At 38.4% G+C, this 72,089-nt stretch overlaps 1 protein-coding gene across 6 annotated transcripts; it reads right to left on the bottom strand.

Annotated features, from left to right (window-relative positions):
- Nucleotides 1-14,853: 14,853 nt before the first annotated feature.
- Nucleotides 14,854-55,076, bottom strand: LOC113075704 (NACHT, LRR and PYD domains-containing protein 3-like). Of its 6 annotated transcripts, XM_026248390.1 has the most exons (16): nucleotides 54,957-55,076; nucleotides 54,872-54,890; nucleotides 54,335-54,420; nucleotides 53,894-54,010; nucleotides 53,325-53,441; nucleotides 52,748-52,864; nucleotides 52,077-52,187; nucleotides 51,807-51,866; nucleotides 49,932-51,725; nucleotides 49,602-49,775; nucleotides 32,727-32,900; nucleotides 31,557-31,730; nucleotides 25,360-25,533; nucleotides 18,986-19,159; nucleotides 15,663-15,836; nucleotides 14,854-15,147 (listed from the first exon to the last, which is right to left on the bottom strand). In XM_026248390.1, exons 3-16 carry the CDS (start codon nucleotides 54,382-54,384, stop codon nucleotides 15,144-15,146), a joined length of 3,414 nt encoding a protein of 1,137 aa, XP_026104175.1. In that variant the 5' UTR covers nucleotides 54,385-54,420; nucleotides 54,872-54,890; nucleotides 54,957-55,076; the 3' UTR covers nucleotides 14,854-15,143. The 6 variants fall into 6 exon arrangements, with proteins under 6 accessions (XP_026104175.1, XP_026104176.1, XP_026104177.1 ...); XM_026248391.1 differs by having other exon boundaries at nucleotides 14,854-15,836; nucleotides 54,335-54,406; nucleotides 54,957-55,069; XM_026248392.1 differs by lacking the exon at nucleotides 49,602-49,775 and having other exon boundaries at nucleotides 14,854-15,836.
- Nucleotides 55,077-72,089: the final 17,013 nt, after the last annotated feature.

Raw genomic sequence — 72,089 nt, 5'->3', positions numbered from 1 at the left:
TTAATCAGAAATTCATTAGAGTAAATTCACCTTTGGTACTTGGACACTTAATAACAAAATATCAATATCCAGGGCACCAAGACACTGTCTTTTAACAATAAACACATTCTAATGTCTTTAAACTCATTAGATTAGGTCTACCAGGTGCATAAAGAGTTTATTAGGCTACTTGGATGATATATAAATCACAGGTTTAAGGCATCAAGTCCTTAAGTAGGGAAGTATGTAGGCATTATGGAAGGCCAGAACACACAAGCAACCATTAAATAACCAACAAACCTGCAAGCTAGTTTGAATTTTAAGACAAAACCTTGTCATTTAGCCAACATGAAGTTTTTTCTTTCAAAAATGTCAGTCTAGTTTAGATTTTATTTTCCATGATCGGGATAATTTTATATATTTTGTCGAATGTCAAATATATAAATGATAAAAGTGAAGGGCTCTCTGAGAATCCATGTCACAAATATTCAGGACATGATGCAAATAAAAATATGTGAAGCATTGTAGAAAATAATATTGTAACAATATTGTAATGCAACAACAGTAAAAATTTTTGTGAATTGGGCTACCAGCTACACTGCTTGTGCTGTTTGTTTCTGACTCAAAAAGAAGCCGTTCGTAAAAGTAATGAAGTTGACTACACAGAACAAACAGTTGTTTTCTTGACATTTATCACAATACATATTTTTTATGTCAACACATTAAAGCACAGCTGCTAAAATTCGGTACAAAAAAATAATATTTCCATTTATATTTTATCCTGGGATAGATCTGGGGTGGCACATAGGGTGGCATTGTTAATTATAGAGCGGCAGTTGCCACCCCGTGCCACCAAAGTAGATCTGCCCCTGAGGGTTGTCAAGTGCACCTTTTTTATTTCTTTGATGGATTTTGGCTACTTTTAAACTGTTACCATTTTCCCCATTTGAAATGTTCCATAAATTACATTTACTTGTAATGCTGCGATTGCAGCACGTTTTTTAAACTAATGCATTTCAATTGGATGCATCTTTCGTGCAATAGCACGATTATTTCTGGTTATTATTATTATTTATTTTTTTACAGGACAACAGAAGAAACTCACTGGAACTTTAAAAAAAATAAATAATAACTTCATGTTGTCATGATCCTGTCATGATCTTGTTTCTTTCTCTGTCTCCCTCTGCTGGTAACTCTCCTCCTTTTTTCCCTCACTCTCTGTTTCTTTATTACAGCTGTCTCCACTTCCCATTAGGATAATTTCCCTCCATCTGTTTCTCATCCTGACTCATTATCATGGCTACTTCTACCCTTTCTTTTTCCTGTCACTTTGTCAGATTGTTGTCACCTATGAGAATCGGTCATTGGCGTCTGCACGTTAGTTTAGTCCTGTCCTGTCCTGTCCTGTCCTGTCCTGTCCTGTCCTCTGTGAGCACCGACCGTCGGCTCCTACTTGAGTCCCGAAAAGCCTCCACCTCACCAGTCTGCTGGTCACCCCTGCCACAGAGGTCGTCTAAGTTTATTTGTACTACCCAGTGTACGGGCCTTCTTCTGTTTATCTATTTCTCCTACGCCTTTGTTGGAATACCTGTGGCAGACTCTGTTTCATTAAAGGACAATTGTCGTTGCACTTGCATTTGAGTCCTCTCTCTCTTTCCATTACCATCACACATGTAACAAAACTGAGCAACATACTGTATTGCTGGTGACAAAAACACAGATTAAAACTTTTTTTTTTTTTTGCTGTAAAATGCGCAATGGTTCTTTTTCTTTACTTTTTTCTTTATTTTTATTATTTTTATTGAATTTTTAAAATTACAGAATACAATATCAATTCCTTGACACTTTTACACATTTTCAAATTTAGTAACAATATAGTTTAAATAAAAAGACCCCCCTCCGCCCGCCCCCCCCCACCCCCCCCCCCCCAAAAAAAAAAACTTAAAATAAAGGGCATCAAAAACGTATGTTAATTTCATTTAGCAGAGATAGGCCTACAGATCTTTAATAAAAAAAAAAAAAAAAAAAAAAAAAAAAAAAACTTTTTAAGTTATTATTAAAGTTATTGTAAAGGCTGCTTAAAAATGCGATAGTCTAATGAATGAATACAATGATAACATCTAAATAAATGTACAAAAATAAACAGCAAAGCAACCCATCTTCAAAATAATAACCGGAAAATACAGAAATAATAATACATAATTAATATACAGCGCCGCCACTCCCACCACGCACTGTGCGTCAACCAATTCTCACTCCCAAGGCATCAAAAACTGAAGCATGGTCCCTAATACCTATAAAGACGCGCTAGGACCTACAGTCAGAACACCGGCCCGCGGCATAGGCGGTATAGGCAAATGCTAAGGGCGCCACTCATCCATAGGGCCGCCAGAATGAGTGAACGAGTGAATTTTTTTTTTTTTTTTTACATATATATATATTTTTTTATAATAGGCAATTATTTAAAAAACATTCATTCGAAATACTACAAAAAAAAAAAAAAAAAAAAAAGTCCGGCTCTTCAATCTTCCCCCGCCCATCGAGTGCTTGAAGTGCGTCAGAAACAGAGCGCGCGCACGATCAGTTGTTGGTAATTTGTTGTGTAGCGTGCCCGACGCCGCATCCTATGTAGACAGCACTGCTTTTGTTAACACACAGCTCGTAGAAACGGGCCTGGCAGCTCGCGCCAGTTCTAGACACGGTGAAAGTTTCCTGATTGTGACGGAAGGCCGAATTTACATGGCACATTATAAATGAGCATAGTCTGCGATAGATACAGTGCCAAAAAGAAGAGAAGAGGATAAAGACAGAGGTAAAGAGATGTAGTGAAAGAACAATTTATTGCATAGGAGTAAGATACTATAATTTCATGGCAGTTATTTTTACCTTAAACTTATTGTTAGCAGTTGTTCTGAGTCCCCAGACAGTGATTTTGTACAATCATGTCATATTTAAGACGCATTTTTTATTAATGTTTTACTCTACAGTTGTGCAGTTTTGGGGGGATACAGTACAGGCCAAAAGTTTGGAAACATTACTATTTTTAATGTTTTTGAAAGAAGTTTCTTCTGCTCATCAAGCCTGCATTTATTTGATCAAAAATACAGAAAAAAAATGTAATATTGTGATATATTATTACAATTTAAAATAATTTGTTTTCAATTTATTATACTTTAAATTATCATTTATTTCTGTAATGCAAAGCTGAATTTTCAGCATCATTACTCCATTCTTCAGTGTCACATGTGACATCCAGTCTATCACATGATCCTTTAGAAATAATTCTAATATGATGATTTATTATGAGTGTTGGAAACAGTTCTGCTGTAATGTGTGTGTGTGTGTGTGTGTGTATATGCTAAATCATGAACACAATGAACGGGTGAAATGGGCTGTGATGCATGGGGCACCAGGTAAAATCTTGCTTAGGGCAGCAAATTGGTCAGGGCCGGCCCTGCCTACAGTGCTTTCAGTGGAAAGCATTTGGTGTCTATGAAATCAGGTTCAAGAAGTCTCATTCAGCACACATCGCGATACTTGCTATCAGTTTACAAGTGCAACAGGTTCGGTGAGTAGTCGTAAATACGCTCTTTTAATGCCTGTTAAAAAATGTATTCTGTCTTCTTTATTAATCAGATTAGCTCCATATGTTTAATGGCTGTATTATATCGGTCAACCGCGGCTGTCTTTGAGTTTCATTGTGTTTATATAAATGAACACAGCTGCTAATTAGTGTGATTAAACTCTATCTGTCACGTGACGTGCCATAGACCTTCAATCCGTTTTATATTAATTTCAGGATCAATGAATTAAGTTGTATTTGTAATAAAATCATGGTAACCACGACAATAAGAATAGTAACAAATGAAATTTGAAGTTAAAACACAGTAAATGGGACATTTACCATGTTTTTACCACAGTAACTGTAGTTTTACTATGGTATAGTAATAGCACAATAATCACTAAAATAACTATAGTTGTACCACTGTAATGGAAGTGTTTTAATGTGCTTTTATATGACAGATATCACAGTAAACACATTTATTGTACCATGCTTGTAATACCTTTTTAATGTAAATCCAAAACTTGTAAAAAAAAAAAAAGTTCTTGCAGTTCATTCATATAAGTTCATATCTTAGTTTATATCTTAAATGTTTTGCTCACAGATCACTATTAACATTCTGCATATAATTCTATTTTATTTTCTCTCCCCTTTTATTTATTTTTAGCTGTAAAGACGTAAAGGAAGCAGTCACCCCAGTGGTGTTTCTGGAGAGGTATTCCTTCAGAAATGGAGAAGACAGAAAGCTGTGGAGGCAGACATTTGCAGCAGTAAGTCTGTGATAGTTTTACCCTTTTATCAAACATTCCTGCTGTTATCATTTGAACAGAGTTTGAAGTCTTGGAGTCTTCACTGATGAGCTGATGAGTTGAATCAGGTGTGTTTGATCAGCGAGACATCTCAAATGTGCAGTGTTGGGGTTCTCCAGGACCAGGATTGGGAACTACTGCCTTATGGGACACATTTAAGTGTTTACAGAGATTTTTACAGCGATACAAACAATTTGTTTACAGATATTTTTTTATTTTTTTCAACTTTCCATTTTAAAATAAACTTCTAAATGTGTTTTCAATAGTCCCTATTAAAGATGAGGACCCACTTTATATTAAGTGGCCTTAACTATTATGTACTTATAATAATTTAGTACAATGTACTTATTGTGTACATACATGTTTTTACATTGTACATATTTGAAAAAAAAACTACATGTAATTACATCTGTATTTAATTTCTGTAATTACATTTATAATTACACTGTTGACCCATACTTTACACCTTAATCCACCCTTAAACTTACCCATACCTCCAACCATCTCCCTTACCTTACCCCATCCCACCTGAATAGCAGCAAAAGTCTTTTACAAAACAATATGAACACAATAAGTACATTGTACTTATTTTTTTTTACGTAAGTACATAGTAGTTAAGGCCAACTAATATAAAGTGGGACCAAAGATGACCATTAAATTTGTGGTGCTTCTAATTAAGTGATAAAAAGCAGTTGCAAATTATGTACAAAATAAATATACTTTTTCTGTATCTAATTATTCAATATCTAATTATTATTATCATTAATATTTCACATACATTGGAAAGGTTTGCGTGACCTCTTGTGAGATCTTGGCAAAAAGTCTCACGATTAATTCTAAAACATGATGCATGATGGGATACACTAAGCGTTGTATAGCGCTCCGGAGCAGTATCGGAGAGGTTTAGTGTGTGTTAAGGATGCTGCGCTTTGGCATTATTAAGACTTGTACACACACTGTCACGTGCACAGTATCTGGACAGGGTCACAGTCTTTAAAATGATCCCTAAATACAGTCGCACATCAAAGTCTTAATAATTCAGTAATTCAATTTAACATTTGTATAATATTGTACAAGCCCCAGGACAATCTCATCTGACACTATCACAATATTGGTAAATCAGTTGCCCCACACAGTCAGAAAGTTTATATTGTCTATTGGATTGGATATTTCATTGTATTCGCTGTAATTTTTATTTTTATTTTTAAATTTTTCTTTCTTCATTATCTTGACTGTTAAAAGCTCTTCTAGGGACAGGTGTTGCAAATTAGCCATGACTATAAACACTGTGATACATGCATCAGATTGTTCTTTATGTAATAATCTATGTTTAATTTTGTATCTGTCCCTATTCAAATAAACAACAAATAAATAAATAAATAAATATTGGCTTCTTATTTAATTACTTCAAGTAAGCCCCATCAGTTCATGTTCCATATATCAAATTTTTGTACATTTTATTATTAGTGGTTCCCAATCCTGGTCCGGGAGAACCCAACACTGCACATTTGAGATGTCTCCCTGATCAAACACACCTGATTCAACTCATGAGCAAATCAGTGAAGACTCCAAGACCTCAAAAGTGTGTTTTCCAGATAAGAGAGACACCAAAACCGTGCAGTGCTGGGGTTCTCCAGGACCAGCATTGGGAAACACAGTCATCAGGTCATGAAAAGTTCGACACACACTTGTGGTCCTCATGCTCACTCGAACACTTGGGCTAAATACAGGAAATATGTCAAATAAATAATCAAGTGGGCTATTGCAAAGATGGCAAGTGTGGGAATTTGGACAGTGCAACAGTTTAAGAAACCACAAATGCTGTACAAATTATAACAGGAGGAATGTTTGATAAAAGGGTAAAACTATCACAGACTTACTGCTGCAAATGTCTGCCTCCACAGCTTTCTGTCTTCTCCATTTCTGAAGGAATACCTCTCCAGAAACACCATTGGGCTGACTGCCTTTACGTCTTTACAGCTAAAAATAAAAATAATAAAAAGGGGGAGAGAAAATAAAATTGAATTACATACAGAATGTTAATAATGATCTGTGAGCAAAATATTTAAGATATAAGCTGATGTGAATGAACTGCAAGATGGAAAAAATAAATGTATTTATTTTATTATTATTATTGTTATTTTTTAATTTTTTGGATTTACATTAAAAGGTATTTAAAGCACGGTACAGTACATATGATTACTGTGATATCTGTCATATAAAAGCACATAAAAACAACTAACATTACTGTGATACAAACATAGTTAGTTTGGTGATTATTGTACCATTAATGTACCATAGTAAAACTACAGTTACTGTGTTTTAACTTCAAATTTCATTTGTTACTATTGTAAGCATTGTGATTACCATGATTTTACTACAAATACAACTTACATCTTTGAACATGAAATTAATATAAAAAGGATCAAAGGTCTATGGCACGTCACGTGACAGATAGAGTTTAATCACACTAATTAGCAGCTGTGTTCATTTATTTAAAGCAATGAAACTCAAAGACAGCCGCGGATGACCGATATAATACAGCCATTAAACATATGGAGCTAATCTGATTAATAAAGAAGACAGAATACATTTTATAAAAGGCATTAAAAGAGCGTATTTACGACTACTCACCCAAACTGTGGAACTGATAGCAAGTAGCACGATGTGTGCTGAATGAGACTTCTTGAACGTGATTTCATAGAGATAAACATCTCATGCCCTCACGTCCAAATATTGACGGCAAAAGTTTCCCACTGAAAGCAATGAAGGTCGTAGTACATTGGTATTGCGACGCCAAGAGGCACATTTGACGTCTTCATATGACGCTAGAGGCGATTGACCATGGTTCAGATTTTGACGCCTTCGGAATGAGAATGGGTTGGGTTGCTCAACCGGTGATCAGTGAAATCTGACTCCTGCAGCACGTGATGGATGCAGGGTTGCCAAGTGCACCTTTTATCTTTCTTTGATGGATTTTGGCTACTTTTAAACTGTTACCATGGGTTGATGTCCCCGTTTGAAATGTTCCATAAATTACATTTAACTGAAATGCTTGTATTGAAACATTTTGCATTCTGGGATAAAACTGTGCTAGATGTTAAGTTTTGTGAAGGATGGCCGCTGATATTAAACTTTTTATCAAGAGGTAAAAAGAGTCAAGAGTCAAGAGGTTGACTGTGTAGTGTGTTGCTGGTTGTTAATAAACGTATTGTTCATCTGCAGAAATTGCTTATTTATGGTCATTTTACATGGTGTCAAAAGTGACTGAAAATGGTGAAGTTTAATCCACCATCAAGTTTTTCTTTCAATAAGCCGACGGAATGGATTGATTGGAGACAAAGATTTCAGCGCTTCCGAACGGCTACAAAGTTAGACAAAGAGGACGGAGAAGTGCAAGTGAGTTGTCTCATTTACGCCATGGGGAGTGAAGCAGAGAACATTTATAAATCATTCGTGTTCACGGAAGAATGACAGAGAAATGACTTTGCAAACGTCCTGGGAAAGTTTAACGAGTATTTTTTCACAAGGAGAAACGTCATTCATGAACGTGAATGCTTTCACCAGCGCATGCAACAACCCTGGCGAAAGAGCAGAAGCGTTCATCAGAGCGCTGTATGAGCTGTCTGAGCACTGTGAGGTCGGCGCCATGAGAGACGAAACAATTTTCGACCGCATCGTGGTCGGTTGGATAAAGATCTCTCTCGGAGGCTGCAATTGATTACTGATCTCAGACTAGCACAAACAATACAGACTGTTCATCAATCGGAGGACGTGGCCACACAAGTCAGCATGCAAGGTGAAACGGTGAGCATGGTCAGAGCAGTTGTCAGCACAAGTAAACAACCTGTGAGGGAACAGTGCAAACCTAAAGACAAAATCCGAGGTGACATTTATGGAAAATGTGGACAGTGTGGGAATGCAGTACATGCAGGATATGAGCGCTGCCCTGTAAAGAAAGGTACAGTAGGTGGCCAGCCTTTCTGGGGCTTACCGCCACGCGTACCGCCGCGACTGTGCCGCGGTGGTAACTGTAATTCAGTCACGTGTTAAAATCATTCGCGAAACTACCGCCAGGTGGCGCAAAGGGACGGATTGCGAAATGAATGCAATTGTAAAATTAGATAAAAGAAGGAAGTAAAACAACAATAACATTATGATATAACATTGTAACATTTAAAAAAAAAACTGTTTTTTTTTTTTTACAATTTGTTAATTATTTAAATGTAGGATAGTCTTAGACTACAGTCTACTAAACAAAAATTAAAAGAAGACCTTAACGCAAAGGATCATATGCATGCTATTTTTATTAAACAGTAAATAAATATAAGGCCTATATATATATATATATATATATATATATATATATATATATATATATATATATATATATATAGGCCTTATATTATATATATATATATATATATATATATATATATAGGCCTTATATTATATATATATATATATATATATATATATATATATATATATATATATATATATATTATATTATATATATATAAGCTAAATGTTTTAATTTAATTTTCATTTCGATTCATTCTTGGTTTAAAAAAAATCTTCATGTTCCATATGCAGAGCGAAATGGGAACGGTCCAGCATTTAGCAATAATTAGTATTAACTCTGTTATTATTCTTGATTTTTCAAACTACCAGCATTTTTGAATTATGCCTTATGTGTGACCAAAAATTAAGTATTATTTGTTTCAGCTGATCGTGCTGGTGCCTCGCGCACATAATGGAAACAGAAGTCGTTCACCAGACATTCGGCGTGAGCACTCTGACATATTGTTAATTATGATTTTTTTTTCATCAATACTGAAACGCACACAGCCTATTTACCTCATGAATAATAGCCTAGTTAAGCTTCAAATGGGCAACATCACAAATATGGAAACGTTTGATTTCTCCCGATTGAGCCTATAGCCTATTTTTTTCCTCTCACAAACTCTGATTAATTTTTTAGCGTGTTTAAAAAAAAAAAAAAAAAAAAAAACATGCAGCAAACGAAAATAGGTGATTGATCCGTTAAAATGAAACCTATACACGACGATATTTTTTTCCTCTGACAAACGTAATTTATTTTTTAGCGTGTTTAAAAAATAAAAACTAAAGAAAACATTCAGCAAGTGAAAATAGGCGATTAATCCATTAAAATGTGTTATTCTTGGTTAACAGTACTAATTATAATTATTTTACTTCAGAACAGAGCCTGGGACTAATCTAGGTTATCCATGTTTTTTTTTTTTTTTTCTTTTATTGCATCTGAAAATGACTTTGTTCATTACATTCACTTCACGCGATCTGGCGCAGATCAGCCTGCCGCAAAGCTCAGCTGTGGACGATTTAAAAATGTTTGTAAACATTTGTAAATATAAAGCAGTGGTTCTCAACCCGCGGCCCGTCACGAATTCTAATGCGCTCTGCACAACATGCTGAAAAAAAAAAAAACCTTTATCAGTTTGTAAAATCTTATTGTTTACATCAATTAAAAAAAATATGCTACTAATGAAATATAAGCTATATCCTAATGTTTTTAAGTGATTTTTTTCTCCTTCATATATTATTTTTTAGACATGGCATAAGCATTTAACGAACACATACAAGCGCGCACTTTGGCAGAATTCAATTCAAATAGTCATCAACAGCCATTAGGTAAATTGCCTGTAAGGTAAAATTGCGCATCAGAATGGACAAATTAGTTTTTTAAGGGAGAAAAAAAAGAAATTCAAAAAATGCCAGCGAATCAACGTACAAACTGTCAATAGTTGCAGTATCAGTATTGAAGGAGAAGTGCTGTTTTTTTTTTTTTTTTTTTGCCCTGCAAATCACTTGAAGAAGTTCAGATAAATGGAAACACCATACACTATGTAAAAATCCTTAATTGAAGAAATGTGGCAAAATATCTCAAGAGAGAACCTCATTTTATTAAATTCAATAGTGCTTTCCTTATTTGGGTCAAAATAGGCTACATTTGTGAACGCACATTTTCTGAAATGTTGCGCGTCAGGTCATGCAAGCCTGCATCTTAAACCCTCTGTCAAACTTTCTATGTCCGCGAGTCCGCTATGGACCGCTAGGTAGGCGTGATGTAAAAATCGTCATTGGAGAGTGTGTGCAGAGGCTCTAGCAGACGACCGCGCGGACAGGTGCGCGTGGTCAGTAGGCTTCAAAAGCAAAATTGCACATGTGCAGCCAGGCAGAGTGAAGAAGCTCATTGCTACTCGAACCTGTGCAATCCGTCAATAAAAGAATATAAAGACAGTCAGTTATGCAATAATTCTGGGCAATTGCAGAGCTGGCCATCAGCCTGCGCATTCAGAAGTAGGCCTATAAATTGAAGAAGTCTGCGTCCGTGCTGGCCGTGTACGCGTCCGAATTGCTCATGCGGAAAGTATAACAGGCGTTACAATCGCAACTTCTTTGTGTTACTCCTTTCAAGCTGAATCTCACAAAATTGGTCAGCTCCCGACAGCATCAGGTGTTTTATTTATGGGGAGTAGAATTTTTTATTTCAATGAATGTAATAGATTATATATCATAATAGTTAGGCTATAATATTAAAATTCAGGTTGGTTTGTATTACTGATGTAATATGTAAATTATATGCGTAGACTTGCGCTTAGACCATAGTGCGGCCCGCTGGAAAAAAAGGTTGAGAACCACTGATATAAAGGTTGCTGTCCCATTTTATACAGGAATTGTTCATTTTAAAAAATCGAATTATATTGTTAGTTCTAATTATATTGTTAACACAAGTTCATTTAGAACTTTTTTTACTTATAAACTCCTTGAGAATTTAAAGTTAGTTTAATAGTATTTAAATTCAAGTAAAAAAAAAAGGTTTTAATTGCTTAAATTATTTTTATTAATTAATAATATGTTATCATGTTTATTCTTGTAAAAATATATATGTGCTTATTCTTTAGGAAAACAAGGGAAAAAATAAGGGACAATCCGAATATTTGTTTTGCTTTACCTGTTTATGTAAGCTACAATTATTCAAATAATAATAATAATAATACAATAATGTCATTAAAAAATACCATTGGCCTGAGTAATTTTGACCATTATAGAATTGTGACTTTAAAGATTAGTAATTTAGGTGGTAAAAATACTGTGAAATTAATAATGGCATAGATTTTAGAGCATAACAACTGAAGGTTTATGAAACATTAGCCAATAAAGCATTTTTTTAAACAACGGAACTTAAAGTTTTGAACTAAAATATTATTTCAACCATACAGCATGTGAATAAATAAAATGCATAATTTTCATAACATTTCATTATTCATAAAATGCATAACGTTTCTGGTGTTTGGATATGTACTTCAATATAATGAGCTCCAAGTTTAAGAATAGTCCTAGACTTCTTTCTCTCTTTAACAGCATTAGCTCAATGATATACGTCTTCCTTCCGTTAGACTTTTCCTGCCTTGCTAAATGTTGGGCTCATGATCAATAAGTTTGCCTCAATCTGATTCAGTAAAGTCAAACCGCAGACAGTGAAGCCTCGGAGACCCGCGCGCTGAGGCGGGAACAGAGGACTACGCATGGTCTTAAAGCCTCCCGCAAACATCCACGATCACAAATAACAATAATTTTCGTAAAATAATGATTAATTATTAATTGATGATTTGTTATTATCATTATGGTCTTGTGAAAATAATAATATGGGCTGCGAGAAAATTATGAAGTGTAGTGCAGGCATGTTTCAGCCCAGTAACACACCGTTCCTCAGAGCCAAAACACAGACCGAATTCTGTTCAGCTGGAGGGGGTTGGGTTTTGGATAGTTATTCATGGCTTGTGGGGTCGATAGGTGTGAATTGCTCTTTCATATGGACAAGTGTCTTATGAGGCTTTCACTTGCTGAACCGGTTTATATAGGACTGTTGTTTTGGTTATATTCACAATGCTGGCTCTCTCCGACGAAAGAAATGCAACATTCACACATTACACTATTCCTTTTCGTTTAAAAACATTTCAAGCTTTCTGTAGATATATTTTTAATGTAGCCTACCTATGTGAGACACCACGATATTATGTTAATTAAAAAATTATACATTCATTATCATGAAAAATTAAAGTGATGAGACGGCGCCTCCCTGTCATTAATGCACATTAATAATTTTTGCACAAACACTTGAATATGAGCTTCTTATCACGAGTAAAATTCATGCCAACAGCCAACATATTTAGCTTGATCAGAAGGTTGACTGCAAGAGTCAAGCGGGATGTTAAGAGTTTGTCTGTTTCTTTTACTGATTATTTTCGGGTTAAAGCATGATTTAAACAGATTCACTCTCAATCACTTTCGCAATAATGCGTTCAAACAAATGTAATCTTACAGTGCTACATTATCAGCATGCTATCTGATTTTGAAATCTTGAAGAAGTTAATCGATCTGTTTAGATAAAATAACTGACAAAGATTTTATTTTCATCACAAACAAAATTTTCACAGCAGAAAGCAGCAATTAAAGATGTAGCTAATGTTTACAATGTTATTAGTTTGGCATGTGATATAGGGAAAAAGTTTACACATAGCTTAAGCCACTTTGAAACTCTTCTGTTATTTTTTTAAATTATTCTTATTATTTTATATGCTTTGTTATGAACATAACATTTCAAACATACTGAAATACTTTATACACTGGGTGAAGGCGGAGCGTGTTTCTGGTTTCAGTTCGTGCGGAGGGGAAGTCGTTGCTTCTCACAGACTCTGCTGCGAGTGAGAGAGATGTTTCAGCTGACAAAACGAACATCCGCCAAAAATCAACCTACAGCAATGCTCATTTATTGACTCGCCAGGCTTTACTTTTGTAGGTCGCATGGCAGCAAATAATTTGATAATATGACCATGCAGTCAATACAGATATTTAATAAAAACGTTAAAACAAGCAGGGCTGTAAAAAAAAAAAAAACAATAAAAAATGCATGCCAGGTCTACACTGGTCTGGAGTGGAACGATAGAAACAAAATACAACAGAACACAGTGATGGATACACTGGACACGATCCCCATCAGTGAACTGATGCTCGTTCTGTTTATGATGAACTGTTCTGACACTGCGTTCAGATGATTTGACACTATAGTGTGATGTCATCAAGTTCAGACACACTTTTCGCTGTGGGACACAGATGACAACTCTGGCGTCTGGTGTAGACACAGACAGTGACTGCTCTATTTACAAATAAATTCTATTAAAAAAAAGAAAAAAAAGAAAAAATTCTAAACCAGCGACATAACGAGATGGAAATATAAACTAGAAAAAATATTAACAGGTCCTCCATCCATGACACTGACTCACTGCTGAGCTGCCAGTTTTAATCTGAACAGCTCTTAAACTGAGTGGATGGTTAAATGCATGATGGGCTAGTATTAAATTAATCATCTTGTTGCAGTTAGAAATTTGACTGCTAAATGAATGATAAAGATCTATATTAAAACTTGTTTTGTAAAATTTCTTCGTCATTTGAATATTGATTTAAAAATCGGTTTAAATCATAAATCATTTTTTTTTTTCTTTTTTTTTTCTGGGATTTTTTTTAGACCATATGATATTACCCTACTTTAAAAGCAAGTAAAGAATGTTCCCTTTAAAATTGTACAAAAAAAACTGTACAAAATAATTTAATTTTTTTACATCGAGTTAAAATCTGAACAGAAAATACACAGTCACAAAAAACTGGCAATATTATTATGTAAAATGTGCCACCAGTACAAAAGTCACTTTAGAGGAAAAACAAATGTTTTCCTGATCTGATTTCTAATCATGAGGGACCCACTTTATATTAAGTGGCCTTAACTACTATGTACTTACATTTTAATTAATAATTTAGTACAATGTACTTATTGTGTTCATACATGTTTTTACATTGTACTTATATTTAAAAAACTACATGTAATTACATCTGTATTTAATTTCTGTAATTACATTTATAATTAAACTGTTGACCCATACTTTACACCTTAACCCACCCCTAAACTTACCCATACCTCCAACCATCTCCCTAACCGTACCCCATCCCACCTCAGTAGCAGCAAAAGTGTTTTACAATACAATATGAACACAACAAGTACAAGACCACCTAATATAAAGTGGGACCCATTACTGCATTATCCACTTTACAACAACTAAAACAAACTATTTGCATTATTAGTCAGATTTATCAACTATCCTTGTGACGGATGATTTTTAAAGCTTTATTTAACCAATCAGATTCAGATTCTGCCTCCAAACCATAATTTTGTTCTCGTTCTTTTTCTGTTTTATTTATGACAATTAAAGTTATTATGAATAGTTACCATCTTTCCATTAAAACTGACATTCTTTCAAAATATTTATTTGCATAATTCCTGATATTAAAACATTGACTATACAGTGTGTGCATAATTATTAGGCACGTTGATATTCTGATTATATTTTTTTATAATCATATATATTTTTTATAATTATATATTTTACCAATTCCAAACCACACCAATCTTAATAGCTACTATTCACTTTGTATTTAATCATTTATAATGATATATAATTGTCCATGAAGGCTGGAAGTGAACTCTTTATATTCAGTTGTGCAGAATTGTTAGGCAGGTTTTCTTTTACTGATAAAATGAGCCAAAAAAGTGATTTCACTTTTTAAAAAAATGATTAAATCCCCATGAGAAATATAAAAAACTAATGCAATACAGAAATTGCAAAGTTAAGGCATGACCATTGGACAATGAGATGCACGCTGGGTCAGAAAAAACAGGTGGAGTAGAAGACACGTTAACTGCAAAAGAATTAAGAATAAATGTGAAGAGTTAGATGTAAAACAATCAGGAAACATTTAGTCTCCAGCACCAGCGTTTTCCAGAACTGCAGCCTTCGAGTCTCCAGAATCACAAGCTGTCAGGTTCTCTGAGACTTTTGCTTGGGTCAAAAATCCTAAAATATGACCCTCAGTTAATAAGAATCACATGCTGAAGTGTTGTGAAATACATGAAGACTATGTTTTATAGGTTTTATGGACAGATAAGTTGAGAGTGACTCTTGAAGGACCAGCATCACATCCTTTTATACCACTGTTTGAAGAATTGATCTTCCAGAATCTGCAGTAAGTTTTAGGAGCTCATATTTAGTCAATCTCTTATCCTGAAAGGTCTTGAAGAATTAACTTCCAATTCAGTTTAATATCCTAAATGTACAATTGCAGGGTGCTTTTAAGTGAATGAATACATAAATTAATTTGTACTGTACTAAACATGAAATAAATAACATTTTTTTCTAACATTTTTAATCACTCACACAAGCATCTTCAGATTATAATGTGGATCATCCTTCAGATCAGAGAGCAGCTTCACTCCTGACACTCCTAGTTTATTCCCAAACAGATTCAGATATCTCAGGTGTGAGGGGTTTGATCTCAGAGCTGAAGCCAAAGCAGCACAACCTTCATCTGTGACTCCACAATCACTCAACCTGTAGAGAACAATGACACTCTTCAGTCTCTCAGTTCAGGATCTACAGATCAGATCAGCAGAAACTTCACAATCAGAAAGAAACCACAACATGATTTACAGATCCAGTCTCAGGATCAGACCCACTTCTGATTGACAGAGTTCATTTTAATACAATAAAAAAGTATGTTTGTTTTTTCTTTACACGAAAACCCTAAAATATTCAACACATCTTTATGATGTGAAAAACACACTGAAACAAGGAAACATATTTCCTACAGCTGAGTGTGAGACTATCATTTCTGCTCATTGTTTAAGTATAAGGCCACAGACGGGCAAATCACTTTTATTGTGAATATTAATGAGCATTCTCCTGTCTTCATATGATGTTTGAAAAAAAAAAAGAATTCAAATGTATTTTTATGTAAATTTCATAATGAGAAAAAAAATATTAAGGGTGTAACTATTAAAGGTTCAAATTCACAATTTTGAAATTACAATGTGACTCTCTCATAATACTCAGTTCCAATATTTCAGATGTTGACCAATACCATATTTGAACATTAAAAAGTATTAAGTATATTTAAATCATTATAATTAAGCTAATAATAATAAATTCATACTTTAAAGCAGTATGTAGCCTTCAAATATTTTTCACTTTAGTAACGTTGTTTTAAAAAGATCAAATGAAACCTCATATAGAACAAATGATAAGTCTATTAATCACATTTACACTACAAGATCTATTGACATCAGATTGTACTATCATTATTATTATTATTATTATTATTATTATTTGGATTATTATTATTATTATTTGTCCCATCCATTGCTGTGGTTATCACTTTGGCAATCATCACAATTTCTGATTAAGATTTAAAATGTAAATATGATAAAGGGTAAGACTTTATAACATTCAGTTGTAAGTCATTTATAAGTGATTAATGATGAAGTAATAATTTTCAAAACTTTCATAAGCAATTAATAAGTGATGTGCTAACAATTTGTGTATGTTTTGTTAATTCATTTAAAAGTGATTAGATAATATAAAAAATATTTACAAAACATGTCTATAGGTTCATGAATTATTTATATGTGATATGTTAATATTGTATATGTATATTGTATATTGTATAAGTTTTGCTCAGATCAGCAGCAACTTCACAATCAAAAAGTCACCACAACATGATTTACAGATCCATTCTGAAGCCTTGGTAACTTTATATTAAAGGGGTGGTTGACTATTTTTTCTTGGCTTGATTGTATTTATGGGGTGCAGTCTAACATGTGTTAATGCTTCATAAAAATAAAAAAACAAACAAAAAACAATTTCACACCAAGCCAGTTTTCAGATGTATAAACCAATTCTAGAATGATTTACGGTTCTTTGAAGACTGACAGTTAACATCAGCACTGAAGGACTGTGCTAGAATCCCACAATCCTACCTTAAACCCTTAAACAGGGTTTCCACAGGTGTTTAAAAAGTCTCAAATTGTACAAGAAAGTCTTAACTGTGATTTCAAGAGGTTTTACATTTGGGGATGTAAAGACTAGAGTCTGGAGCTGCGCTGCTTTTTGTTCTGCTGTTAGCGGGGATATAGTTATAGTTCTGCCAAAAGAGTCACCTGCTGACAGAGAATGAATGTGCATCTTCAATAAAACTGTTGTTTTGTTTAGATTTCAGACAAATCCTAAAATCGCCCCATGTTTTTACCCTGCAAACACACAGAGCTTTAAATGTGAACTGGTGGATCGATAAGAAGAGAATGCATTTAAACATTAAACACTATAGGGATGTGAAATATGTATTGTTTGTGATAATATCGTAATTGTTTTTACGATGTTTGATATGATATTGATTACATCACGAAATGAACAAAACACACCTACAGAGTGCACGCATACATTAGGTGATAAAGTCTATAGGTTATACTAGTGCGCGTGCACATTTAGACTGCGTTCACTGCCTGAATCAGTCTATTTAAATACATTTAGAATTATCACATAATCCAAGACATGGGGCAGAAAATGTGTATATAATATAATTTTATTTAATTAATATCACACAAAAAGTGAAGTACACAAAAAGTTATACAACAGTTCAATAAAAAAAGAAGTCAGTATTAAGAGACTTACGGTTTAGACACCATATTTTCTCTTTTTGCTCTATTTCTCCAACAAAAATCATTTCAAACACAGCCACAGCTCTGTTTTGTGTCTCTGAGTAACAGGACAGTGTTTCGTTCCTGAATGAATGAATCATTTAAATGATTCGGTTCAGTTGTAATGACTCCTTTAACAGTGACTTGCTGCCACCTGCTGGCAGTTTTAATTTCACATTTAAGATACTTTTTCTTTTTTTAAATAATTTCAAACATCAGTTTTCAGTGTTTTATGTTTAATATATCAAAGCACTATTTACGCATTTGTAACAGCAGGTTGAAGTGTTCCATGTCCCTCAGAGCTGTTTTAAACAGTATGTAAACATCTAAATGACACTTCAGATGCAGCTGAAGATTTAAGATCAATTTAGTTGATACTGATTTCAGTTGTTTGCTTACAGCCCAAATGAATGAATTTGACTCAAAAAATGGTACATACTTTTAGAAAAAATGTCTTAAAGGTAAAAATACACATAAACCTTGTTGGAAATGATTAATTAATTTCACTGCTATGAACTGACCACACAGAATATGAAGAATATATATAAAAAAATGCAGGAGTCAGCTGTCCTCGACAGTTTCTAAGAAGTGAGCACAATAACACACTCATCGAAATATTGTCTAATTATCTATACCAATAAAATCCCAGAAATTGTATGAGATATTTTCTGTTAATATCGCACACTTCTAATTTATGTTAACTGATATAATAATTTATTGATAATAATTCTTAAATGAATATTATAATTGATACTTTTGAATCATCCATTTCCTTTAAAGTGGTGTAAAGGCCAAAATGTAAAGTTTATCATTTTATAAATCGTTTTGTGACACCTTGTATCTAAATTGTAAATTATGCTTTTTATTGTAATTTTACAGTTTAATATGGTAATATAGACATTGCTCTACCCAGCTCATATGGTATTCATTTTATTTTTGCAGGTCTTAAAAAAGGTCTTAAAAAGTCTTACATGTTAGCTTAAAAATCCTGCATTTATATAATCTTACCAGAGTTTCTCCAGTTTGCAGTGAGGATTCTTCAGTCCATCAGAGAGCAGCTTCACTCCTGAGTCTCCTAGTTTATTTCCAGACAGATTCAGTTCTCTCAGGTGTGAGGGGTTTGATCTCAGAGCTGAAGCCATAGAAGCACAACCTTCATCTGTGACTCCACAATAACTAAACCTGTGGAGAACAATGACACTCTTCAGTCTCTCAGTTCAGAATCTACAGCTCAGATCAACAGCAACTTCACAATCAGAAAGAAACCACAACATGATTAACAGTTCCAGTCTAAAGCCTTGGCAACTTTAACCTTATTCGGACGGGACTAATTTTACAGGGGGTCGAGAAATCTATGTTACACAGATGTACTTGGTGATTTTAATCCCGTCCGTATCTGCAACGTCTGTATTTTTCTCACACAACCTCTGTTTTAATTTCAGAGCAAATTACCTACTGTTTTTCAGCAAACTCAGTGATCCTCTGAGAAAACTAATCCTGTCTGAATGCGAATGTCTGTGATTGCCGGCGATATTTTATTTCACAACGCATTTCCTCGTGTGTTTTGGCCAACGTGTATTACCGTAGATGCCCTTAATATACAATTGATATTTGCTTACCGGCAAATAAATAATAATAAAAAATTATAAAAATTATAAAACCAAGAGCAAGTTCCCGTAAACTGTTAATACTGGCTATTGTAATATCAGCATCAGGTGTGATTACTCACATTAATTTATGCACTCAGTTACATAATGTTTTAATTACACATGTTCCTTTATGAAAATTAAACATGGGTTTAGCCTACTACTTCAAAAAAGGAACCACACATTAACATATAGGTATAGGTTTTGCTATACTTGTCAGGATCCTGCCCTGACAGTCCTGTCCATGTAGTCGCTGTTCCATGTTTCTTTGTTTGTTTTGTCTCTAAGCACATGGTTCTGTCTTTGTTTGTGTCTGCCACGTGCTCCTCTTGTCCCACCTCCTTGTTACCCCTGGTCACGCCCCCTTGTTTAGCCCTTGTCTGCTTGATTGTTTTCACCTGATCCTCATGTGTACTGTTCTATATATCGGGTTCTCTTTCCTTGTGTCTCTGCTGGTTAGTTTTTGGTGTTTACCTGTTTCTTGGGCCAGAATTTATCCTTTTGATCTTGCTCAAGTTGTTTTTGATCTCTTGTCTAGTCAATCAATATCCTTGGTTCCTTTTTGGCTTTTAGCTCTATCTAGTTCTTGTTTTTTTTATTGTGCATATCCTAATCTAGTTTTTGTTTTTATCTTTTGATTTAGGATTTCATTTACTCAGTTTGAGAGTGCAGTTCCTTTTTGGATCTTGGCTTTTTGTTTTTAAACTCGATTTATTTCTTTGGATAGTTTTGTTTATTTTGCCTTTTGTTCACTCTTTGTTTTCAATTTTCTGTGTCATTTTGAGTCTAGTCTTGTTTTTGTGTATTGTCCCGTCTTGCCCCCATTCAGATTTCCTGGCCACTGAACCCCACTGCCTGGAAGCAGCTCACCTCTCTGACGTGTCAAGTCTCTGGTCTTGTGAGTCTCTACCTGGCAACTAGACTGGTGACATTTGAGTTTAACTTGAAGCTACGGGTTTCCTGTGTCTACCTGGCCCTTCCTCTGGAGCTGCCTACTCTGTGCTTGGGCCCGTGGTCATCTTGGACTGTCTCAGTGGTCATCCCTCCTGCCTGTGTTGTCTGCCCTGCCCATCTGTTTGAACTGTTTCACTGCAAATTCCCCCAGCTGTTCCAGTCTATGTTTTGTTAATAAAATACCCTTGTCTGCTCATTCTGCATTTGGGTCCCTTTTCTTGCAGATCCCTGACAATACTAGCCATTTAGCATTTGTTGTGTAATAATACTAATGGCAATCATTCTGAATGAATGCAATGTGTAGCGAGGAGTCAGAGGCATTCGGATCCAGGTGCAGAATTTTATTAAGAGAATGGTCATACAGGCAGAAATCAGGAACGGCGTCAGGTATGTTAGGGATATCCAGAATCATTAAGGGTAACAAGCAGAGATCAGGACAGGCAGCAGAGAATCAGAGTCGGATTAAACAATCCAAGATATACACGGGATGAACAAACAATAGGAAAATTGCAAGGTGAATGTGATGCAGTGACTCATGGGGAATTTAGTTTCTAGTGTCCAAGTGATGATATGGAGTGGTCCTGAGTGGAGTGCCCTCTACTGAAGTTCAAAAATATAGTTTGAGTGTGGTGCAACAGTATGAGAGGTGCTAGTGTCCACGTGATGATTTGGTGACATCTGGTGGTTGATGGGTAGAATGGTCCTGAGTGGAGTGCCCTCTACTAAAGTTCATGGGCACTCCAGCTAATGATCGTGACACAACGCACACATACAGAGTGCTTGATCTCTGTGATGCCCAGATGCACAACAGACCCTCCCACCTCTGTAATAAACACAGAGATGTAGTCCTGTCCGAATTGGTATATGAAAATCGCAGACGTCAGGAAGAATCAAAACTCAAACATAGTTTATAAAACTAGTCCCATCCAAATAGGGCTTTTCATGCATTTTTTATGTTAAAGACAAAAAAATAAATAAACAACAAACTATAGAAGTATAATATATAGTACAGTTTATCATTTTACTGGGAAAACAACATATGCACAAGAAGAATTGTATCTTTGTAAATCATAATAAGTGAGTATAAACCAGGATTTAGGTGAAATATGATAATCTCAGTTATTGTTAGGCAGATGCACTCAATTGTGATTGTGTCTTAGATGCAATCATCTGAAATTGTGCTCCTGTTTACACTTCATATTTAAATGCATTCAAACTTTATTATGTTGAGCCAAAACACACACAGACTATGAATGATATCTCATCAATTCACTTTCTTCCCTGCTCACTCGTAAGTAGACTAATTAAGTAGACTTAAGTAAATTTTTCTAGTATCTGTACTTTACTGGAGTAGTTTTATTTTGAGTAAATTTTACTTTTACTTCACTACATTCCAAAGCATAAGATCATACTTTTAACTTCGGGGTACATATTGTTACTCCCTATAATATATCACGTGCTCCGACACCCAGAAGCGGTGTCTGATTCATCATGAACGAACTGAATCTTTTCAAAATAAACTTTTAAATCTGATCGTAAATCGCACCAAATGATTTGTTTAAGAATTAGAATTATGCAATTGCAGATGTTCTGGAGTCGACCACTCACTGATTCAAATGAACCGTTTAGTGCGAGTCTCCAGAAGTAAGAACCGGGAGATCTTGTGAGTGTGCGTGTGTCTGATGTTGCTAAAAGTAAGTTATTAATGTCGAAATTTAGGATTATTATTGTAACTGAAAATCATATTTAGGTCAAAATTGTCAGTTATTGGGGAACTAAATCCGCTGAAAAGAGTGATCTATTTAAGCCAACTGAAATGCTTGAGTGCAGACAATGCAGACACATCAATCAGCGTCTCTGTGTTTTAAGTAAAAAAATAATAATAAAAAAACATTAAACTAACACAGATTAAATCAAATAACTCATGCATGTTCAAATTCCCCACTGCCATAATAGTAACAGTTTTATTAAAATGCTACCATGTCCTATGTGACGTCTGTTTTTATATTGTTTATCAACAGTAATGTTATATTGTTTGGATTAACTAGACGTGTAGACAGACATGAATGTTTATTCATAACCGTACTGAAAATAAGTAAATATTGTTACCTGATGCTAACTGTCTAGCTAACTAGCTTGCTGGTGCTAACTTGAGGTAATTTTTATAAATAATGTCCAAATATTTTTATTCAACCACCTATATATGTATAGATTACATCTGGGGAGAAAAGAAAGGATGTGTTCAGAACATGGTAACTACAGTAATTATCAAAGTGGGAAGAGATGCACCTCATTTGGCCAGGGGTGTTTTTACACCACAGACAAGGTTTGAGAAGGAAAAAATCATAATGAAAATATAATTATATTTTACTTAAAATGTTCTTCCTAACTTCAGGCCTTATTATTGTGCCATATATAACTGTGATATTCTGTAAAACAACAAACTTTAAAATACTTTTCTCTTACTGGTGAAAATCAGATGGTCAACTCTGCTTTCTTTCAGGTACATCACAGCGTAAGCTTCACAGTGAACATTACTCTCGTCAATGTAGTCGATATCAACAAAAAAAATATATCTTGACTCCATATAGTGGTTATTTTGGAAAAAATCCCAGGTATTTTGAGGAGTAGGATTATTAAAAAAATATGTGCTAATATAAAATTAAATTAAGTAGCCTATATAAAATTGCAAACATCTTTCAGTACTTTTTTACTTAAGTACATAAAAAATTTAGTACTTTTGTACTTTCACTTGAGTAAAATTGAAAAAGGAGTACTTTTACTTTTACTGGAGTAATATTTTACTATACGTATCTGTACTTTTACTCAAGTACTTGATTTGTGTACTTTGTCCACCACTGTTAGTAATACTTTCTCCTGCACAGCACTGTTGTGACTTGCTGACTGTATCTGCATTTATAGTCTTACTATTGTACTATTCTCTGAAAGGATATTTAGTAGTAGTTTGGTGAATCATAGTCAAAATTAAATTATGAACTTTCTATTGAGGATATTTAATTAAGTGAGAATGTTTCATTAATGTTTAATTAAAAGAGGACTCAGTTACAACTCAAGACAAGGACTACAGTAAGAAGTATGCAGCTCTTATTACCCCTAAAAATTTCAAAATTAGTCTTTATTTACATGTAATAAATTTATTTACATTATTTACATTTTATTTTCCTGTTCACCCAACAAACAATGGAGAATGAACATTCAATAATATTTCATCAATATCTTAACAAAATTTTAAAGATTACATCCTTAAGTAACATAATTGTTGTATATTAAATACAAAAATATAATATTATATAAAATATTATATAAAATAAAATTATATAAAGCACTATATTACACCACACAACTATACATTTGAACCTGGTGAAATATAAATGACAGAGGGTACGGAACTATATTAATTTATTTAATTTATTTTTAAATTCATCCAACCAGATCATAGAATGGGAATCAAAGCCTTGACATCCGTGTATCCGGGATAAGTCAGTAAATTTTAGTAAAATCAAAGGCTTTTCTTATCCTGTGTGAATGCACCACACCAAATTCAGATGTGGGGGGTAATTTCAGAATCACTTAATGTCCCCGGATAATACTATTCCTGTGTAAATAGGGCTAGAGACCACAGGAAACAGATGATTCTTCTGCAAAATCTGACTTTGCTGCAGCCTGGAATTGAACTACTGGTTTCTTCTGGTCAGAGGAGAACTGGCCCCCCAACTGAGCCTGGTTTCTCCCAAGGTTTTTTTCTCCATTCTGTCACTGATGAAGTTTCGGTTCCTTGCCGCTGTTGCCTCTGGCTTGCTTAGTTGGGGTCACTTCATCTACAGTGATATCGTTGACTTGATTGCAAATAAATGCACAGACACCATTTAACTGAACAGAGATGACATCACTGAATTCAATGATGAACTGCCTTTAACTATCATTTTGCATTATTGACACACTGTTTTCCTAATGAATGTTGTTCAGTTGCTTTGGCGCAATGTATTTTGTTTAAAGTGCTATATATATATATATATATAAAGGTGACTTGATTTGACTGTAAACTTCGGAAATAGTGAAGTGTAGTGAATGTTCATGAATCCATATTGCCTTCAATATTCTTAAATAGAGGTTATTTCCACATCTTTGCAGTTAATGTTTCCTTTAAGTTGCACTGTTCACTCAAATTATAAAAAATGTGATGTACACAAGAAAAGTTGTCTAGCAATGTCAGTATGCACTTCTGCTGGCACCAAGACAATTTACAGATGTATAAAGCATGTTTTAGAAGGAATTAAGATTCTGCTACAATCTCGTGTGCTACAATCCTACCTTAAATTAACCAATACATTATTTTGCCAACAAAACTTTGGTCAGATGTATTTATTTAATGTAATGGAGAAGTCTACTACACTGACAGTTACTCAATGACTGCTCAGACAAACACAGCACAATCTCTCAGTTCAGACCTGCTTCTACATGTGTTTTGAGGGGTTTGTTTCAATATCAGAGAAAATGCTAGAACTGTTTAATTATTTTGTAAATACCCCAAATCATCAACACACATCCGAATGATATAAAGCAGCTGTTTTTAGATCATCCACTCAACCAAGTATTTTAAAATTGTGTCAAAAACTTTGGAAACAATTAATGAAGATTAAAACAGCATCATTACCAATGAACTGACAGGAAACTTCATGACACAGTTTTGGTTTTCATTTTGTTCAGAATCAACAAAGGAGCAAAATTTAGGAGGATGCTGACAGATTTATATATTCTTACCTCAGTTTCTCCAGTTTACAGCGAGGATCCTTCAGTCCATCAGAGAGCAGCTTCACTCCTGATGCTCCTAGTTTATTTCCAGACAGATCCAGTTCACTCAGATGTGAGGGGTTTGATCTCAGAGCTGAAGCCAGAGCAGCACAATCTTCATCTGTCACTCCACAATCACTCAACCTGTAGAGAACAATGACACTCTTCAGTCTCTCAGTTCAGGATCTACAGCTCAGACCAACAGCAACTTCACAATCAGAAAGAAACCACAACATGATTAACAGTTCCAGTCTGAAGCCAACTTTATATTAAAGGGGTGGTTGACTGTTTTTTTCCAGGCTTGATTGTGTTTATGGGGTGCAGTCTAACATGTGTTAATGCTTCATTTAAAAATAAAACCTTATTTTTCACACCAAGCCAATTTACAAATGTATAAACCAATTCTAGAATGATTTAAGGTTCTTTGAAGACTGACAGTTAACATCAGCACTGAAGAACTGTGCTAGAATCCTACAATCCTACCTTAAACCCTTAAACAGGGTTTCCACAGGTGTTTAAAAAGTCTCAAATTGTACAAGAAAGTCTTAACTGTGATTTCAATAGGTTTTACATTTGGGGATGTAAAGACTAGAATTGCGATATGCTGAACGTGATGATTGAACTTTAAAAGGCTATGATTTCACGAGCACTGCACGTTCAGAGTCTGGAGCTGCGCTGCTTTTTGTTCTGCTGTTAGCGGGGATATAGTTATAGTTCTGCCAAAAGAGTCACCTGCTGACAGAGAATGAATGTGCATCTTCAATAAAACTGTTGTTTTGTTTAGATTTCAGACAAATGCTAAAATCGCCCCATGTTTTTACCCTGCAAACACACAGAGCTTTAAATGTGAACTGGTGGATCGATAAGAAGACAATGCATTTAAACATCTAAACAGTATAGGGGTGTGAAATATGTGTGATTTGTGATAATATCGTAATTGTTTTAACAATGTGCAATTTGATATTGATTATATCACGAAAAGCGAACAAAACACACCTACAGAGTACACGCATACATTAGGTGATGAAGTCTATAGGTTATACTAGTGCGCATGTGCATTTAGACTGCGTTCACTGCCTGAATCAGTCTATTTAAATACATTTAGAATTATCACATAATCCAAGATATGGGGCAGAAAATGTATATATAATATAATTTTATTTAGTTAATATCACACAAAGAGTGAAGTATTTTTTATTTTCTGTCAGCATGATTACAAATGTGACAGATTTTATACAACAGTTCAATAAAAAAAAGTTAATATTAAGAGACTTATGTTTTAGACACCATATTTTCTCCAACAAAAATCATTTAAAACACAGCCACAGCGCTGTTTTGTGTCTCTGAGTAACAGGACAGTGTTTCGTTCCTGAATGAATCAATCATTTAAATGATTCGGTTCAGTTGTAATGACTCCTTTAACAGTGACTTGCTGCCACCTGCTGGCAGTTTTAATTTCACATTTAAAGGGGGGGGGGGGGGGGTGAAATGCTCATTTTCACTCAATATCCTGTTAATCTTGAGTACCTATAGAGTAGTACAGCATCCTTCATAACTCCAAAAAGTCTTTATTTTTATTATATTTATAAGAGAAAGATAGTCTGTACCGATTTTTCCCGGAAAAACACGAGCGCCTAGAGGCATGACGTGTGGGCGGAGCTAAAGAATCACGAGCGTCAGTAGGCTTTTGCGTTGAGAGCGTTTGGAAGCTGTGACACAGATCCAGAGGCTGAAATTTAACAAGAGCAGCATCAGCAAAGGTGTCTCTATGTGGTATGTACTGAAACTGTGTATATTTCCTTAGCGGTTTTAGAAAATGACTAAGTTCCACTTTATGTCGTCTTTTTTTTTTTTTTTTTTTAAGCTGTACATGTGGAAAGTACAGTTTGATGACAACATCGCATGTTGTTTACTTGCTTATGCGCCGATAGCTAAGTTAACAACACAGAGATATTTGAAGCAGTTTTACTCACCGCATGCAGTTTCAACACACGATCGTGACCCTTTTTTGTTGGGACTGCATTATCCTTAAGAAATAAACGATGTGCAATCCGAAATGCAGGGAACAAACAAAAGCACTTGCACAACTCCGTTGATGCTCTGTAAAAATAAACTCCATCCACTGGTCCCTTAATGCTGTTTCTCTTTTGGTAATCTGTGCAGGGTTGTCTTGCCCTGGCAACCAAAAACACACTTCTTTTGTGACTTTTCGCGACGCTCTCCCTCTGATAAGGCTGTGTTCAGTCTCTCAGTGCTCTGCTACACGGGAGCGCGCGCTCTTCCAGCAGAAGTGCCTTAGGACCCATATAAGGAAATTCCGCTCCATCTAACGTCACACAGAGCCATACTCGAAAAAAAATTTTCGAAACTTGTGACAAACCGGAAGGAGTATTTTGGGAACAAAAATACTCCTTCAAACGTACAACTTAATTTTTGAAACTTTGTCCATGTTTAGCATGGGAATCCAACTCTTTAACAGTGTAAAAAACTCAGTATGCATGAAATAGCATTTCACCCCCCCTCCCTTTAAGATACTTTTTCTTTTTTTAAATAATTTCAAACATCAGTTTTCAGTGTTTTATGTTTAATATATCAAAGCACTATTTACGCATTTGTAACAGCAGGTTGAAGTGTTCCATGTCCCTCAGAGCTGTTTTAAACAGTATGTAAACATCTAAATGACACGTCAGATGCAGCTGAAGATTTAAGATCAATTTAGTTGATACTGATTTCATTTGCTTGCTAACAGCCCAAACGAAAGAATTTGATTTAAAAAATGGTATATACTTTTAGAAAAAATGTTTTAAAGGTAAAAATGCCCATAAACTGTCACGGTTTACGCTGCCGGAAGGAACACGGAGCCGAGGATAGATGAAATAAGGCTTTTAATATATACCATTCATGGAGCACAGCGATAGACACACGTAAGTGAGTGAGTTAGTCACAAGTGAGGAGACCCGACAAAACAGAACTGAAAGGTAAAGGCTTATGTACAGAGGATAATGGGGAAACACAGGTGGATGGAATAACTAAATTAACAGGGACATGGAACACACGAGGAAGATAATAGACACACCTGGGAACTAATCAAACTAAACACCGAAGACACAAACTGGGTCACGGGCAAAAACACACTAAATGAGTCCAGGTGTGACAGTACTCCCCCCTCCCGGCAGGTGCGTCCTCGCACCGTAGAAACAACCGAGGGAGGCATGGGTGGGAACTTGGGAGGAGGTTCCGGTGGAGGATGGACTCCCAGGAGGGGGCCAGCAGACAGGGACCACGGAGGAAGGAGCCAGGGAGGAGACAGGAGCAGGAGGAGCCAGATGGTCCACCAGAGACCAGCCAGGACGGAGATCCAAGGTGGAGTCGTCGGCGGGAGGAGCCATGGTGAAGGAGGGGTCGACGACACCAGGGGGCCGACAGGCGGAGACTGCACCGGTGGGTGAGGAGCCCAAGATGGAGCAGCACAGCCGCAGAGCCAGGGGGACGTCGAGGTTCCGGAGGGCCTAGGTGGAGCAGAAGGCTCAGGCGACCAAGGCGGAGGCGGGGTCCTGGCAGACCGCTGTGGAGCCGGAGCGACCGAGGATGGAGGTGGAACCGGAGGGAAGGAGGAGCCTGACAGAGCCGGAGGGATGGAAAGACGAGGTGGAACCGGAGGAGTGGAGTCCCGAGGCGGCGGATGGTCGACGACTGACCAAGGTGGAGCCAGAGGGACGAGGGAGCCCGGTGGAGCAGGTGGGATGACAGGCCACGGTGGAGACGAGGGAGCTAAGAGCCAAGGCGGAGCCGCTGGGTTGAAGGACCGAGGAGGAGTCCAGGGCTCGGAGGCTGGAGGCGGAGACAGGGCCTTAACGCGCCAAGGCGGAGCTGGAGACTGGCAGTCCAGCAGCAAACCATCGCCCCCCAATGGCGCGGACTGAGGGTGAGCTGCGGGACTGACTGGCACCAGCAGGGATGACGAGGAACTGGCTGGTCTAGGAGGAGGAGAGAGGAGAAGGATGGGAGGAAGGACAGGAGGATCAGGGCTGGACGGAACCAGCGGAAGTGGAGCAGAGGGACCAGCAGGTTTGGGAGGAGGTGGGAGAGGGAGGCTGGGAGGGAATACAGGAGACACAGAAGATTTAGGGCTGGGTGGAACCAGCGGAGACAAAGATGATTCAGGGCTGGGCGGAACCAGCGGTGAAACAGAAAAATCATGGCTGGGCGGAACCAGCGGAGACACAGAAGATTCATGGCTGGGCGGAACCAGCGGAGACACAGAAGATTCAGAGCTGGGCGGAACCAGCGGAGACACAGAAGATTCAGAGCTGGGCGGAACCAGCGGCGACACAGAAGATTCAGAGCTGGGTGGAACCAGCGGGGAAACAGGAAAATTAGGGATTACCTCCATAGACCAGTCCATCAGATCCAGAACTTGCTCCATATGACTTTCAGATACTGTATACGGCTCACCCTCAGTCGCAGGAGTGTGGGCAGGGCTTTCCTCCACGCCCTCGATCTCCACGAGGACTCCCACGATGCACGGTGTTGCCGGCTCACACACCTGGTCAGTCGCGCTCTCGAGATCCTGTTCCCTGTCAGTGGATGGCTCGGGCTCTGCGGCTGCGGTGGGCTCTGGCTCCGTGCGGCGTGATGGTGGCTGGCTGGTCTCTGGGTCGGGAGTGGGGCTGGCGAGGTCCTCTATGGGGCAGATGGTGAAAGATGAGCCATTTCTCGCCAGAGTCCACTCCACGAATGCGGCGAAATCCCCCCGAGGACCATCTTCGGACGGCAACGCTCTGCACTTGGAGTTCAGGCTGGTGTTGTAGAAGGCGCAGAGCGCGTCGTCCGGGTAGCTGGTGGCATTAGCTAACAGAAGAAACTGTCTGGTATGGTCCTTGAGAGAACGTCCTTCCTGCTCCAGCATGAGGAGAAGGAATTCGGGGCTATAGAGGGGATCCATCGACATTACAAAAAGAAAAGACTGTGAAAAAACAAAAACAAAACGGATGGAAAAACATGCAGTTTTATACTTTCTTTTTTTTTTTTTTTTTGGTCGGGTCTTCTGTCACGGTTTACGCTGCCGGAAGGAACACGGAGCCGAGGATAGATGAAATAATGCTTTTAATATATACCATTCATGGAGCACAGCGATAGACACACGTAAGTGAGTGAGTTCGTCACAAGTGAGGAGACCCGACAAAACAGAACTGAAAGGTAAAGGCTTATGTACAGAGGATAATGGGGAAACACAGGTGGATGGAATAACTAAATTAACAGGGACATGGAACACATGAGGAAGATAATAGACACACCTGGGAACTAATCAAACTAAACACCGAAGACACAAACTGGGTCACGGGCAAAAACACACTAAATGAGTCAGGTGTGACATAAACCTTGTTGGAAATAATTAATTAATATCACTGCTATGAACTGACCACACAGAATATGAAGAATATTAAAGAAATCCAGGAGTCAGCTGTCCACGACAGTCCCTAAGAAGTCAGCACAATAACACACTCATCAAAATATCGTCTAATTATCGATACCGATAAAATCCGAGAAAATTTACGAGATATTTTCTGTTAATATCGCACACTTCTAATTTATGTTAACTGATATAATAATTTATTGATAATAATTCTTAAATAAATATAATAATTAATACTTTTGACTCATCCATTTCCGTAAAAGTGGTTTAAATGGCCAAAATGTAAAGTTTATCATTTTATAAATCGTTTTGTGACACCTTGTATCTAAATTGTAAATTATGCTTTTTATTGTAATTTTACAGTTTAATATGGTAATATAGACATTGCTCTACCCAGCTCATATGGTATTCATTTTATTTGTGCAGGTCTTAAAAAAGGTCTTAAAAATTCTTACATGTGAGCTTAAAAATCCTGCAGAAACCCTTTTAAATTAACTAATAAATTTGATTGCCAAAAAAACTTGTCAAACGTATTTATTTAATGTAATGGAGAAATCTACTACACTGACAGCTACTCAATGACGGCTCAGACAAACACAGCACAATCTCTCAATTCAGACCTGCTTCTACAAGGGTTTTGAGGGGTGTGTTTCAAAACTTTCTTTATGACACAAGTTTTGGTTTTCATTTTGTTCATAATCAACAAAGGAGCAAAAATTAGGAAGATGCTGACAGATTTATATCATTTTACCAGAGTGTCTCCAGTTTACAGTAAGGATCCTTCAGTAGATCAGAGAGTAGATTCACTCCTGAGCCTCCTAGTTTATTTCCAGACAGATCCAGTTCACTCAGGTGTGAGGGGTTTGATCTCAGAGCTGAAGCCAGAGCAGCACAACCTTCATCTGTGACTCCACAATCACTCAACCTGTAGAGAACAATGACACTCTTCAGTCTCTCAGTTCAGGATCTACAGCTCAGATCAGCAGCAGCTTTTTGTTTCCTGTGTGACTTTTTATCAATCTTTGTGAAGAATGGAGCTGTGCTGGAGTGTTTTGACAGTATTTTCGATGCTGTCATATCACTATTCTACACCACACAACTATACATTTTACAGAAAGCTAAAAAGTTTTCAAGGTTAATGTCTTACAAATAAATTAAGTAAAGCTTGAGATATTATTTTAACCTGGTGAAATATAAATGACAGAGGGCATGAAACTATATTATTTTATTTATTTTTTAATCCATCTAACCGGACCTTGGGAAGTCGTGGCCTAATGGTTAGAGAAACGGACTCCCAATCGAAAGGTTGTGAGTTTGAGTCCTGGGCCGGCAGGAATTGTGGGTGGGGGGAGTGCATGTACAGCTCTCTCTCCACCTTCAATACCACGACTTAGGTGCCCTTGAGCAAGGAATCGAACCCCCAACTGCTCCCCGGGCGCCGCAGCATAAATGGCTGCCCACTGCTCCAGGTGTGTGTTCACTACTCTGAGTGTGTGCACTTCGGATGGGTTAAATGCAGAGCACAAATTCTGAGTATGGGTCACCATACTTGGCTGAATGTCATGTCACATCACATCATCGTCACATCATAGAACTGCTTCTACATGTGTTTTGAGGGGTTTGTTTCATTATCAGAGAAAAATGTCGTAACTGTTTAATTCTTTTGTAAATACCCCAAATCATCAACACACATCCGAATGGTATAAAGCAGCTGTTTTTAGATCATCCACTCAAACTATAATATCATAAGTATTTTAAAATTGTGTCAAAAACTTCAGAAATAATTAATGAATATTAAAACAGCATCATTATCAATTAACTACATGACACTTTCTTTACTACACATATTGGTTTTCATTTTGTTCATAATCAACAATGAAGCAACATTTAGGAGGATGCTGACAGATTTATATCATCTTACCAGAGTTTCTCCAGTTTACACCGAGGATCCTTCAGTAGATCAGAGAGCAGATTCACTCCTGACTCTTCTAGTTTATTTCCAGACAGATTCAGATTTCTCAGGTGTGAGGGGTTTGATCTCAGAGCTGAAGCCAGAGCAGCACAACCTTCATCTGTGACTCCACAATCCATCAACCTGTAGAGAACAGAATGTAATCTCTATGTGAGTACCACAAAGTGAACAACACATCTGTAAAATATATTTAAAAAATATTTATATGTTTATTACTATTTATTAGTGTTGTCCCTGGCTACAGATTTATTATGCAGCTGTGATAATTTTATTTCATATACTTTATGAGCTTAATTTAGATAATTACCATATAAATCAATGTTTCATGTACTTTTTTTATTTATTTAGCAGTCAGACTCATTTTTCATCAGTGTTTTGATCTGTTTCAAGGGATAATTCACCCAAAAATTACAATTCTGTCAGCAATTACTCTCCCTCAGGTTGTTCCAAATCAGGTTTCTCTCTTGGTAACCAAACAATTTCTGGTAGTCATTGACATGTATAGTATTTTTGTCCATACTATTGAAATCAGTGTCTACCAGCAAATGTTTTGTTACCAAGATTATTTAAAATATCTTATTTTGTGTTCAACAGAAAAATAAACTCATAAAAGTTTGATAAAACACACAGTGACTAAATGTTGACAGAATTGTATTTTGTGTGTGTGTGTGTGTGTGTGTGTAAACTATCCCTTTAAGTGTCAAATGCTTTGAAATCATCCTCTTTTGTTCACCCAAACTCAGAATAAGTCATGACATGGCTGATTTTGTCAAACCCGTCATGTTAAACATATCAAACCTTAATACTCTTTTCAGGTGTGTTTGAGGCATGCTTACAATTTTATGAGTCTCTAGTTTTCAGCTTTTAAACATTTAAAAAACCTAAAATATTGCTGTTGAGCAAGGGCTCTTTATCACCCTCTGATCAGGGTGGAAATCAGATTTTGTTTTGAATTTGATTTTGTTTTTTGTTTTTTATCATAGGCGCTTATTTTTAAATACTCCTTTGTGATTCATGTGATTCACACACTGAGGATGTAAAACTACAATTGGATTTCGTACTTGAACGATGTGGCCATGGTGAGGGATTGCCATCCAGCTGACACTTTTAATCAATAAATGCAGGCTTGGTGAGCAGAAGAGAATTCTTTAAAAGACAAAAAATCTTACTGTTCAAAAACTTTTGCCTGGCAGTATTTACTGTATATATATATATATATATACACACATATATATATATATATATATATATATATATATATATATATATTAGTGGTGGGCATAGATTAATTTTTTTAATCTAGATTAATCTCACTGTGATCTTGAAATTAATCTAGATTAATCTAGATTAATCTAGATTAAAATGGCTCATTCGAATTCTGCAGAAGACATTCAGAATATGTGTGTTCCCAAATAAAATTGACAAACAGTAAGTCTTTGAGAAGGGGTTTATCAGGATAGGTGGTGCATTAGAAAAGGGGCTCATCTCCTGTTCACAAAGTGCTTGGAAAAGCTGTAAACTAATTCCACATTGCACAAGGTGCAAACAACCTTAAGCTTGTTTAACACCAATCTTTAAGTTTTTTTCAAGTTTGTAGGTGTCAAGGTACAGAAACCAAATAATTAAATGTAAAATAGCACTGGATAGTCTTCAATGTAAAAATGAAATATACAATCAAACCTACATTTATTCAGACACCTTCAACATTTCTCACATTATTACAGTTTTGCTATATATATCAAAAATTATATCTGGTGTCTGAATAATTTTTGGTTTGACTGTTAAAACTACAAAGTAATTCAGTCAAGAGCAGTGAGTGATTTTCTTTCATTTTCTTGGATTAACATTATAGCAGCCAGTAGCTAAATTAGGCGCGGTCACTTTAAGAGATGATGAACACACCCAATATAATACGCATCCCATTTTCCCCTCCAACTGTTTACTTTCACTTAAGAAATAACTGACAGTTTTTTCGAGCACAATTTCCAAGGTGGATATTTTGACATATTTTGTATGTATTTAATAATAATAATACATTTTATTTATAATGCGCTTTTCTAGAACCCAAAGCGCTACAAACAAATACAATTCAAAAACTACAATAAATGGAATACAAAGTAAAAAGTATAAATCATAAAATATTCAATACAGTACAACATAGTAGAATATTACTGACAGTCCATAAAAGCAATTTTAAAAAGATGAGTTTTCAACAGCTGTGCCAATGAGTAGAACTGTTTTAGAAGAATTCAGTTTTAAAAAATTATGGTGCAGCCATGTTTTTTATTTCCAGCACACACTCTGAAAGAACTGTTGAGGTGAGAGTAGGATCAGACTTGGAGCTGATGTAAATTTGCGTATCATCTGCATAAAAGTGATACCCCAAACCATATTTCCTAATAATTTGTCCCAAAGGAAGCATATACACACTAAACAATTTAGGACCCATTACAGATCCCTGAGGAACACAATGACAGACCTGTCCAAGTTCAGATTTGTTGTTTTCCAAAACAACAATCTGGGTACAATCAGTGAGGTAAGATTTAAACCAGTTTAGTCTTTTAATCTCAAGCCATCTCTCCAGCCTGTTTATCAGGATAGAATGGCACACTGTATCAAATGCAGCACTAAGATCCAACAGGACCAGGTTGGTGGAGGCTCCAGAGTCAGCTGAGATAAGCAGATCATTCATAACTCGAACCAGGGCTGTTTCTGTACTATGTCCCTTTCTAAACCCAGACTGAAAAGGTTCAAAAAGCTTGTTGGAAGACAAGTGTGGGTGGAGCTGTGCCACAACAACACGTTCTAAAACTTGAGCAAGAAAGGGTAAGTTTGAGATAGGTCTGTAATTAGATAGATCTGACTTATCACATCCAGGCTTTTTAAGGACTGGTGTAATAGCTGCAACGTTAAGGGCTTTTGGAACTGAACCAGTAGTGAGGGAGGTGTTCACAATGTTCAAGATGAGGGGGCAAATTGACGAGAAACATCCCTTTAGAACGGATGTTGGGATTGGGTCAAGAGTACATGTAGTTGTATTCATTGCCATCACTAATTTCAGAATACAATCATTAGTGACTTTGCTAAAACTAGAAAATGCACTTTCGGGAAAGCTAGGTGGAAAGATCACAGGAACTGTAGAGCAGGGTACCAAACTGATAGACTTATAGATATTTTCAATTTTTTCCATGAAGAAACTGAGAAACTTGTTACACTCCTGTACAGAGGAACAAATTGGTGACTTGATTGGTGCAAGAAGGCTGTTGATTGTCTTAAAAAAACTTTTGCAGCACCATCACTGATAATAAATGAGTAGTACTTTGTTCTTGCTTCTTTGATTGCTTCAGCGTATTGACTCAAATGACCGTCATACATAAGTTTATGAACTGTCAAACCCGATTTCTTATATTGACGTTCAAGCTGCCTGCTTTTCATCTTCATAGCCCTTAACTCAGTGGTGTACCAAGGAGAAGATTTACTAAAGGAAACAACACGTTCTCTCCTAGGGGCTAATTCATCCAAAGCAGATGACAAAATAGAATTATAGTGATCAACAGTTTCTACAGCTGAGTGCTCTGAGATCAGGCAGGAGAGATTGTCATAGTTAAGATTCTTGACATTTCTAAAACTAATGACCCTCGTTTGAGTACTACTTAAAAGTGGAACATTTAAATTAAAAGTGAGAAGCTTAGGATCACTGATACACAAGTAACTTCTATCTAGGTTATCAATGTCCACTCCAACAGAACATACCAGATCTAGTGTGTGACCTTTATTATGAGTGGGGAATTTCACGTGCTGAATCATGTTAAAACAGTCTAATGCATCCATGAAATCAACTGTTAAATTACTATTTGAGTTGTCCACATGAATATTAATGTCTCCAGTCACAATCATTGCTGGACAAACAGCACTAAGAGATGTAAGTAGCTCTGTGAGTTCAGTAAAAAACATAGGATTTGGTTTTGGAGGTCGATATATGAGTACAATAAGGACAGGTGAGACTCCGTTCACTTTAAAAGCAATGCACTCAAATGATGATACACAGGGAATGGTAATTTCCGTGACAGATATATCAGCTCTGTAAATAACAGCGAGACCGCCACCTTTACCACTTTGACGTGGTCTCTCAATATATGTATATCCCGGTGGAGCACTCATATTTAAGTTTATGAAATCGTTTGACTGGTGCCAAGTCTCACAGATACAAAAAAAGTCCAAAGCATTGTCCGATATGATATCATGAAGTACAGCAGTCTTATTATTCATTGAACGAACATTTAGATGTGCAAATCGACCAGTTTCAATTCTCACTTTCTGATGAGTCAGTTGCGGGTAACGTAACGTAGAGAACGCTTGTGTGTTTCAGAGGCCTTGGATAGAGACCATAAAACTTTAATGCCAATTTGTTGGCACAAGAGCAAAAATAAGCAAATTCAATGTTCAAGTGTTTTGAGACGCCTTTCTCCGCGTGAGCCCTGAACACCAGAACACCGCGAGTACTAAATTGTGCTCTTTCACATGTTTTTGTTTGTACAAACTGCGATTTGTATTTGTTCGTTCAGGTGCAGGAGGGACTTTGAGGAGAACTTCGCAGAAGAGAGCTCGGTTCAGTGGCGCTGTCCGTGATACGCGTCTCTATCTCTCTATCCGCACTGAACAAAGCGCGCGAGTAACCAGCTACTCTGTTCAGCTTTTCTGCGTCTTGTGTTTGGATGCTTTAATGTTTAAATCGACAAGCGGTAAGGCGTAAAAACATGTGAAAAAGATAAGATTTTGTGACGATGAGCAGCAGTGGCCCGTCAACTGTCCTGAGCATCTTTTTAGGCTGGCCTCAGCCAGTCGGTTATATAAAATATCAAGGTGAAAGTCATCATAGCTTTCTTAGTATAGACCCAGGTCCCAACCCAACTTTGAGAATAGATTAATGGGGATATTTTTTTTTATCGCCCGATAAGAGTCTCGCGTTAACGCTGATAACGGCCCACCACTAATATATATATATATATATATATATATATATATATATATATATATATATATATATATATACACACACACACACACACTGTCACAGCCACACCTTCTACACTCCCGGAATCGGACACTTACGCCACACCCACTCGTCCCCAATCACCCGAATTCTGAACTCCTGTGCATCATCACCAGAACCACATATAAAGCCATCAGTCACCATCACTCATCGTCTGGTCTTGCACCGATCTCCTCACTTGCCTGAACGCCATTATTAAACCTACCTGAACTCTTGAACCCTCTTCATCCTCGTCAGTCTTCCTGTCCCCATCGTCTTCATCTGAGCACCATCTGGATCACCGTTCACCATAAGGGAAGTTGTGTTGTCACCGTTCTATCCACGTGTCAAGATTCACCTGTGTCTGAAACCTCTGATTCACATTAAACTACCTTATCACTGAATCCTCTGTGTCCTCGTCTGTGTCTGACAGAAGACCAGACCGCATGCAGAGCTCTTCGGACACGGGCGAGGACCGCACCGCGGATCCCTTCACGCAACTGGTTCACGCTGTACGGTCCTCACTGATGCAACAAACTCCCCCTTCTTCACCGGCTGTCAACAACTCAAACACCGCTACAACTCCGGTCACTTCTTCAGTTGCCCCTGCGAGTCCCATGGCCAAACCAGCGACATACAGCGGCACGGCGGAGGATTGCAGAGGGTTCCTGATACAGTGTTCCCTCTATATGGAATCCAACTCTCATTTATTCACCTCCGAACGCAGTCGAGTAGCCTTCATCATCAACCTACTCTCAGTTAAGGCCCTCCAATGGGCTGAATCTCTCTGGGACTCGAACTCACCTGCCCTTGGATCCGTCACTAACTTCTGTTCCCAGTTAAAATCCGTCTTTGGCCATCAAACTTCTGCATTGTCTGTCCATGACCAATTATTTACCATTCACCAACAGAGAGATGAATCTGTGAGTGATTATGCCATACGCTTTCGTACTCTCGCTTACATAAGCGGCTGGAATGAAACTGCCTTAATTACAGCATATCGCCACGGATTGAATGACAAGATACAAAGTTTGATAGTTGTGTACGAAGACTCACTAGGACTAGAGAATCTCATTCAGAAATCCATTCGAGTTGCCCAGAGACTCACTGCCTGTCATCCGCTCACTCCCGCTGTACTTCCTCCGCCCGCTATACCATCTGTCGCTCCTCCAGCACCTGAACCCATGCAAGTGGACTCTCACCATCTGTCCGCATCGGAACGTCAGCGGAGGATCAACGCCGGGCTATGTCTCTATTGTGGGGGAGATGGACACCTCTTACCATCCTGTCCAGTTCGACCTCCACGCCCAGCGGTGAGTACCATCCATATACCTCCTCAAACTGCTCATCTAACTAAGACCTGGGTTACTCTAAGACACCTTTGCTCTTCTGTTTCAGTACAAGCCCTCATCGACTCCGGTTCGGCGGGGAACTTCATCAACCGGCAAACCTTAACTCGTCTCAACGCCAAACATCACCGAAGCCCTGTCGAACTCAAAGTAACCACCATACAGGGAAAGCCGCTGGGCAAGGGTCGTGTCCACTATTTCTCCCCCACAATCATCCTCCGCGTGGGACTCCTGCACGAAGAAGACATCACGTTCATGGTGCTGGAGGAATCCACCGCAGACATCATCCTGGGACGCCCCTGGCTTAACCTCCACCAACCTCACATCCATTGGCCCACTGGCGAGATCCTGAAATGGGGAATGTCCTGCCATCATACCTGCATCACTCCTCCAGCTAAAATCCCCAAGGTCAGTCCTCCCTTAAGGAAGTCTTCCCTACCGGTCCAGTCCACATCAGTGGAGAGCCCCGACACGAAGATGGATCATATCATCCCTCCTGAATATCGGGCGTTCCAGGATGTGTTCAGTAAGCGGTTGGCAACGAAGCTACCACCTCATAGGCCATGGGACTGCGCCATTGACCTCCTGCCTGGAGCAACCCTTCCTAAAGGACGAATCTATCCCCTGTCCATCCCGGAGCAGAAGGCCATGGAGGAGTATATACAGGAAGCCCTCGCTCAGGAGTTCATCCGACCATCTACTTCCCCTGCCGCTTCCAGCTTCTTCTTCGTGGCCAAGAAGGACGGAGGCTTGAGGCCGTGCATCGATTATCGGCACCTCAATTCACAAACCGTCAAATTCAGTTATCCTCTTCCCCTGGTCCCAGCGGCGTTGGAACAACTACGCGGAGCCAGGATCTTCACGAAACTGGACTTGAGGAGCGCCTACAACCTAATCCGCATCCGGAAGGGGGACGAATGGAAGACCACTTTCATCACTCCTTCCGGGCACTATGAATACCGGGTCATGCCGTATGGGTTATCCAACAGTCCATCCGTCTTCCAAAACTACATGAATGAAGTCTTCAGAGATTACCTTAACAAGTTCGTAATTGTCTACATCGACGACATCCTCATCTACTCAACATCCAAGCAAGAACATATCCATCATGTCATCCTCGTACTCCGAAAACTCCGGGAACACCACCTTTACCTCAAATCCGAAAAATGTGAGTTCCATACGCCCTCAGTCCAGTTCCTAGGTTACATCATCGACCCATGTGGCGTGAAGATGGACCAGGGGAAGGTGGACGCCATCACACACTGGCCTCAACCCGGCTCCATAAACGAACTTCAACGCTTCCTGGGCTTTGCCAACTTTTATCGAAGATTCATCAAGGACTACAGTTTACTCAGCTCCCCTCTAACTTCTCTCCTCCGGAACCGGCCCAAGTCTCTGTCCTGGAACCCCGAGGCCACTGAAGCTTTCCACCTGCTCAAACAAGCCTTCAAGACCGCTCCAATCCTCATCCACCCTGATCCCAGCCACCAGTTCATCGTGGAAGTGGACGCCTCATCCACCGGGGTCGGAGCAGTCCTCTCCCAGCGGCAGGGGAATCCACCACGACTCCATCCATGTGCCTTCTTCTCGAAGAAGCTATCCCCGGCGGAGCAGAATTATGACATCGGTAACCGTGAACTACTGGCCATTAAGCTGGCTCTGGAAGAATGGCGTCACTGGCTGGAGGGAGCCCAGTTCCCTTTCGAGGTGGTAACCGACCACCGGAACCTGGAATACCTCCGTGAAGCCAAAAGACTGAATCATCGCCAAGCTAGATGGGCCTTGTTCTTCACGAGATTCAACTTCAAGGTCACCTATCGCCCTGGCTCCCAGAACAATAGAGCCGACGCCCTCTCCCGTCTTCATCAAGCAGATCCCGAACCCAAATCTCCAGAACCAATCCTCCCTCCAGCCATGATAGTTAGTCCTATCCAGTGGAGAATTGATCATCTGATTGCACAGGAAAACCTTCAACACCCTGCTCCGCCGGGAGGTCCAGAAAGGAAACTCTTCGTCCCCCCTCAACATCGGATTACCCTCCTGGACTTAGCTCACACCTCTCCGGGCTCTGGACACCCAGGCAGGAGGCGGACCCTCTCGCTCCTACAACAGCGTTACTGGTGGCCATCGATGGCTCTGGATACGGTCCGCTACCTCAAAGGATGCTCCGTCTGCGCCATAGCAGACACCCCTAGAAGACTCCTGGAAGGTAAACTGGTGCCTCTGCCCATTCCTGAACGTCTATGGACCCATATCTGCATTGATTTCATGACTGACCTCCCTCTCTTTCAAGGCTACACCTGTGTACTGGTAGTGGTCGACAGGTTTTCAAAATCATGTAAACTCATCCCTCTCAAAGGACTCCCCACTGCGTTCGAAGCGGCAGAGGCACTATTCCACAACGTCTTCCGTCACTTTGGCATCCCAGAAGATATCGTCTCCGACAGAGGCCCCCAATTCATCTCTAGAGTCTGGTCAGCTTTCTTCCGTCTTCTAGGGGTGTCCGTCAGTCTCTCCTCGGGATACCATCCTCAGACCAACGGCCAGACGGAGCGTAAGATTCAGGAGCTGGGGAGGTTCCTGAGGATTTACTGCCACCGTAACCAGGACTGTTGGAGCCAGTACCTACCCTGGGCCGAATACGCTCAGAACTCCCTCCAGCAATCTACCACCGGGCTCACCCCCTTCCAATGTGTCCTTGGATACCAACCTCCGCTCTTCCCATGGTCAGGTGAGCCCTCGCAGGTCCCAGCGGTAGATCACTGGTTCCGACAGAGCGAGAGGGTCTGGGACTCGGCTCACATGCATCTCCAGCGGGCAGTGCGGAGGCATAAGGAGCAAGCGGACGCTCGTTGAGGACCCACGCCGCAATACCAACCTGGACAACAAGTCTGGCTCTCGACGAGGGACATCCGCCTCCGACTGCCCTGCCGTAAGCTGAGTCCCCGATACATCGGACCATTCACTATTGAACGGCAACTGAACGAAGTGACCTATAGACTCCAACTCCCTGCACAGTACCGTATCTCACCTTCATTCCATGTCTCACTCCTCAAACCCTTCACTGAACCTTTGTCTCCTCCATCCACAGAACCTGGTGATGATGCCGTACCTCCTCCTCCGGCCATCGAAGACGACAACGACATCTTCCGGGTGAGAGCTATCCTCGACTCTCGATGACGGGGTCCTCAACTGGAGTACCTTGTGGACTGGGAAAACTACGGCCCGGAGGAGCGTTGCTGGGTTAATCGTAACGACATCCTGGACCCCAGCCTTCTCACTGACTTTCATCAAGACCATCCAGACCGCCCCGCTCCCCGTGGCCGAGGTAGACCCCGTCGTCGCACAAGATCCCAGCCGTCAGGAGCCGCCCGTGGAGGAGGGGGTACTGTCACAGCCACACCTTCTACACTCCCGGAATCGGACACTTACGCCACACCCACTCGTCCCCAATCACCCGAATTCTGAACTCCTGTGCATCATCACCAGAACCACATATAAAGCCATCAGTCACCATCACTCATCGTCTGGTCTTGCACCGATCTCCTCACTTGCCTGAACGCCATTATTAAACCTACCTGAACTCTTGAACCCTCTTCATCCTCGTCAGTCTTCCTGTCCCCATCGTCTTCATCTGAGCACCATCTGGATCACCGTTCACCATAAGGGAAGTTGTGTTGTCACCGTTCTATCCACGTGTCAAGATTCACCTGTGTCTGAAACCTCTGATTCACATTAAACTACCTTATCACTGAATCCTCTGTGTCCTCGTCTGTGTCTGACACACACACACACATGAACAAAGGCATCTGCTAAATTAATTACTGCATGATGTTTGATTTTGAGAAATTGATGTTTTCTGGTTCAATTGTTTTGAAAGCTTCACTATTCACAGATGAAGGTCATTCACACACGCACAATATCTCTGGTTCTTTGCCTCCACATCATATATTACAATCATTTATTACACAGCTCTTAGGAATACTGGATTCTGATTGGTCAGTCACAACACTGCTATTTCCTGATAATGATCGTTGTCAATAGCAACGCTACATAACAGACCACTGTGAGGCTGGAAGAACCTCAGACAGTATTCTTTAATCTTCTGAGAACTAAGATAAAACTGCAAGAAAACTTCTTTCTATCCTGTCCCTTCACACCTCTTCCTTCTGAACCATTTCCTTCCCTTAACTGATCCTTTCCTTCATCAGAATGGTTAAATGGAAAATACAATCTTCTATTTTCTTGTTTTAAACAAATGCATCACATGCTATTTTGCATTGGCGTTGTCAGTTTATATATAAATGAAATCAGAAGACTACACTATCAATAGTATTATCATGTTGTCATATTGATTTCACGAGTTCACATCTACATATATTAATACAGTAAGTTTATGCGTATTTGGCGTGCTGTCCGGGTGTAGGGCACCGAGCTCGGGATGTGGCCCGAACCCAGAGTACTCCCCCCGGTTGTGGTAAGAGTAGATGGATCTATAAGTGAGGAGAAATGGGGTGGAGGAGGGATGCTGAAAACTGTCACTGAACAGAGGTAGGCTCTGCTGTTATTTATACCTTGTCATGAGTTGATTACTGATTGGTCTCCACTTGTGTTAATCAGGTTAATGAACTGCGACTGCTCCTCCCGAACTTTGTTATAAAACAGCATTTCACAAGTTCACATCTACGTATATTAATACAGTAAGTTTATGCGTATTTGGCGTGCTGTCCGGGTGGAGGGCTCCGAGCTCGGGATGTGGCCTGAACCCAGAGTACTCCCCCTAAAACAAGAGAGCAAAAGGACAGCCGCCGGACTACGAACCCCCCAAACGCAGAGATTTGGCGGGCTGACGTTTTTAGAAGTATGTTCGTTTGACCAGGAGATCTCACGTTGCCTCTGGCAGAAGCAGAGGAGCAGGCAGGTCCTGTTGGTTAATAGTTGATGAAGAAGCGGTTACGATGTCGGGAAGACAGGCTCCACCGTCTGCCTGCGAGGTGTAATGATGTATTGACTAGATGCGTAATGTGTCCGCTGGGAGGCTAAGGCTCGCTGGACAGATAGAGGAAACTAATTATATTCCTGCATCCGCTGGAAGACTGGCTCGCTGGACGAAGAACAGAAAGAGATGGATGCATACTGCGTCCACTGGGACGAGGCTCACTGGACGGGTAGAGGAAATGAATGGGTATTTACTGCTTCCGCTGAGAGACTAGTGCTTGCTGGACAGACAGAGGAAACATATAGGTATTTACAGTGTCCGCTGGGAGACTGAGGCTCACTGGACAGGTAGAGGAACAAAATAGATGTTTACTGAGTCCGCTGTGAGACTAGTGCTCGCTGGACTGATAGAGGAGACAAATAGGTATTTTCTGCGTCCGCTGGGAGACTAAAGCTCGCTGGACAGGCAGGGGAACCAAATAGATATTTCTGCGTCCGCTGGGAGACTAGTGCTCGCTGGACCGACAGATGAGACAAATAGGTATTTTACTGCGTCCGCTGAGAGACTAGTGCTCGCTGGACAGATAAGGGAAACGAAAAGATCAATTTTTTTTTTTTTATTATTATGTTTGAAAACGGTGGGTTATGCGGAGCTGAAAGATCGATTAGGAGTTCTGACCCCAGAATTATCCAAGTAGCCGCTCCAATGGCTAATGCAACTGGGAATGTGGGGCATCAAAGCTGATCATGAACCCTTGTTGAAATTCATGTCACCTATTGTGAAAACAATAAGTTATATTTCATATATTTATAATAAGCTGTTCAGTGAAATGGCTTAACATAATGAAATCAGAATTTTTGTGGGGGAGATACGGAAAAGGCTCCTGCGGGAGCAGACACTGCTGCGGCAGTGGGGAAATACGGAAGAGGCTCCTGTGGGAGCAGACACTGCTGCGGCAGTGGAGGGATACAGAAAGGCTCCTGCGGGAGCAGACACTTCTGCGGCAGTGGGGAGATACGGAAAAGGCTCCTGCGGGAGCAGACACTGCTGCGGCAATGGGGAGATACGGAAAAGGCTCCTGTGGAAGCAGCTCTGCATTTAACCCATCCAAAGTGCACGCACAGCAGTGAACACGCACACACCATGAACGCACACCCGGAGCAGTGGGCAACTATTTATGCTGCGGCGCCCGGGGAGCAGTTGGGGGTTCAGTGCCTTGCTCAAGGACACCTCAGTCATGGTATAGCCGGGCCGTGATTCAAACCCACAACCCTAGGGTTAGGAGTCCACTCTCTAACCACTGGGCCCTGACTTCCCCCTCCTTGACTGTGGGAAGAGTAGACAGGTTAGTAACATTTGATGGGGCAACCTTAATGAATGCATAGCCTACTGTGTTGCCAGCTTAGCAATTGGTAGCCTAATTTGACAATTCCTTAAGCCTTGTCCACAAAAAGAATCACTCCTCTTGTTTTGGCCTTCAGGCCTTTTTTAAACAGCCTCCAAAATGCATACTAGAGCTGCAACTAACGATTATTATTATTATTTTTTTTTTTTTTTTTGCGCTAATGATATGTACAACTTCTAATATGATATTTCAACCTTTGTTCATTTTCAACCAATGTGGTGGAAGTTTTTACAGTATAAAATAATAGAGGCAAAGAAAATTATTTTACTATTGTAAATATGAGTTTATGATAGCGTTTATAATTAAACCACAGTAGCAATAAATTTACAGTTGTCTGAGACGTCATGAAATGTTCTTTAGCATCACAACCATAGAAAGTAGTCAGGGTTCTGCTAAGGTTTAGCATGGTTTCCAGAGATCTGGAGCTGATTCTGGGTAGCTCGGTGGTTTGTGACTGTTGTCTCGCAGCGCGCTGTCTTTTAAGGGGCCGTTCACATATCACATCTTTTGCGCGCACAAGTTCGTCGTTTCCAATGTAGGCGCGCGATAAGCGGACTTTGTTTTGTGATAGAATGCAACTTTCTTCATTCGCAGTATGCCATTATGCGAGATGTAAACAGTGTGAAGCGTCCACACATTTCAACGCGAGTCGACGTATTTTTGTAGTCGACGTAAACGATGATGTCGACGCGTCGTTGCAGCACTAATTAGTGGTGTAAATTATGATTCTTTCTAGAGATTCGTTCATTTTCAGTTCGTTCACCAAAATGATTTGTTCAGATTCATTCAGTGATAATTTCTTCGTTTTACACAAAATATGCCAGCAGGTAAAAAGAGTGTATTATGTGTTATTTCTTAAGTCAACGAACGCATTCACTTGTTACAAAAACTGATCTGGCTTTATTCAAATGTGTGTATAATTGCATTCAATATATAAAGTCTAATTGAGTTGTTCAGATGAACAAAGCTATGTGCCAGTTCATTTCATTCACAAACGACATGTATCCGTTCATTCAGTTCGTTCACGAATGACATGTGTGCCAGTTCAGTCATTTCACTCACGAACGATAAGATCTCTAGATCTAGTTCAGACTCATATGAAACTCGTTCATTGAAGGGCGTATTCGTTACTACATTTAACAAATCACATACTCTGTCACATCTCATACTCGAAGGCTATTGGCTCGAGGTTGAGTAATTCTTTGACAGGATGAAATGGTTGTTACCCGGTTCACTGAGCTGCACATGCGCTGCTTATAAGCGTCGCACTGCTGTGGAGGGAGGAACTTCACTGAATAAGAAATATGAGTCTGTGGATTACGTGAAGATTCGTTCACCTAAAAGATTTGTTCAAAAAGAACGATTCGTTCACAAACGACACGTCACTAGCCCTAATGGATACATTTGGAACACTGGTTTCACATTGTAGTATAGACTTTGGAAACAGAGGCTTTATCTGAAAGTAGCAGATCTGAAAAATCCCCGTATGGATCTCCTTGCTGGAAGGAAAATTGGTTCTGTGATAAGATGACAGACAGTGCGAACCGCGATGCTGAAAACTGTCAATGAACAGAGGTAGGTTCTGCTGTTATTTATACCTTGTCATGAGTTGATTACTGATTGGTCTCCACTTGTGTTAATCAGGTTAATGAACTGCGACTGCTTCTCCCGAACTTTGTTATAAAAAAGCATGTTGTGTGTCTGCATTTTGAGACTTTCTTGAAGTCTTCTTTGAGCTTTCTATAGCCGTGTTCCCACTGTCGAGCTTAAACCTGGCATGCTAGTGCACACCAGGGCCAGTCACGTTTCCACTGTCACTTCCGGGTCTTGATCGTACCTCGTCAGGGCTTGATCGTGCCTCGTCGGGGCTTTCTCGGGGCCAACAGCCAGGGTTTTTCGGCCAAAGCGGTCCAGCTGGGGCTAGAGGAGTGGTCATGAACAAAGGAGGAGTTTCTCAACGTCTGGAGAGCTCAGCGCTGCGGATCATTTCAGAAAGATAACAGCTATAACACCAGTATTAAAGACTTTTTAAAATAAGTTGATATCAAAACTCACTCATAGTCCGCAGCGACTGTTTGAAATAACTTGTTTCGATGTGGATTATGATCCCCATAAAAGGCAGAAATATTTAAAAGCGATGTAAAAGACTATGCACGATAAACATTAACATTACCATAGTAAACATGGTAAATGCAACCACTTGGAGAAATCAGACGTCAGCTTCTTATTCTCTATCACAATTGTGTTTTTATTTAGTAACATATTTTATCTGTCATATGTCTCAAGAGTTTAGCTCCGCGTAGAATAAGTCTTGAAAATAAAATTATGATTTTTGTTCGGGTGCTTTTATAAAAATATACAGGCAGCGCTTTGGATCATAACAAAAAGCAGCTATAACACAAGTATTAAAAACTTTTTTTAATAAGTTGAGCTCAAAACTCACTTTCAGTCGGCAGCGTGTGTTTGAAATAATTTGATCCGATGTGGATTATAATCATACAAGATAGAAATATTTATAGCATTACCACAGTAAACATAGTAAATTGTCACGCTGTCAGTCTCTGTTTTCCTGGATGTTCCCTAGTGAGCTCACTTCTCCTTAGGCACTTCACCATAGGCACTTTAATTCCTCTAGTCTGGTCCTGTCTTCACAGTAATTGCACTCCAATTAATCGCACAGGTGCAGACAATCCTTTGTCGTTAGTCTCCTTATAAATAGCTGTCCTTCTCTGTTGTTTGTATGGAGTCCTTATCCTTCGTGTACCTATGTTCTCGTCTCCCGAGACTTTCCCTTACCTTCTCGTTCCTCCGAGTTTCCGTCCGTTCCATCCGGTTTCCGTCCGTTCCATCCGGTTTCCTTTTTTGTTTTGTTTTGTTTGTCTGCCAAGACTGTTTATTTTGTATTACCCTTTTTGTTATTAAAATCATACTTGCAATTGGATCTACCCTCTTCTTGTGTTTTCCCTAACACACATCGTCACAGTAAATATGATCGCTTGAAGAAATCAGATGTCAGCTTCTTGTCCTCTATCACAATCGTGTATTAATTTAATAACTTATCTGTCATAAGTCTCGTTTTGAGAGTTTAGCTCCACGTTGCCTATCATAAATATATAATAACGTTTTTTTTGTTTTTGTTTGTGTGCTTTTATAAAAATAGAGAGATTATCATTCATTCTAAATGTGACGTATAGGCCACTGTGGCCACAAATAAACAGAAACAGACTCTACTGAATAAGCAGGCTATTTTTATAAGCTTTTAAAATAAATAAAATACAAATACATTTATTTCTGTGTGATTTAATTTTGAATCCTGAAAAATTAATTCATTGTGATCAAAGTATCACTTATTCTATAGTAAAACATTGATGCTTTTGAATATGAATATTTAACAAAGCATACAAACAAACAGGCACTTTTATCGTGTTCGTTTTGTGATCGCGCTAGTTCCATTGACTTATTTCTTAGTTTTCTGATAACTTCTCTTTGTTGGTGAAATGATGAGTTTGCATGACGTTGTTCTGAGAGGCGTGTGAAGGGCGTGTTTTAGTGACGCACAGCGGAGCTTCAGGTGCTACTGGCCCGAGACTATGAGCCCCGCCCGGCCCGGTTTAAGCCCTGGCTCCCACTGGCCCGACAGTGGAAATGCAGCTTATGTGGGCCCATCATACTCTTTAGCAAATTAGATGTGAGCTTACCATTCAACTGATAATAACCTGCTGAGAGTGCTAAACTCGGCTTTTAGTGAATGACTTCAAACAGAAAAGAAGTCAATCAATGTCCTCATAAGGTGTTATAAGTCACAAATCCACAAACACTTTACTTCACTTAATATCCCAGTGTTCATCCACCATGCTTGAATGCTTGGGCTTAAAATCCACAAATCCAATTCACTTGTGAATCATATATTTTACATAAATTGGAAACAATGCTTACATTATAAAATTGTCAAAACTTTTGAATGAAACTAATGAAGACTAAACAAAATCATCTTCAACACACACATTTAGATATTCATTTAGTTTTTGTGTTTATTTTGTTCATTACTGACCATAGAATGAAAATGGGAGAGGATGTTGACACATTTATATAATCTTACCACAATGTCTCCAGTTTACAGCGAGGATCCTTCAGTAGATCAGAGAGCAGCTTCACTCCTGACGCTCCTAGTTTATTAAATGACAGATCCAGTTCTCTCAGGTGTGAGGGGTTTGATCTCAGAGCTGAAGCCAGAGCAGCACAACCTTCATCTGTGACTCCACAATCACTCAAACTGTAGAGAACAATGACACTCTTCAGTCTCTCAGTTCAGGAAACACTGATATAAATGATACATGATTCCTCCTTTTATGCCTTTGGTAAGAAAGTACATGCTAAAGTGCTAAATGTGATCATGTTTTATCAGTGTAGTGATTGTTGTGTGACTTACTGAACTGATCTGGATTCTTTAATCACAGGCAGCAACTTCTGAAGAACTTCATCTGCTGTATTTTGGCCTCCAATAAACTGTTTCAGATTAAACTCATCCATCTTCTGCTCTGATGTCAGCAGCACAAAAACCAGAGATGACCACTGTGAAGAGGAGAGTTTGGTTTCTCCAATTTGTTCAGATGTCAGATAACCCTGGATCTCCTGCATCAGTGAATCATCTCCCAGTTCATTCAGACAGTGGAACAGATTGATGGATCTCTCTGGAGAGTGATTCTCCCTGATCTTCTGTTTGATGAACTCAACTGTTTCCTCTTTGTTGAAGGAGCAGCTTCCTGTCTGTACCAGTAGTTCTCGTAAGAGAGTCTGATTGGACTCCAATGAAAGACCCAGAAGAAAACGCAGGAAAAGGTCCAGATGTCCATTTTTACTCAGTAAAGCTTCATCCACAGCTCTATTATGCAAATGAGATATGGAATTATATTTCTTCTTTTTTAAAACTTTGGTGAAGACACTTTGTTTGGTTTGGTCAAACACATTTCTGTAGTTCTTTGTACAAGAGAGATGTGGATATAGAGCTGCTAGATGTTCCTGGATGCTCAGATGAACAAAGCAGAAGACTTTTCCCTGATACAAGCCTGACTCCTCTCTGAAAATCTGAGTGCACAATCCTGAGTACACTGCTGCTTCTGTCTCATCAATTCCACACTCTCTCAGGTCTTCCTCATAGAAGATCAGGTTTCCTTTCACAAGCTGCTGAAAAGCCAGTTTTCCCAGTTTGAGGATCATATCTTCATCTTTGACTGTTTTCTCATAGTCCTTCTCATGTTTGATGTTGGTCTGAAGGATCAGGAAGTGTGTGTACATCTGAGTGAGAGTCTTGGGAATCTCTCCACTCTCTGCTTCACTCAACATCTTCTCCAGAACAGCGGCTGAGATCCAGCAGAACACTGGGATGTGGCACATGATGTAGAGGCTCCTTGATGACTTCAGGTGTGAGATGATCCTGTCGGCCAGACTCTGATCACTGATTCTCTTCCTGAAGTATTCCTCCTTCTGTGGTTCATTGAAGCCTCGTACCTCTGTCACTCGATGGACACACTCAGAGGGGACGAGATCAGCTGCTGATGGTCTGGAGGTGATCCAGATGAGAGCAGAGGGAAGCAGATTCCCCACAATGAGGTTCATCAGTAGCACATCCACTGAGACTGATTCAGATATATTACACAGTTTCACTTTACTCTTAAAATCCAGAGACAGACGACACTCATCCAGACCATCAAAGATGAACAGCACTTTATATTCATCACTGGATATTTCTATTTCTTTTGTTTCAGGGAAAAAGACATGAAGAAGATCTGAAAGACTGATTGTTTTGTCCTTCATCAGGTTGATTTCTCGGAAAGGAAGTGGAAATATGAGCTGTACGTCCTGATTCTCTTTCCCTTCAGCCCAGTCCAGGATGAACTTCTGCACAGAGACTGTTTTTCCAATGCCAGCGACTCCCTTTGTCAGCACAGTTCTGATGGCTTTGTCTTGTCCAGGTAAAGGTCTAAAGATGTCATTGCATTTGATGGCTGTGTCCTCTGTTGCTGCTCTCCTGGATTGTGTCTCAATCTGTCTCACCTCATGCTCATTATTGATCTCTCCACTCTCACTCTCTGTGATGTAGAGCTCTGTGTAGATCTCATTCAGGAGAGTTGGGTTTCTCTGCATCGCTGTTCCTTCATACAGACGCTCAAACTTCTTCAGTAGATTTGATTTGAATCTGCTTTGGTCCAGTTGAGAGTCACGACTGAAAGTATAAAATACTAGATTAAGACTTAAATTAGATAAGTAAAACTGATATAATAAAATCTCTTGACAAATACTGTACCTCAGATTAGATGGCATGTTTTTTGCCCCAAATATTCCTTGAGTGTCAGCTAACTGCTCACTAATTATGGACAAACATGGACAGAGCAGAGACAATACAATTCAGCAGTGAAAAGCAGTCGAAAAACCAAATGTGTGCAAGGTAAATTTGTACAATGTTTGAAATGACACAGAATTACCTCATAAATCATCCTATTGTACAGAACAATTAAAACCAATCCATCTATCAAATCTATTCTCACATGAATCTATTTAAAAAGAGATGTTGTACCTCAGATCAGGTGGTGTGTGTCTTCCCTCAAATTTGACTGTTTTTTCCAAAGACTGTATACTCTTCATGGACACACAGCTGGGCTCTGATGAGACTGATCTGTCCCTTAGGCTTTAACAGAATAGAGACAATAGAGTATAGAATAGAATAGAATAAAAAGGGAAAAAATCAGATTGAATTGATTGATCAGTTGATTTTATGTGGAGTACATGAATATAACAAAGAAAACATGAAAACACATGAAAGGTAGATTCAGCAACTTTTATTTTGATTTTGACACTGATTTTGTTTTAGTTTTATTGTTACAAATGCCTCCATAAGACTTTACTTATAACAACAAACTGAGCCTCAAAAAAGAACAAACACAGCTATTTGGTCTGTCAATCATTTAGATGTTGTCCAATGTGTTTTTATGTTATTATGGCCTCTCTTCTTGTAGCATTCATGTTTTCTCCTGCTTTCCCGTATGTACAGTCAAGATGTGATCACTGTCTGACTCTGTCCCAAGTGGCTCTTAGTTTTTATTAAAACTCTGAGTACAGATAGTCTGCCATATTGTACTCTATTTTCATGGCTAGATAGCAGTGACTTTCATTCTGTTGAGGTGTTTTTCTATTAAAGTTATATAACTGTTTCATTTGTGCTGTAATTTGATGGTAAAAATATTGTACCTGAGATCAGGTGATGTGTGTCTTCCCTCAAATTTGACTGGTTTATCCATAGACTGGTCACTCTTCATGGACACACAGCTGGGCTCTGATGAGTTTGACCTGTCCCCCTGAAATTCACTGTAATAGAATAGCAACATTAGCTATAATAGATAGATAACAGAGATAATATAGTAGAGACAAGAATCTAAATGGTTGATTTTACATGAAAATAAATTCAACACGAGAATGTTGTCTATCTGAAAATAAATATGCCGAAATAAATGAGGAAATAAATTAAGCTGAAACGATATGTCATTGTCCAAGGATAATATCATCTATCTATCCACCTGTCTATCTGTCTGTGGTGTCAGTATTTAATGACACTTATTAAGTCCTGTGTACATCTCAACACCAGAATAAGAAAAAAGTCAACAGATCACTACACCAACCCTGACAAACACCATAAACACCATAAACACCCTGGTTATGTGGTGTATAGTGTATCTTCTATTTAACATTAAGATCATGTGAAGACAATCTATCTATCTAATCTATTCTAACATTCTCACATTAATCTATTTAAAAAGAGATGTTGTACCTGAGATCAGGTGATGTGTGTTTTCCCTCAAATTTGACTGGTTTATCCATAGACTGGTCACTCTTCATGGACACACAGCTGGGCTCTGATGAGTTTGACCTGTCCCCCTGAAATTCACTTTAATAGAATAGCAACATTAGCTATAATAGATAACAGAGATAATATAGTAGAGACAAGAATCTAACCGGTTGATTTTACATGAAAATAAATTCAACACGAGAATGTTGTCTATCTGAAAATAAATATGCCTAAATAAATTAAGAAATAAATTAAGATGAAAAGATATGTCATTGTCCAAGGATAATATCATCTATCCATCCACCTGTCTATCTGTCTGTGGTGTCAGTATTTAATGACACTGATTAAGTCCTGTGTACATCTCAACACCAGAATAAGAAAAAAGTAAACAGATCACTACACCAACCCTGACAAACACCATAAACACCATAAACACCCTGGTTATGTGGTGTATAGTGTATCTTCTATTTAACATTAAGATCATGTGAAGACAAGTTATCTAATCTATTCTCACATTCTCACATTAATATATTTAAAAAGAGATGTTGTACCTGAGATCAGGTGATGTGTGTCTTCCCTCAAATTTGACTGGTTTATCCATAGACTGGTCACTCTTCATGGACACACAGCTGGACTCTGATGAGACTGATCTGTCCCCCTGAAACTTACTTTAATAGAATAGCAACATTGGAAAAGAGATAATATAGTAGAGACAAGAATCCAAATGGTTGATTTTACATGAAAATAAATTAAACACAAGAATGCTGTCTATCCGGAAAAAAAAAAAAAATATATATATATATATGCCGAAATAAACTAAGAAATAAATGAAGCTGAAGAGTGATGACACTGTCCAATGATAATGTAATCTATCTATCCACCTGTCTATCTGTCAGTGGTATCTTTGGTGTCAGTATTTAAAACACCCTGGTCATGTGACGTACAGTGTATCTTCTGTTAAACATTAAGATCATATGAAGACTTTGACATACCTGCATCCTGGAGAAACGTCTCTATCTCTGAATGCTTGTGTGTCTTCCATGATTCATTCAGTCTTCATGAAGCTGCACAGATACATCTGATGAGACATAAACACTCAGATACAACAAAATACAAGAAGTGTGTGTTTATAGAAAACAAAAATACTCTGACTTCTGATTTCTAATCAGTAATCAAGATTTCACTTCTGGCTTAATTAGATTTGTCATCATATTATTGTATATGTTCAGAATTGGCATCATCTGAATCAGCATAACTTCTTTTTCAGTTATATATTAACTTTAGTTTACACAGAAAATTTCGAGACACGCAGCTAAATTAAAAATAAATAAAGATGTTAAAGTGAAGATAGTTGCAACAATGTGGTTTATAACTTAGGCTTTTACGAACAGGCTTAAATACATAGAATTTGATTTTAACATAAGTTCTATATAGGCCTATGTCCAAAGATAATTAATAATGAAGACATCATTAATAAGATCAAAAATGCATATAACGTACTTCATAAGTAAGTTTTCACGGTTACTTACTTATTGAGGAAGTCGATAACTTTTCTTGACGCTTCACTTTAACACTTGCTCGAAATGTAAGGTTACTTGACATCAGTTTCCTCAACAATATCACGTAAATTCCTACAAAACATACACATACAGAAATCACTGGATACTTAAATGCTCATTATATATAATGAGTTAAAGATTCTTAAACACGGGTGTAAAAATGGCGCAGGAAGAAAAAGCACAACACAGGTTTACTTTCACTTTCGGTTTACTGCAGTCACATGACCTCTGCGTTGCGTGGTAGCGATGGACTTTTATTTATTTATTTATTTATTTATTTATTTTATTTATTTATTTATTTATTTAACACGGCTTCATAAAGCTTGGAAACCTTTGCAAATTATTTGTTTACAAAGAATTTGTCGGAGCATGTATCAAAATGAATCCACAGTCAAATAATTTATAATAATTTTTTAATATAAAAAAACATTATACAGGTACTTCTTATTTAAGGGTATTTCATTATTTTAATTGTATTTAATGTATTCAACTTTCAATAAAACATTCACAACCGGTTCGTAAAATGTTTTTGTCAAATGTTTTATCCATGTTTTGGCCTGAGACACTTGGTGTTGGTAGACATATTTTAAAAATTCATAAAAAAAAAAAAAAAAAAAAAAAAAAAAAAAAAAAAAAAAAAAAAAAAATATATATATATATATATATATATATATATATATATATATATATATATATATATATATTATTATTATTATTATTTATTATTTTTTTCTGCAAATTATTGTTCTACATCTGTCCAAGTAGGCTACCACTGTGGTCATTTTCATGTTGCTGTACTGTTTCATTCATCAATAATTGCTTGCCAAAATGATAACTAATACTATTTATCTCACTATATAGTCATATTTTACAAATTCATAAAAATATTAAATCTCCTCAAATACTTCTGTGTTGATTTTCATGTTGCTAAACCGTTTCAATCTTTAATAATTGAATGCCAAATTCATGACCAATGTATCATTAACAAATAAATTCCAATTCTGTTATGCAAGACAAAAGGAGTTTTCAGCACCTGACATCTCGTCCTTATATTTCGTTGCGTAGGCTATTAAACATTTTTTAGAATATTTGATATCATTGATATGAATATTTTTGGTAACTAAATATCGCCAGCTAAAAAGTAACTAGTAACTTGTACTCTGAGTATTTTTTGAGAGGAGTACTTTTTACTTTTACTTAAACAATGTTTTGACAGCAGCACTTTTACTTGTAATTGAGTATTTTTTCATCAATGTAACAGTCCTTGTATTTATTTCCAGTACTCTTTCCACCTCTGAAAACAATTGCACCAACGATGTAACAAACACAATGTGAAGCGGTCGGAGTGTTGTGGGGCACTTAACAATTTACACCCGCCACTAAAAAAGAGAACTACCTGAGGCAAAGGCGCTAAATTTGAAGCACCCACCCAAGCGCTTTCATGTATATGTTCATATAATTTCATGGACGGGAAGCTGACTGACGAACACCCTTACCCAGAGAAATGGCTCGGTACGATGTTCTGGTAAAGAAGTCACGTCGGGGGATGAAAAGGTTCAGATTCAGATTCAGATTCAGATCAGATTCGGGTAAGCTAACCTTAACTTAACTAACTATGTGTTTGCTCCCCTAACGTTCGATTTATGAAGTCCATTCTATGAATACATTTAAGATCAGTAACAAGCAGTTTAAAAAAAAAAAAAGCACAACAAATTTCCGATGATTACCATTGTCCACCTATTTATTTCATTTTTTCGGTAGTAAAAGATATTATGGCACATTTCAATAAATCACATTATTCCTGCTACAGAGATTGCAGGTGATAGCAGGCCAGCTAGCTACGTTTCTCATTCAGATATTGACCTACGTTTGAACACTACAGTTAAGAGTGTGTACTATTTTGTTTCTAATGCATCTTTCTCTCTCTCTCACACACACACACACACACACAGACAAACTGCGCTAAGTTCGGGTCCCATCATATATTAATTCTCTTGCAGTGGTGGACAACTGTGAGGGTGATCAGATCCACATGCCCATGACCTGGCTGACCGTCACCAGAAGTTACCTGCTGTAATTAGCATTTCTTACAAACTTTTACAATGTCACCAGAAGTTACCTGCTGTAATAGTTATTTTCATGAGCCTTTACAATGTCCCCTGACATTACCCGCTGTGAATGGTTTTTTTAGTTTTTTTTTTGTATCTTAATTTGATCTTTTTTTTGAAGGAATAAGTCATGTCAAGTTTTCAAGTTTATTCCATCTTGGTTTATTACATATGGAAATTAAATGGTGAAATTTTACAGGATGGTCAGTAGAAGGTGTCTCTTGCTTCCTGAAAACAACAAACACTGATCAACAAATCACAAATGATTTAATAAAACTTATATTCAATTATACATGTTCTAAAACACAAATCACAGTCTGTCTCTTGCTTAACACAACTGATTTTAAACAACTTATTTAATATAGTTCCAGTCTTCACCCACGCCCTCTATATCCCACCCCAATTACCTAATATCCTATCCTTAACCCTAAATATTCTCATTCCTGCTTATTTACAAAGCTGCAAGTATCTTGTGGAAAGCAGGTCGCTTGCCTGAAACTCATCTGACACATGAGGAAGCATATACTTAAAATAAAAGGTTTTTAGCTACAGTCCTGGCACAGAATTGCTCATTATATTGGACATGTAACAGAACTTGCTGTGATGGGACCCAGACGAGCAGCTTACAGGACCTCAGCAAACCTGAAAAAAAAATCCTTTTACAGAACCTGGAAAACTTAAAATACACAGATTTCACAGTTGTCTTATTTCAGAATCATTCATTTTTATTACACTTGATATATTTATTGATTAGACTTAAAGATGCAGTAAGTAACTTTTGTAAAAATATATTTTTTACATATTTGTTAAACCTGTCATTATGTCCTGACAGTAGAATATGAGACAGATAATCTGTGAAAAAATCAAGCTCCTCTGGCTCCTCCCAGTGTCCTATTACCATTTGCAGAAATACATCGCTCCCGTTAAGAAACAACCAATCAGAGCTGCGGTCCGTAACTTTGTTTGTGTTCAAAATGTAGAAAAATGAACATAATAAGCGAGTACACCATGAATCCATTTTCCAAACCGTGTTTTTGGCTTGTCCTGAATCACTAGGGTGCACCTATAATAAGTGTTTATATTAGGACTATTTTAGATTGCTTCGGGGGTACCGCGGCGGAGTAACCCAGTACCTTTGTGATTCTTCATAGACTTAAACAGAGAGAAGTAATTCCGGCTACGATGTTCTTCCGCAAGACGCAAGCAGTTCTGTTTATTAACCGCTAGAGCGTCAAAAGTTACCCACCGCAGCTTTAATGTTGCACTTAATGTGCACCTACCAAATCTTACCTTTCTCTTATATTTTGCATATACTGTACACCATGCATAATTACTATGCAAGTTTATTTTCTGATTATATTTTCCCAAGTATATTTTACCAATTTCAAACCACATTAATCTTAATAACTATTAATTTTGTATTTAATATTTTCTAAGTGATATATCATCTTTTTTTGGCTCATTTTATCTTTAAAAAGAAAATCTGCTTTATCATTATGCACACCTGAATATAAGTTGTTTTTCACTTCCAGGTTCCAGCCTCCACCTTTTTATATATATATATATAAAATTTATAAATGTTCGCTTACCAGTCTTAACTTCCATAATATTGAAGCTGCGTGGCTTCTTGATCTTCCCAAACCAGCGATGCACGAACATCCAGTAGTCTCCACAGATCCCTGCTCACACACCAGCACCACGCCGAGGGTTTCTGCTCGACTGGCTGGGTGCACATTTACTTATAAAAAGACGAAATCACCCTCTGTGTAACAGTACATGACCCACTTTCACACTATGTAAATAATGGTAGGCCTCTGTACTTTTTTGACAGGACCAAGTAGTTAAATATATGGGTTACCTCTGGCCATTTCTTCAGTTCATCTACCCACATTAACAGTGATGATGGATAGGACAATTTAAGACCATCTGATTGTCGTAAGAAGTTTCCAACGTGCTCCTCTGAACTGATTTGTCGAGGGCACAATGACCAATTCTCAGACATGATTTTAGCTACTGTATCTTCATTTCTGTTGCCATAACCAACTCCAACTAAACCAAATTGTTTTTATATTTTATACAATGCCATCCTTCTTTATTTCCTTTGTTCCACCTCTCCTGCCACATAGTTTTAACATTTGTTTTAATTAAAAGCCAGAAGTAAATCTAAGTAAAAACAATAATTATTCTAATGATTTTATTACAAAATTGAACGTTTTCCCAAATTTATACCAGAAAATGCAAAACACAATGTGATTTCTTGTTTTACTGCTGTTTATTTAATCACAACTCTCAACAGCACATTTTACAATTCAAAACATTAAGTTTAATCAAACTTTACGTGCCACAACACTGTTTGCATTATTTTCTCTTAGACTAAGCTTATTTGTACATAATACTGCTAAAAGTATATGATATGTATGATACAGCTAGACTTCGATCTTTCATGTGGGCATGCAAATCTTACACATAAGTGCATACAACAAAACAATATATATATATATATATATATATATATATATATATATATATATATATATATATATATATATACAGTATATATTCATTCTTATAACATTATAACATTCTTACAAAAGTGGTTAAGTTTGTTTAGTTTTTCTCAGTACAAAGCACATGTACAAATAATAATTGTAGTATTTGTATTTGAAGCTGTATTTCAGAAACACAATATCAATATCAGTGCATGAAAGAGTTTCATACTGATTTGGCCTTGTAGCTCTGCGTGTGAAGCATTATTAAAAATAACTTTTAATAAAACTTATCAGTGTTTTATAAAAACTGTATTTTTTCTGCAGTCATACATTAAGCACATTGTTCTTCAGATGTGTTTTAAGCCCTGTTGTGACCTATAAATCTGTACGTATGTCCTCACCATTAGCTCCCGATTTTTACTAATGCTAGAAACACTGCTGGCTCACTACAGCAGTTTCAGGAGCGACTCACGCAACAGTTTACGGTTTTCTGGATCCCCGCCGTGCCGTCATTACCACACGTGGCCCAGCTCTGGCTGAAAGGGTACATGCCATTGCCGACAGGAGGCCAGCAGTGCCAGCTTGAGGCCACATTTGGGCCGAGTCCGTTTTCTATTTGGAAGCATTTCTACAGTTCTGCTGCTGTGAGCGCATCGTCATTTTAAAGTAACATGCATGTTAATAGTGACCCATGTATTGATTACTTTTAGTGATACATTTAGGGAAATTTACTCTAAATTTGTGCATTTAGGCTCGACTCGATCAATCCTGGCAGTAAACTGATGCCTCGTTCTGTTTATGACGTACTGTCACAAAGATCAAAAAGATTTGTAGACGTCACTTTGTCGCGTCCAGTGTAGACAGGCTCAAGCTTCTGTGGCATGATGTGACAACATGTTGTGTCCAGTAGTTTTTTTTTTTTTTATCTTGAGAGATTTCTGTCCATCCATAAAGTTTAGGTAACCAAAGTTTAGGTACCGCTTTCTATAATGAACAGATTTAATGTATGCTTTTATTCACATATAAACACACATATATTTCATACGGATTCAATGTATGACACATTTATGACTTTTTTGGATCTTCTAAGTTTTGGTTACATGGACTGTCACTGAAGGGAAGGAAAGCTTTTAGGATTTATTATGAAATATCTAAATTTGTGTTTTGAAGATAATCAAAGTCTGATAGATTGGATCTACAAGATGGTTAATGCAAGTTCATCTGGACTGTGAGGGGCTTTGGTCGTTAATTTTGTTGTATATGAATGTTCTATTGTAGAATGTTATGCTTTTATTAAGCCATTAAGTTTTAAAGCAATTTTCATATTTATATACATTTTCTGTACATTTTACTTTTCAAGAGTGTAAAAATATTCACTTTTTTCCAAACAAGGTACAGTTTAGATTGTTTTTTTCTGGATATTTGATTTAAAAATGTTAAAAAATTTAAGTTAATCCAAATAGATTTATACTGATAATTTGTGATACAATCATGTAAATATAAAAATAATACAAATATATTTTTTTGAATGTAATTTAAAGTTTCAGTTGCCTTTAGAAATTTGATTTGTTCAAACTTATTATTTATTTATTTTTTCAGTTGAGAAAAAAAACAATTAGAGAGAAAAAAGAAGCTTCTAGAGTTTCAGTAAAGTTTATTACAAAATAAAAAAGTATAATAACAATTGTAGTTAATCTTTTAAAAAAAAGAGTCTCAGTATAATCCTCACTTTAGGATAAGAGAGGACTCTTCCTCATGCAATATTAAATATAAATGTAAAATTACAGATACAATACAGATAACTTCAATACAACTTTACAGTGATAAATATAAAAGAAAAAACATTGATGCAAATGATGCAAACAAACTTCAATATTTCAAACATATGGTGACATAATTCTCTGCCGATCTGTTGATCTGTGCTGTGTTTCTTATAACGATGTAACTCACTGATTAACACCAGAGTATGATGTATTGTTGTGGAAACTAACTAGTCATGACTTCTTCCTGAACACAGTCGAATCCTCGTCGTTTGAACCACATTAGTTTAACAACATAGAGCCATTGTTAATGATGTCACACACCGATCAGACATCAGATGCTGCTGCACTGAACATGGCACCTGTTGACTAACTTCATATGTTTTGTTCACTGTTATTTTGCTTTATTTGATGTTTGATACATCACAGGTTTCCTCTTACGTTATACTCCAGGGGCTCCTTAAATGTTTGTGCACAGCATGTGTACACTTCAAAAACTTTTAGAGGATACGCAAAAATACATTGATTATATACAGATAGAATGGAATATATAGATTATACTGCATGTTAACTTGCTTATTGTGCCCATGTCCCCATTATATAAGCCCATATGCCTTACTAACAGGAAACTAGGTTCAAACCCCAAACTGTTTGCAAATATTTGTTATAGATATGGTTTCGGGAAACACAGACTCATTAAACTATGTTGGTAGCGACAAAGCTTATGACCATAGTCAGATAACGATGCTTGTTGGAAATACGCCTAAAGACAATTTCTGAGTAACCAGTGACTAGTATGAGGTTAGAATTGTTTCTTAACTCCAAATATATGTAAAAATTAAACATTCACAAACAAATAGAATGAGATCCACAAATATATGTGAATATTATTAAATATAATAAAAATATTCACAGATATTCACAGTTTAATGGTCTAAAGAAATTAAAATAAAATAAACAATCGTTTACACTTTGCTTAAAGGGATACTCCACCCTATTATTCTGACAATGTCTTTCATACTTTTCTGGACCTTGACACTGTTATTTCCTCTGCAGTCTATGGGACAGTCACAAGCAGATAGGTATGAGGTCACCGAGGTCCGGATCTCTGTAAATTTTTCATATTCGAAAATAAAATTTGTTCTCTGATTGTCTAATTTGCTTCTAAACTCCTCATATGAATTTCTGCATGTATAATTCAGAATGTTTAGCGTCCATGGTATGAAAATGATCGCTGAGAGACCATAGACTGTATAAAAACATGGACATAGTGTCTGTGATGTCACCCATAGGTTTCTGAAGAGAGTTTTTGAAACCAAAAGTGGGCGGAGTGGGCCATCACCATCTTGGCAGCGCGTCACCGTGTGTCACTCTGGGGTAATCAAAAATAGGCAAAAAGGTGGGAGCTGGTTGCTGAAACCACGCCCACCTAGCACAACAGCACTGTCAGCAGCAATCCAACTGTCACTCAAGTGGCCACGCCCTTAATTATGCAGAAATTTAAGGCTTAAAATAATTTAAACAGATGAGTTATAAAAAAACATTCACCCCCCTCAAAGTTGTCATGAAGGGTAAAAGTAGCTATTTAGACCAAAATATTTTTTGCACCAGGCTGTAAACATGTTTTTGTAAAGTTGGTCATTTTAACATGGGGAGTTTATGGGATCGACTTTCTTTTTTTGAGCCAGCCTCAAGCGGCCAGGTGATGAATTACAGTTTTAGACACTTCTTTGTTGGCTTCACGAGAGAGAGCGGGAGGTTGCCGCTCGTGCGAGACGCTTCTGAAGTGAATGAGTGCAGCCCCGTGTTGCCAGATCCATTTAAAAGTTATTTAAAATCATTTAGATTTGTTTTATTTATTTGTAGGTTTTTGTTTATTTTAATAGCAATATCTGGCAACATTGCATCGCCGGCATTAGTCTGGCAGTAATCAAAAAAGTAAAGATAGCAGCATTTTTTTGTGATATGCTATTTACACTGTGAAAATAGCTACAGATGTTAAAATTTTCTATATTGCAAATAGTGTCAATTATCTGCACCTCAGTTTTGTAGTACTTTATAAAACAGTATGCAATATTATGCAAATAAATGCTTTTCTGATGTGATTTGAAAAGGGAGAGAAAAGTTCACCAAAAAGCGGATTCGAAGTCGGGTTGATCACGTCAAAATATGTATGACACACAGTTTATCTTCCATGAAACTGAAACTGATGATCAAGGATTGTCTTTTGTAATGTTGTCTTTTACAATCTACATTTTGTGGGCAAAGTTAGTGTAAATGGACACTCCGATCACGAAAGTTCATGGACAGGGTATTGCTGACAAGATATGACATTCGGTAATAATAAAGAAAAGATATTACCTGTCAGAAACGCTATCAACGCCATCAAAACGCTGTCTAACACTAGTGCAGAGATCTGTAGAACAAGTAACTTAGGGTACAGAATTAAATGAAAAATGCAAACACTAGCCATTTTATAAACTATGCCAGACATTCAGTATAGTAGTTAAAGGGGGCGTGAAATGCTATTTCATGCATACTGAGTTTTTTTACACTGTTAAAGAGTTGGACTCCCATGCTAAACATGGACAAAGTTTCAAAAATCAAGTTGTATGTTTGAAGGAGTATTTCTGTTCCAAAAATACTCCTTCCGGTTTGCCACAAGTTTCGGAAAGTTTTTTTCAGGTATGGCTCTGTGTGACGTTAGATGGAGCGGAATTTCCTTATATGGGTCCTAAGGCACTTCTGCTGGAAGAGCGCGCGCTCCCGTAGAGCAGAGCACTGAGAGCACAACAGACTTCACTGATCAGAGTGAGAGCGTCGCCAAATGTCACAAAAGAAGTGTGTTTTTGGTTGCCAGGGCAAGACAACCCTGCACAGATTACCAAAAGAGAAACAGCATTAAGGGACCAGTGGATGGAGTTTATTTTTACAGAGCATCAACGGAGTTGTGCAAGTGTTTGTGTTTGTTCCCTGCATTTCGAAGATGCTTGTTTTACAAACAAGGCCCAGTTTGACGCCGGATTTGCACATTGTTTATTAAGGATGATTGCAATCCCAACGAAAAAGTGTCACGATCGTGTGTTGGAACCGCAGCCGGTGAGTAAAACTTCTTCAAATATCTCTGTGCTGTTAACTTAGCTATCAGCGCGTAAGCACATCAAGTAAACTTTGTACACCTTAAAAAAAAAAAAAAAAAAGACGACATAAAGTGGAACTTAGTTATTTTCCAAAACCGCTAAGCAAATATATACAGTTTCAATACATACCACATAGAGACGTCCTGTTTTAGTCGTTGCTGCTGATGCTCTTGTTAAATTTCAGCCTCTGGATCTGATTCTGGATCATAAATATACGCTGAATCTGACTGTTAGCCATGGTTTGTTTTGGATGATGTTTTTTTCCTCAAGGTAATGTCACAGCTTCCAAACACTCTCAACGCAAAAGCCTACTGGCGCTCGTGATTGTTTTGCTCCGCCCACTTTTTGGAGTTATGAAGGATGCAGTACTACTCTATAGGTACTCAAGATTAACAGGAGATTGAGTGAAAATGAGCATTCACCCCCCCCTTAAAACTTTCACAAATCATGCTATAAACATTCATAAGAGCACTAGACAAAGTTATCAGCTATATAATGGTTACAAATAAAAAACTATAACAGCAATATGTATGGTTGCAACATGAATAAACAACTGATAAAATGATCCACCCCATAAATAAAGTATTCAACTTTGATGCAATGAATAGGGTATGATCTAAAAATGAGCATCCCTCCAAAAAGATCTACATGTCTGTCTCTTTTCAAGTGTTAGTGTCTATAATTAGTTGTATTTATACGGGTTATTATAGCACAACTCTATAATAAAGAAGTTATTATAGAAACCCCCTGGACCTCACTAATTTTCAAAGCCTGGCTATGGCCACAGTCACAAGCCTCCCGGTTTTCATCCAAAATATCTTAAATTGTGTCCGGAAGGCGAACTAACCTTTTATGGGTTTGGAACGACACTGGGGGTAAGTGAGTAATGACAATTTTAATTTTGGGGTGAAGTATCCATTTAAAGCCTTTTTTTTATACATAATGCATTATAAAGTTATAATTATCAATAATGTGTGTTGCAATATATTATATCTTATCTGTAATCATTATAACCAAATTTAAAATACATAGCGAAATATTCTGTGATTCCTGGTCATAATTAAAATCAGAGTCAGACAAAGCACAACCAGAGAAAAACCCATTCCAATAAACATATTCCAATCAAGTACAGCTGGAAGAGAGAAATTGGGAAGAGAAAACATTTTTTAATGTTCTTTAAACTCACTACTCAATAATCTGTAAAGCTCTCAATGTGTGGGATTAATTTTCCAACAAAATTGTTCAGTCAGAGATCAAAAATCTAATCATTAAATTAAATATTTAAAAACTCATCTAAATATATTGCACAAAACTGAAATACAAATGCAAAACTGAATAGCAAAAATAAATGAATGAATTGTGAAACACGCATTTGACAATGCATTTTAAGGATCAATATAAGGTTTGGGTGACTTGGAATAAAAAAGGTGGGAGGAACCACCGCTCCGAACATATGCTGTTTCACATGCACGCACGCACACATGCACACACACACACACAAACACAAATGCTCAAATGTTAGAATAGTTATGTTGTTTCAGGTTTCTTGATTCTATGTTTATGTTTATAATTATATATATATATATATATATATATATATATATATATATATATATATATATATATATATAATGCATTCTGCTCTTTTCATGTAGATTTCGAGTATTTTAGTTAATGTAACATATTTATTTCAATCCCTATTGTTTTGTGATGGAATTTCCCATAATTGTGATGTATTGACTGTTGTAATATACTGTGAGATATTAGTGTCTGGTGTATTTGTGGTGGGGTCTATTTGGGGAAAATCCAGGGCCATATTTACTCTGAGTCAGTCACTGTTCAGAGGCTACATGTTTCAAAGAAGACAAAAGTTAAAATAACCCTGATCTTCAAATTCAGAATTTCTCCCCCAGCTCTTAAAACATTGTGTTTTCCTCTGGAGCATCAGTGAATGTTTAAACCTTCTGTAATAGTTGCTTTTGATTCCCTCAGTGCGAAAAGATGGATCTCAAAATCATATAGTTATTGTTGGAAAGGGTTCAAATACACAAAAATGCTGGAAAACAAAAAATATTTGTGAGACCTGAATGAAGTCCCATAAAAAAGGACAGCAGACAGTTTCACTGTTCAGGACAAACTAGGGACTCATGAACAACTATCACTAAACACAAACACACAGCTGTGGATCATTCAGCTAACAACACAGTATTAAGAGTCAGGGGGGTGTAAACTTTTGAACAGGGTTATTTTTATCATTTTATCTTGTGGACTATATGTAAATGCTAAACGTGAGTTTTAGTACGTGAGTACTAAAAAAAAAGCACATTTTGTATAATCTCTCTTATTTTGATGAAATAATTAACATTTTGCAGATTCTGCAGGGTGTATGTAAACTTTTGACTGCAACTGTATGAAGAATAATATATACAATTTATTTATTGAATAATTAGATTGAAAACAGTTGGCTAAGTTAGCTTTTTACCTCAAAATAAAATAAATAGATTTTGTAAAGCTGTTAACACTTTCTCTGACGAGCGGCAGTAATGAGTTTTCTGGTTTGTCATGTGATGTTTGACAAATACCCTTTACTAGAACAAAGTCGGTCAAAAAAGCTTTTATAGTTTAAAAAAACTATAAATTTTTAGGCTTATACAAAACAAAGTGTTTACTGATTGAAAAACACAAAATTATATTTTCACATTTTAAAGTCGATAAATGTGATTTTTGTAGCAAAAACCATCTTCCTTTCACACTAGATACAATTAACAGTATTTTTAAATAATATTTTCTGTGTTAAATATACAGCATTCTATTAATCTAATTGTAATTACGGTACTGTGATTTTTACGGTAATAAAAAATACAGTATTTAATAAGTTACTGTGACTAAAATTACACTGAGCATACTGTGGAATATACTACAACAACTTACTTGCCAATTGCTGACAGCAAGTTACTGTAAATGTCACAGTAATCTTTTTACAGTGTAGAAGCAACCTGGCCAGCTGGTGTAACTGGTTTGTGTCAATTTGCATAGCCAGTATATATATATATAAATTATGAAAGGCATTTGTTTGTGGTTAGTAAGATAAGAGCATAAAATGTATGCAGTACATGAATAATTGTGCATGCATCTAAAAATAATTTTGAGTCCAATATCTTACTTTTTTGTCTCACTGTAAACAAAGTAAATATTACATGATATCAATGGTTAAACGATTGTAGAAATGTTATTTGTTTTAAGGGTCTAAAGTGTCTTTTTTAACATTTTGTAGACCTTTTCTTTGAAACGAGTTGGCAGCAGATAACAATGAAATGTTATAATTTTATATTAAATAAACAACTTAATTTAATAATGCAATTGAAAACAGAAAGCCATTAATATGACAACTGAATACAATAATAATAAAATTAATGCAGTGATTTCAATATTCATAAAGATTCATTTTTAGGTGTCGTCATTATGACAGTATTGTATTAAAATGCTGAATATACATAAATATATCTACATTTAGATGCTGTAAATACATCAGTATTGTAGTGCCTGTGAAAACTTAAGTTAATGTACATTTTCTAGAAACAAATTTTATATAAATACATACAAATTATCATGAGATCATGTTGGAGTATTATGTTTCTGGCATGTTGCAAGTTGGTTAAAAGAACTGTTGCCAAATAATGCAATACACAGCAATAATGATCCAATCCTAAACTCTTCAGTATTTGCTTATTTAAATCAAATGTCGACAATTTAAGTATTTATTTATTTGGCCAGGCAGTGTATATGTTCATTTTGATGCATTTAATGGTAAACTGCAGTGTGCATTTATGGGAGAATTTTTTTTTTTAATTGAACTCGGTGAGAGTGAAATAAAACTCTCTGTCTTCTCCCTTCTCTCTCCAGTCAGCAGCTTTACTGTACCAACTTTTGAAACATTTATAAAACTAGAACTAACTGGTGCTGAAACAAGGGATTTCATGACTCTTTAAACATAAGCAGGTGTAGCAGAAGCTAAGGTGAGAATTGATGCCTCTCTTTGGAGTGAGTTGTTTTGGCTACACTATAGGTTTTGTATTAGCTCTACATTGAGTCAGAGGTCAATCTCTTGTAAAAGGTAAAAGTTTATAAAGCTTTAAAAATTGAAATTTTTCTTACAAAAAAAAAAAAAGAAAAAAGAAAAGAAAACAACATGGCTTGGCTTTAGAGGGCATTCATTAACCCCTGGAGTCTTATGGACTACTTTACAATTATATATATATATATATATATATATATATATATATATATATATATATATATATATAAATAATTGTATACGAAGGCACCGTGCGACCAGTTAACAGGCCGACGGTTCCCCCACCGCGAGATGAGCCCATGCCAAGTGCAGATCCACCATCGCCTCTGCGAGCCTGGCTGGCAGGCTGCATCCTTCACCAGCGAGTGCCGGCGGGAGCCTGAAGATGGATGGTGAAGGTGGATGGAAGACTGTTCCGGGCCCTGTTGGACTCAGGCAGTGCGGTCACCCTCATCCAGTCGCGGCTGTGCACCTCTCGAAGCGGCTGGAGAGACTTCCCACCGATTACCTGTGTGCACGGAGACACTTGCCAAGTACCGGCCCATGAGATGGTCATTTCGTCCCCCCAGGGCACCTGGCCGGTGGAGGTAGGCCTGGTGAAGGACCTGCTGGTGGCCGTACTGCTTGGAAGAGATTGGCCTGGCTTCGAGAAGCTGCTGTCCGCCTCTACTCAGCCTGCCAGCCCCAAGGGGAACCGTCGAAGACCAAGGCGACCGCCTGGACCCCGCCGCCGACCGGCCCTGCTCGTCTCCGACAGTGGGAGAGAAGGTGAGGCCCCCTCCCAATCTACTAATCTGTTTTATGATCTGTACCAACAGGCCGCTGGAGGGGGCTCTTTCGCCAAGGAACAGCGGGAGGACGACCGACTCAAGCTCTGTTGGAGCCAGGTGCGAGTCATAGATGGAGAGGACGTCCTCCCCCGGCCCCACCCTCTCCCACATTTTGTTGTAGAGAATGGCCTGCTGTATTGTGTCGCCCAGCATAGGGGGGAGGAGAAAAAGTTACTAGTCGTGCCTTGAGCCAAGACCGAGACCATTCGAGAAATGGCCCATTCCCACCCCATGGCAGGACACCTCGCGGCAGCCAATACCGCTCAACGCATCCGCGACCGCTTCCATTGGCCGGGCCTGGACGCCGAGGTAAAGCGGTTCTGCCAAGCCTGCCCGACCTGTCAGGCCACGTCGCCCAGGACTCCTCCCCCCAGCCCGCTCATTCCGCTGCCTATCATCGAGGTGCCCTTCGAGCGGATTGGAATGGACATAGTGGGGCCGTTGCCGAAGTCTGCCCGAGGGCATGAGCACATCCTGGTCACCGTCGACTATGCCACCCGGTACCCAGAAGCAGTCCCCCTGCGGAAGGCCACCGTGAAGTCCATCGCCCAGGAGCTGTTTCTGTTGGCCAGCCGAGTCGGCCCCCCCTCGGAGATCCTGACTGACCAGGGAACCCCCTTCATGTCCCGGCTAATGGCAGACCTCTGCCGGCTGCTGCGGGTGAAGAAGTTGAGGACCACAGTCTATCACCCCCAAACTGATGGGCTCGTAGAGAGATTTAACCAGACTCTCAAGCAAATGCTCAGACGCGTGGCGGCGGAGGACAAGCGGGATTGGGACCTCATGATCCCCTACGTGCTCTTTGGGATCCGCTAAGTTCCCCAGGTCTCAACTGGCTTCACCCCCTTCGAGCTCCTGTTTGGCCGTCAACCTCGGGGCCTCTTGGACGTGGCCCAGGAAGCGTGGGAGCAGCAGCCGGCGCCTCATCTTACCATCATCGAACACGTCCGGCAAATGAGGGAGCGGATCGACCGAGTGATCCTGTTAGTCCGGGAACACCTCACCAGGGCCCAACAAGCGCAGCAACGTTGTTACGACCGGGCAGCCCAACCACGGGAGTTCCAACCGGGAGACCACGTCATGGTCCTGGTCCCCAGCTCCGCATGCAAATTCCTGGCCTCCTGGAAAGGACCCTACTCGGTAGTGGAGAGGATTGGGCAAGTCACTTACTGCCTGAGACAGCCGGGACGACGGCAGGCAGAGCAACTCTACCACATCAACCTCCTGAAGAAATGGGTGGGGACCCGGGACCAAGTAGCTGCCCTGAGCCTCACCGAGCCTGTGGTTGTAGATGTCAACCCCCACCTTTTGGCTGCCCAGAAGACGGAGCTGCAGCACCTGGTCAGTCAGTTCCAGGATGTGTTCTCCTCTCAGCCCGGGCAGACCAACGTACTTCAACACCATATCCGGACACCCCCAGGAGTCGTTGTTAGGCAACGGCCCTACCGAGTCCCGGAGGCTCGTCGGCAGGCTATTGAGGAAGAGGTCCAACAGATGCTGAAGTTGGGGGTAATAGAACCATCCCTGACCAGGAAGGGGGAGCCGGAGAAAGTATGCTGGACCCCGTCGGCGGAAGAAGCCTTCTCCCAGGAGAAAGCAGCACTCATGTCCTCGCCAGTACTCCGCGCCCCGGACTTTAGCTGCCCCATCCTGCTGCAGACGGATGCCTCCGACACAGGACTGGGAGCGGTCCTCCCCAAATTCAAGAAGGTGACGAGCAACCGATCATTTACATCAGCAGGAAGCTGTCCCCCGCCGTGGAGAAGGAAGCCCTGGCCATCAGGTGGGCAGTCCTGGAACTTCGGTACTACTTCCTGGGCTGCAAGTACACTCTGGTAACCGACCACGCGTCCCTACAGTGGATGGCCCGCGCCAAGGACACCAACGCCAGGGTGACTCGCTGGTTCCTAGTGCTCCAGGACTTCCACTTTGAAGTCCGCCATCGACCTGGGGCCGCCAAAGCGAACGCCGATGGCCTCTCCCGGATCTGGACAGCTTATGCAGGTCTGTGAGGGGTCATTCCCCACCCTCCCCTAATTTCACCCCTACTTTCTACATGTCTTCACAGGACCAGAACGACGCTTGGGGGGGTGGGGGGGGGGGGGGTTGTGACGAGCACTCCCAGAGGAATCAGTGTCACCCTGGAGACCAAAGGAAAACACCTGCACGTCCTCGTCACCGGCTGATCGGTCACAGCTGCTCCCCATCAGCCAGCACACTCAAAAGAGCACATGCTGCACTCAGAGGACGATCTTGAACCGAATGCAATGCTGGTCTAAACCGCCCACCAGAAAGCAGAGCAGCACCTTTCACCAGGCATCACTGAGTTTAATAAATCCACCCTCTGGGGCTTTTGATTTCACGTACGCCTTGTCGAGTGATTCTTCACCCCGTGACAATATAATATAATTAAAACAAGCATGCAATGACTACAAATGAAGGGAAATAGTACAGTACAGTACTCAAGTTAAAGTACACAATTTTTAACTAAAGTATTTTTAAATTTTCAAATAAAATCTACTTAAAGCTGCAGTCGGTAAGTTTTGCTTCTTTGTCACCCTCTCTGTGTTAAAACATACAATTGCAGTTATTTGCAGAATTATCTTCTTTGCAATGGTTGTGCAGCGGCTCGGCTCCAGCGAAAATTAATCTAATGTTTTTAGGTGAATGTGTTGCTGCCAGTCATCACACAGGGGTGGATACTTTACTTTGGAATCACAGATTGTAGCTTTCATCTTGGAATAGATTATATAAACTTTCACTTAATATTGTCATCTAAACAAGTA

The sequence above is a fragment of the Carassius auratus genome, unplaced genomic scaffold (assembly GCF_003368295.1).
Source record: "Carassius auratus strain Wakin unplaced genomic scaffold, ASM336829v1 scaf_tig00017499, whole genome shotgun sequence".
In the NCBI taxonomy this organism is placed as follows: Eukaryota; Metazoa; Chordata; class Actinopteri; order Cypriniformes; family Cyprinidae; genus Carassius; species Carassius auratus.
This window is presented reverse-complemented; position numbering and strand designations above follow the sequence as displayed.

Coding starts and splice junctions, on each gene's coding strand:
- LOC113075704 (XM_026248390.1), bottom strand. CDS start 54,384: ATGGAAGACACACAAGCATTCAGAGATAGAGACGTTTCTCCAGGATGC. Junction 51,726..51,806: donor AACATGCCATCTAATCTGAG/GTACAGTATTTG, acceptor TTATACTTTCAG/TCGTGACTCTCAACTGGACC. Junction 32,901..49,601: donor TGTAAACTGGAGACATTGTG/GTAAGATTATAT, acceptor TGTTCTCTACAG/GTTGATGGATTGTGGAGTCA.